This window comes from Narcine bancroftii, chromosome 4, assembly GCF_036971445.1.
Source record: "Narcine bancroftii isolate sNarBan1 chromosome 4, sNarBan1.hap1, whole genome shotgun sequence".
Lineage (NCBI taxonomy): Eukaryota > Metazoa > Chordata > Chondrichthyes > Torpediniformes > Narcinidae > Narcine > Narcine bancroftii.
In genome coordinates, this window is record NC_091472.1 from 65,679,160 (window position 1) to 65,751,248 (window position 72,089).

At 39.3% G+C, this 72,089-nt stretch overlaps 1 long non-coding RNA gene across 3 annotated transcripts; it reads right to left on the bottom strand.

Moving 5' to 3' along the window:
- Positions 1-13,636: 13,636 nt before the first annotated feature.
- LOC138759862 (uncharacterized) lies at positions 13,637-49,925 on the bottom strand. Of its 3 annotated transcripts, none has more exons than XR_011355164.1 (3): positions 49,725-49,925; positions 49,474-49,531; positions 13,637-13,698 (listed from the first exon to the last, which is right to left on the bottom strand). It is a non-coding gene; the product is annotated as an uncharacterized lncRNA (long non-coding RNA). The 3 variants fall into 3 exon arrangements; XR_011355163.1 differs by lacking the exon at positions 13,637-13,698 and adding an exon at positions 30,228-30,592; XR_011355162.1 differs by lacking the exon at positions 13,637-13,698 and adding an exon at positions 38,398-38,549.
- Positions 49,926-72,089: the final 22,164 nt, after the last annotated feature.

A 72,089-nucleotide genomic window follows, 5' to 3' on the forward strand; every position in this document is an offset into this window, starting at 1 on the left:
TTTATTAAATATCTTTAAGCTTATTCTAACATACATTGATCATTGAATATCTTGAATTTACCTTCCACCCCAAAAACAGAATATGTTCTTTCATTAGATGCCAAGAAAGTATTTGATTGGGTGGAATGGGAATATTTATTTGCTATTTTAGGAAAATTTCAGTCCAGAAAATTCATTAAATGGATTAAATTACTTTATTCATGTCCTATGGCTTCAATTTGTTCTAATTCACAACAATCAAAAATGTTTAGGCTTTAAAGGTGAACGTGGAAAAGATGCCCTTTAAGACCTTTGCTTTTTAATATAGTACTGGAACCTCCAGCTGTTGCTCTTTGACAGTTTAGAGAATTTAAAGGAATAACTAGAAGTGGAGTTCAACATGAAGTATCTATTTACGCAGATGATCAATTGCTCTTTATTTCAAATCGTGAGGTTTTTATACCAAATATAGCAACTTTGCTTGCCTAATTTAGCCAGTTTTTGGGTAATAAATTAAAATTGCACAAGAGTGAACTATTACTTCTAAAAGGATCTTTTTCAAGGTATCTTAATTTCCAATTTTAAATAGTGAAAGACCAATTCAAATATTTAAGAATTACAACTATGAAAAGTTATAAAGAATTATTGAAAACATTTTTTTTGGTATTACTTAATCAGATTAAAGTATATTATTGGGATGGTAACCCTTATCTATTACAATGATTGGACATATCAATTTGATTAAAATGAACATTCTACGTGAATTTTTGTATTTTTTCAAGCCTTACCAATTTTCATTCCTAAATCTTTCTTTAACTCATTAGATTTGGTTATTTCTTCATACATTTGCAGGGAAAACAACCATGGATAATTAAAATATCTTCTAAAGACTAAAAGGAATGGGGGATTATCACTTCCAAATTTTTGATTTTATTATTGGGTGATGAATATGCATAATTGACTTTTATTATTACATTTTGATAAATTAGTGAATCGTCCTTCTTGGGTAGAAATGGAACTGAGGATTTCTAAAAAATCATCTATGTTGGCAATTTTAGGCTCCTTTTTATCCAATAATGAGAAATAGGTTGAGAATATGGGCTTAATTTAGAAATTTTTGGTTATAATAGTTTCTCGCCTGCTGTCCCATTATAGATAACCATCTTTTTTATCTGTCAGTGTTGGATGTAGGCTTTAAGAATAAGGTATTCTTACAAGCCCAGAGGACCCAAAAATCCAGCAGCAATAGATATTCACCAAGACAAATGGTTACTTAAACAGGTTTCTTTTAATTATCTTTAAACATGAAACCAGAATCACACTTTAACTTATCATTATTGACTTAACTAACCTAACTTAACCCTCTTCTAATTCTAAGTGCACGTGTATGTAATGTGTGTGTAAATTCAGAAATGTTCTTTGATTCACAGTCCAATCTCACTTCTCATTCCTCCAAGTTCACTGTTGCAGGAAATTCTTTTACTGTGCACAGAATTTAACATTTATGAAGTTCACCAGGCTTTGGTGCTTGAAAGGTAAATGGTTACTGCTCAGGAAGGTTCTTGTTGGTTTTCAGATAGATATTTGTTGTATGCTGGACACCCAGCCACTTTAGTATCTTGCTGAAGAAACTTTCCCCCTCAGGGTTCTCCAGATGATAACCTCTTTCTTTCAGGTCACCAGAGAGTTCCTTCTTGTTTCTTTTATTTCAAGTGAAACATTAGTCAGCCAGTCATCTCCTCTTGCATGAACCACAAGTGCTTTGACCAGGCTGAACTAAGCACTCACAACCCATCTTTGAAATGGGGTTTTCCACAAGCTTGCCAGCTTGTCCTGTTCCAGTCCCAGCTGCTGTTGTTGACTATAACACTGTAGAACTGATCTCTCTCTCTCTGAGAGAAAACCTGTTTTTTTTCCCTCTCTGCTTGCAAAACCACATGACTTTCTTAGAACAGCAGGCTCACCTCCAGACAGAAGGCGGCTCTGACAAGCTCTTTCATCTGTTGCCTTTTTGTAAACAACAATCCATTAGTGAAGACTCTTGGACACTCTCCAAAGTTTTTGCAAAGGCTCTGAGGCCCTGACATGTCTAGCATGAACAGAGCTCCAGTATTTTAAATAAGATCTATTTAAAGTGTTTGTATGTGACCTACACTAACAAACCTGACCTAATCTATCTCCCAAAAACATATCTATTCTGTCACAGTATCAAAAGTTTTAAAGAACTTTTGTTTGAGATAACTTTGCCTATTTTGAACAATTATCATCTAAATTTAATCCTTCTAATAGATTTTTTTTTAGATATTTACAAGCTAGGCATTTTGTTCAGTCCAATCTTTCTGATTTTCATCAAATCTCTAATTTGAATATCTTGATTTATTTAATTTACACTTTGTTCATGGTGGATTAAAATCATGTATTTATAATGACTTATTGAATTTAAGAGCAGCCTTAATGGCTGGGATTAAGAATGAATGGGAACATGATTTGAATATAACATTTTCAGATGAAGATTGGTACTCTACTCTCAGTTCGATTATTGATTCCTCATTTTGTGCAAGACATTGCTTATTAATATTTAAGGTGGTACATAGAATACATATGTCCAAACTTAAATCATATTGTTTTTATGCAGATGTTGATCCATTATGTGAGAAATATAAATTTTTTAAAGCTTCATTGATTCATACGTTTTGGGAGTATCCAAATGTAGGGAAATTTTGGGAAAACGTTATTGAAATTTTTAAGATTAAAATAGAACCATTTCCTTTAATTGTCTGGTTTTTCTTGTGAACCGGATACTCCTCTGTCTGCATTCCAGGAGAAAGTTTAGCTTTTATCATGTTGATAGCCAGATGAGCTATTTCAATGAAATGGAAAGATGACCCTTTACCTACTCATACACAGTGGTTACATGGATAAACTTGGATAAAATTAGATACAACATTATAGATAGAAAGTTTCAATTTGAAAAGATGTGGGGAAAATTCATAGATTACTATCATGACTGGAAGTTTTAAGGTTTGGATGCTCCGGTGATTCTCTGTCTAGTGTCTGACAATTGCTACTTGATCCATATATTTTCATCCTTTTCTATAAGTTAACCTTGATTAGAGGGAAGGGATAGATTAGATTTAGTTTTTGTTTTTTTCTTTTTTTTAATTAACTTGTTAAATATGGGTTTATATATGGTTATCATGGATCATTTCAATAAATTAGACAGAACTTACCTTTTGTTTAGATTAAGGGACAGTTTAATGTAGTTTTACTTATTTTCTATCCATATATATATATGATATGACCTGTTATTTGTTTTATTAAAGACTATGTATGTAGGAATTACATGTTAAATTCAATAAAAATATTTTAAAAAGGAAAAAAAAAGTCACTTTATAAACTACCTCTAGAAAGTAAAGCAACTCATTGTAATTTTGTTAATTTTGCAGTGAATTGCAGAGGGAAGATTGGGCCAGGTTTTGTGGGGAAATACCAGCAATTCTGGGCCTAATTGTTGAATTTCTCTCACTTAGTGCCAACAAATTCAGCATCGCAATAACAAGCATGCAAATCCTGAATATGCAGATGGCACTTTATTACTGTATTCCTCTTGTGCTCTGACATTGTACATTTGAGACCAGCACACTTACAGTAACACTATTGCAGCCCAAAGACCTGGGGTCAAATACAGCCCTGTCTGTAAATATATTCATCCCACGTCTGCCAGAGATTCCTCTGGTTTTATCCACCCTCCAAAAAATGATGGGGTTTGTAAGTTAATTTGTGTAATTGGGTGGCACAGTGTCATGGGCTGGAAGGGCCTGATTGTTTTAATTTGTTTAAAAGCATTGTTAAATGTTTTAATATTTGTCTTACTGCCAAGTTCAGAAATATCAGCGGTTTCAGAGGTGGGGCTTGTACTGTTTATTTCCACATCACCACCCCACCACTAACTCCTTCCTCATTTACAAATGACTCAATACATCATATAAGGCTTTGTTGCTCTGCAGGCACTTGCCATCAAAGATTGTGCTGGGCTGTCTTGGGAATAGGTGCAAGTCAGTGGTTCTCAACCTTTTTTTCCCACTCACATACCACTTTAAGTAATCCCATACAAACTACAGAGCACCTATGCATAAGTGCTCTGTGGTTATTGAGGGATTACTTAAGGTGGTATGTGAATAGGAAAAAAAAGGTTGGGAAACAGTGATGTAAGTTCACAACTTACCATGTTTCAACTTACCATGTGGATCTTTGGCCTCAAAAGCAATTGATATGGTGTTAACCAGAAGGTTATCAAATAAATTTGGGGCTGATGAAATCAAAGGTGTATCAGGATGGTAAATGGCTACTTGTAGACAATGGAAAATAGGAATTTTCAGGTTAGCACATTGGAATTATAAAGCAAGGATCACTCCTGAGCCATCAATAAATTCACAAACTTACTTGGATAAGGAAGTAGCATATAATAAATATATATTTGATGACAATACTAAACTTCTTTGGAAAATAAGCTGTGATGTAGTGTGGCTGGAAACAGAGACTGGTTAAGTTAAATGAGTGGAGAGAATGAGGGGCAGTACAGTGGCACAGCTGGCCGAGGTGCTCCTTCACCATTACCAGAGACCAGGTTTCAGACCTGATCATAGGCGTTGTCTGCATGGAATTTGAATGTTCTTCCTGTAATCACGTTTCCTCTGCATGCTCAGGTTTCTTCCAGCATCCCATTGATAGGTCAATTGGCCACGAAGTTGCCTCTAATGTGAGTGATTGGAAGCAGCTGGTGGGAACTGTTGAAAATGTGCTGAAAATTAAAATGAGATTAATATCCTACTTCCTATCTCTTAACATTGGATGGTTGATTGTTACTGGGGACTTGATGGAATAAAGGACCTGTTTCAAGTTCAAGTCAATTTTCAAGTTTAATGTAATATGAAAAATTTTGTTTTATGAGCAGTCTAGCTAGTCAACCCAAGCATAATAAATCAGTTAAAAATGCAGTACACAATTCCAGAAAGAGATCAATTAGTACAAAGCAAAAGCAACATAATTTTATGGTTGTGGGGTTTGTTTAGAAATCTGATAATGGCAGTAAAGAAGTCTCACATTCATTAATCTTCTTCCTACTGAAAGAAGGAAAAAGAGGGAGAGGCCTGAATAAGATGAATATTTTAATATATTGACTACTTTTCCAAGGTAATGGGAATCATCTCCCTATGATTCTAAGAAGTAAAAAGAAAATAATTTTGGAGAAATATGCAAAATTTCACTTTTGTAAAAAATGTTGAAAAAACAAATATTTATTCGTTGTGTGTTGTCCTTGCACATAGAGGAAATCTTACAAGCTACATGGAAACAAATAATATGTTGAACATTATCAGAAAATAATTGAAAAATAAGAGTCAAGACCATGTGTAACCTTAGTGGTGTCATTATATCCGATGAAGGACATTGGAGTGTATTCTGGAACCAGAGCATTGTTCTCTGAGGCCAAATTCAAAGCATGCCGACGTTCCTCAAAATTCAGAATGATAGAACATTACAGCCTTTGGCACTTATAGTCTGTGTCGAACTGTGTGAATGAATATGCCTAGTCTCACTGACCTGCACCATGTCCATAGCCCTCCATATCCCTCCCATTTATGTACATGTCCAAATTGTTCTTAAATGTTAAAATTGAGCCCACATTCATCACTTCAGCTGGCATTCCTACTACTCTCTGTGTGAATAAGTTCCCCCTAAACTTTTCCCTTTTCACCCCTCACTCATGTTCTCTGGTTTATATCTCACCTAACCTCAGTTGGAAAAAAAACCTAGTTGCATTTACTCAGTCTATATCCCTCATAATTTTGTATATCTCTATCAAATCTCCCCTCATTCTTCTATTCTCCAGGGAATAAAGTCCTAACCTGTTTAACCTTTCCCTGTATCTCAGATCCTGAAGTCCTGGCAACATCCTAGTAAATCTTCTATGCACTCTTTCAATCTAGCTTTCCTGTGGTTAGGTGACTAAATCTGCACACAATACTTCAAATTTGGTCTCGCCAATGTCATATACAACTTTAAAATAACATCCCAACTCCTATATTTCATACTTTGATTTATGAAGGCCGATATGCCAAAACCTCACTTTACAACCCTATCTACCTGTGATCCCACTTTCGGGGAATTGTGTATCTGAATTCCTAGATTCCTCTGTTCTATCACACTCCTCAGTGCCCTACCATTTACTGTGTATGATCTACCTTGGTTTATCCTTCAAAATTCTTCACCTCACCGTTATCTGCATTAAATTCCATCTGCAGATTGAGAAGAGATCTTGTTGAACTATGCAAGATTTTTATACAACTTGATAGACACATGCTTGGAGCAGATTACCTTTGAATCTAAAACCAGAGGACTCAATCACAAGTACAAAAAAAAACATAAAAATTATGATGAGAAATTCATCACTCAAAAGGTTTGAGAATCTTTGGAATTCTCTGCTCCAGAAGACTATGGATGCTCAATTGCTGAATATATTTAAGGAAGATACGATTAAACTTTTTAATGATATAAAGGAATCTTGGGATATGAGATAATGTGGGAAGGTGAAGTTGATACAAATTTCAGCGATTATTTTATTGATTTGCTCCTTTCCCATTTCCTCAAATGTCATCACTGCGAAATATGCTTTGAAAAATGGATGATTAGGGAACTGGTGAACATATGTTTAAGAAACACAATCTATGTACCATATTAACTTCCAAGGTCTAATAAGCAAATGAAGGCCACCTGGGACAGATGGTTCCAAATTTTTTCCAAAAACCTCACCTCGGGTTTTACTGCCAAGCTCAAGCTCACGGGCCGCTTTGAGATGAAATGTGAAGGAAATATTGTCATGGCCAAGAAAAAGAGAAGCAAAACAAAGAAGCAATTGATTTAAAAAATAACTTTTATGGTAAGTGGAAAAATATTTGGATTGTAAACATCATGAAAGTTAAAAGCTGGAAAGATAAATTATGTGTTCCCTACATAACTGGTGACCTTAAAGCATCTGTAAAGATCCACAAAAAAACTTGAATGCTGTAAGATTACTTCTGAATGATCAAGTGTCGCATTAAAATTTCCTCCCTATAAATAAAGGAAATATCAAAGCTAAAATATGGAACATTAAGTATGACTTCAGAGCAAGATCTAATCTCCCACAGAATCATGTGGGGAACATTCAGACCTGTGCACAAAAGGATTGAGGAGCTTAAACAAAACATGCGTACTTTCTTCAAGGGTTCCAGTAAAAGCATCTGTAGAACTTTCTTTAAAATTCTGCAGCAACTCAGAATTGGTCAGTCACATGACACAATCTTTAAAGGGCTGATGGGCTTAAAATGACAACTAGCATTCGCAATTAATATTATTTATCGCAGATATAGGTTAAAAGTTGAAAGTTACATTTTAAAAGTCACAAAGTAGTCATTATATATATTCTCCACATATAAATCATCAACAGGGTAATTCCATTGGATAACTCTCAGGATGAAATGACAACTTGTCCCCAGGCCACAGTTTGTACCAATATGGACAAGTGGTCTGAAGTAGACTACTCACCTTGATTTATCCAAAGTTAAAAGTGTCACAGGATGTTTGGACATTCCAAGTTTGTTTTAGCTATCAGTTTTATGTCCAATTGGTGTGAAAAAGAAGCACTATTAATAATTGTTACTGGGGTACTGATCCAAGAAATAAACAATTAAATCAATTCAGCTTCACATATTTACAGAGTGATTTGCATCTACTGATCTTCTTAAATGTAGCTCAACCCACATTGATATGTTCTCAAGAATGAACACATTGGGTACATTTGGGGTGGCACAGCTCCAGTGACCAGCCCTCAAGCGACGCTTGTGTGGGGTTTACACTATCTATTACCATGTGGATTTACTCTGATTCCCTCCCAATCTAATGATAACCTGGTTGAAGAGTTAATTGGCTGTAACTTACTCTGATTGATAGGTGAGTGATAGAATCTGTGGGAGTTGATGGGAATGTAGGAAGAATTAAAAACTAAGGGATTAGTTTGGGTGTGTTTGTGATGGCCTTATGCATTTAGTGGGATAAGAGCCCGTTTCAAAGCTGTATGATTTAATGGCTCCATAACTTTATTTTGTGAAGCACATTTTACTGCCCAAGCTCGGGTTTGATGAAGATATGAATCAGATCATTAAATTAGCTTTTAATGTAGATTAGTCATCGAAAAATCAAGAATATGGGAAAATCTTTCAGCTACTCCCATTGGAAAAGAGGTACAGAGAATTAGAGCAGAGCCACTAGACTTTTTCTCACAGGCAGTGAGACTGCTGAGAGACTCTTTGGCTTGGCTTCGCGGACGAAGATTTATGGAGGGGGTAAAAAGTCCACGTCAGCTGCAGGCTCGTTTGTGGCTGACCAGTCCGATGCGGGACAGGCAGACACGATTGCAGCGGTTGCAAGGGAAAATTGGTTGGTTGGGGTTGGGTGTTGGGTTTTTCCTCCTTTGCCTTTTGTCAGTGAGGTGGGCTCTGCGGTCTTCTTCAAAGGAGGCTGCTGCCCGCCAAACTGTGAGGCGCCAAGATGCACGGTTTGAGGCGTTATCAGCCCACTGGCGGTGGTCAATGTGGCAGGCACCAAGAGATTTCTTTAGGCAGTCCTTGTACCTTTTCTTTGGTGCACCTCTGTCACGGTGGCCAGTGGAGAGCTCGCCATATAATACGATCTTGGGAAGGCGATGGTCCTCCATTCTGGAGACGTGACCCATCCAGCGCAGCTGGATCTTCAGCAGCGTGGACTGAGAGACTACTAAACTGCTAAAACAACTCTCTGAGATTCCATTATTTATTAATAATATTTATTTTAAATCAGTGTATATATGTACTATACTTGTCTGTATGTGTGTAATGTCTGTATGTGTGCTTGCACTGTGGACCGAAGAACGTTGTTTCATTGGGTTGTATTGGTACAAGTGGATTTTATAAATAAACTGAACTTGAATATAAGACCCACTGATTTTCACACCCATATTAGTAATTCACAAAGCAATTAAGTAGTAGTACTGGGAAATGTGCTTAAGTAAATGTACATTTATATAATACATTATCTTTACCTTATGAACTGGAGGTAACAACAAAAAAGAACCTTTGCAGTCTGATTGTCATGTTCCTCTGACCACTGTTATCCTTAAAGAAATGCTGGATTAATTTCCTTTGTTGCTCTTGGCCTCTGATCTCAAGAAACACAAGAATGAAAGAAAATAGGAACAGGGTAGGCCACTATGTGGATCAAGCCTGCCCTGCCATTCAATATGACGACTGATCAATACTGACCTCAAATCCTCTTTATGCATGAACACCCAAAACTCCTTGAATTTCATTCATTTGCTGTCTATATCTACAGAGATAATATTCTACCTTTTAATTCCTCTCACCGAAGAGTGTGACCTCACATTTTCTTCTGTTCAACTCCATTTACCAGGTTTTACACCTCTACATAAATTTTCTGTACCCTGTTGCAAAATCACAATGTGCTCATCATAACTTTCCCCTTAACCTATTTTTGTATCATCGGGATACTTTGAAACTTAATATTTCGTTCCCTCCTCCAGCTCATTGATAGTAAATAAATTAGGACCAAGAATTTATCTTGAAAACAGAACTCATGATTTTTTGTCCTCAGAAAAACTATAATTTTGTGGACAGTGATGCAATGGCTTAACATATTATGCTTCTGCGCAATCGGACATGCATTTCCAACTTCAGATAAAACTCCTGCAGTAGGTGATGGATTAAAGTCATGAGTGTAAATTCTTTCTAGATTCTCCCATTCTTTGAGACACATCTCCACAAGATTTTTTTGTCAGCCCAGTTTTTCATTGTCCAGTGTATTCTTGTTGCAGAGTTAGAGCATATTTGAACCTTTTAAATCTCAATCATAGAGACCGCTGTGCTGACTTTGTGAAGTTCCTGTAGACTCAGTGGGGATACAGTTTAGAATAACTGATAGTCTTCGAGGTATTTCAACAACAGCGTGGTAAGTTTTATTACTTTTGACAGATATCCATCTGGAACAATTCTGTTGCATAAAGTCACTGTGGTTTAACAGAGATTTCTTTGCTAAAACATGTCACAACCATAACTCTGAATAAATCCCTTTGATGTGAACCAGATCCCACCAGAGCCAAAGTTGCTGCTTTTACTTCTTGCTTGTATGTTTTTCCATGGTCTTGAAGTTTGTTCGCTCGTTAAATTTGTAATCATTCACTTGTTAAATTGAATGATAATGCTTCATTTGTGGCCAGCACAGGCCATCTGCTCAAATTAAATTCTGTGTTCCAAGTCTTTCACAGGAATGACCCAACCCAAAGATTTTAGAATTTAAATACTTAATCAACTGTTTATTGCTGAGAGTGTTAGAAAAAATCATAGTGGGTGTTATTGACATAGATATTTTTCTTGAAACTGCTGTCAATGTTCAATCAATGTTTCTTTATTTCTTATATTGGCAATAAAACAATATTTTATTGGATACATTATTAAAATAGACATGATGGTAGCAATTTCCATCCACTGGTAGAATTCATTTCCAAATTGATAAAACCTTATTCTAATCTTGCAAGAATAGCCCTAAATTAATTACATTTGAAGCTTGTGTGTCAGGAATTATATAATTATTTATATCTCCAAATAGTGAAGGGCAATGAAAATTGAGCTGGAGATAATCAGAAGACACCGCAATAAAACCTTAAAAAGGTCCAAGCAGCTCAACAATCGTTTTGCGTTAGTGGTTTTGTAAGTGAATGAAGCAAAAAAAAGGAACCCATAAGGGCTATGGGCATGTATTAAATGTTAAATTTAAACATACAGCACAATAAGAAACCATTTTGGCCCACGAGTACATGCTGCCCATTTACATCCAATTAACCTACACCTCTGGTACATTTCGAATAGTGAGAGGAAACAGGAGCCCCCAGGGAAAACCCACACAGACATGAAGAGAACATAAACTCGTAACAGACAGCACGGGATTTGAAACTCAGTTGAGGGCACTGTAAAGGCATTCGGCTAACCACTACGCCAACTGTGCCGCCCCAAATCTTCTGGAGTCCAGGTGGCTGTTAGGGAGATCCAATTATGGCACCTTCTTCATATTACTGTGAAGGATCACAGGACTGCTGATTTAGGGATAGACAGATAATTCAAATGAGACACATCTGGGGGAGCTATTCTTTATAATCTCTGACAGTTATGGGTGGTTGACAATGTTCTTGCAATTTCTCCTCTTCATTTTTTTCCTTTCTGCTGAAGAATAATCCCTCAGAAAAGTAAGCTATATAGTCTACAATTTCTAGTCAAATATGTAGGAATACACACAAAGCTGTGCAATAGAGTTCTTTCTCTGAATGACCCAGAGATCAGAAGCATTACTTGGGCACATAATTTGCATTATATTTCTGCTGGTGACATGCAGTTTTTCATGGTAGGCTCTTCTGCTTCTGTGCCTAAAATTTGAGTTAATTTTCTTTTGCTTCTGATTCACTAATCTTTAGCCTGATAGAGAAATGATAAATCCAAGAATCCAAACAACAACCTACAGTACACATTGCTTCTGGTTGTAGAAAATTCTGAGCATGAATAAGAATTATACCATGACCTTTAAGGACATTGCCAGCCGATGACAGATGGGGAACACGCTTGAATTTAAATGCACCTTTTCTTTTCAATGAATTTATTGCCAAACCCAACAACCCAAAATGATTGTCATATTGCATAAACATTTTGAACATGGGAGAAGCTTGCAGTGTAGACAAGAAGGTCACATTCTCATACTTTATTTCTGAAAATTGTGATATGTTTTTCTCTTGAGAAAGACCCTTGGTAACCTTACATTGAGCTGTCATTGACGTTACATGCCATACCTTAGAACAACAATATGGCATAAAACTTAAGGGCAATGATGATCCCGACAACTACCATGGGTATTCTTTTGCTCAAACTTGGCACACCAAAACTACCATATATTTTGGCCTACAAGTCAAGTAGTGAAACCCTAAAAAAATTCTCAAAGTTGGGGGGGGGGGTTCACTTATATGCCGGATATAATTTTGAGTCCTTAAATTCTCTAACAGATTGGCATCAATTCGGCATACAAGTCGACGCTTGAAGCACCATTCCACTGCCAGTGCTGCCGCTCCCCAACACCTCCCCACCACTAGGTGCCACCATAACCGCTCCTACCTGGATCTCTGAGGTCACTGTTGCCACTCCTGCCTGGAAGGCTGAAGTTCTTGCTGCTGCCAGGAGCACAATGTTGGCACTCCAACTCCATGGGCCATCGCCACTGCTGCCTGATAGACTGAGGTTTATACTCCTGCCTGGAGGCTGAAGTCACTTCTCCAGCTCCATGGAACATCATCATTGCTGACTTGTAGGCCAAGGTTTTTTTTAAACTTACTAATTTACAGCTTTGTTACTTGCGATTGGGGTGTTTTAAAATTTTTTGGGTTGTTCTTGGGAGGCTCGGACAGCCTGAAAAATGGGTGGGGGGGGGGTCAACTTACAAGCTGAAATTAACAGTAGCTGCAATGCACAACTTTGCAGAAGTTTGTTGTTAGGAAATCTCATCAGTTTCCTTTAAGCTATTTCTATTAATCTCCTTAGAACTGTGATATGCCTTGTTTGTGTGAATAAATGGGTTTTCCACTATTTTTCACTTAAGTTATTGAGGAAGAACATAAGCAGCTGCAGAGCTTTTCTGGCTGTAAAAGTAATGAGCCTAATGTAATTTACCTTGGTGAAACTATACTCTCAAAGTTACAAATTTAAAATTTGCAGGTACCTGTACTTAACTTGAAATTGCTATTTTCAATTATCCTTTTTGAATTTAGGCATGCAGCATGGTAACAGGCCATTTTGGTCCATGATCCCATGTTGCCCAATTATACCCAATTGATGTACAATCCCCGATGCAGTTTGAACAGAGAGAGGAAACTGGAGCAAACCCACCCTGACATGGGGAGAATATACAAACTCCCTACAGAAAACGTGGGATTCAAACCCTGGTCCCGATTGCTGGCACTGTAAAGGAGTGCTATATCACTATGCCTACCCAAAGGGTGTGAAGGGTCAATCATATTACAAGTGATCACATGATGTTTCCCACAGGCAAGTACATTTCCTGAATAAAGGTTGGTTACCTTCTATATTTTCAGGATTCCACCCATTTGCCTTTAAAATGATTAAATGTTTTGGCCATTTAATTTTGAACTCAGTGTAACGCTTGGGCCTAATGCTCTTTAAATTAAACTTTGTGTTTTGAGGGGGTGGGTATGTGATGTTTGGCACTTGGGTCTCAGCTGGGATCCAGACGAGGTTGGTAGGCACTGGGTGGAGGCCCAATGCTGATGTGGCCATGTATCCATCCAATAGCTTGTGTTAGGCCATATTTATTGCCTTGTGTTGGAAGAGCAGCCGACACAGTCACTGGTGATCTGCACCAGGAGCAGCTTGGACTTGGGCTCTAGGAACTCCTGAGAATGCAAAACAGTGCAGGCCAGGAATCTGTAGTTAACATTATTAATGCCAGCCATCAACCAAAAGAATTGGTATAAAATTCCATCAAATTTATTGTAAGAAATCTGTCATCCTTACCTGATCTGATCAATATACTCTAGTCAATAGTCTTGGAGAATGGAAACCAAGGGCTGATGAGGTGCTATGGAGGGAAAGCAACTGGATAATTAAAGAAAAGGACAAAAGTATGTAAATTTATTTCAAAATGCTTTTTATGTACTAGATATTAATTCAAATTTAATTTGTAATTTTAAAAATTTGGACATACAGCATGGTAACGGGCCCTTCCAGCCCATGATGCCCAATTGACCTACAATCCCCAAATGTTTTTAAGGGTGGGAGGAAACCTGAGCACCTGGAGAAAATGCACGCAGACATGGGGAGAATGTATAAACTCCTTGCAGGATTCGAACCTGGGTCGCAGGCACTGTAATAGCGTTGCGCAAATTGCTACGCTAACAGTGCTGTCTTAAAATAAAATTATGTAAAAGGAGAACAAAACATTATCTTCATAATCAAAATTATTGATCTTATCAGCTGCACCAGCTTCCAGTTCATTCCTGACTTCCATACTGTAATACAAAAGAGGTCAGCAGTGAGTTGATTAGTAGACTGCAACTGGTTAGCAATCTTCTACAGAAAAGAAGGATGTAGATTAGTACAATTTAGTTCATTGCATAAACATTCTTAGCTGAGTAATTCAGTTGTTCCATACTTATTGATCAAATGAATAACTTGGTATAAATGTAGAATTTTTGTCTGACTAGAAGACAATCAAAGAGATAATAAAATCTCTTATTCCAACCATCTCTAAACTGCTTTGAAACAATTCCCCCTCCACCCCTACCCCCAATATTTTATTATTTTGCTACTTAATAGGCACCAGTTAGGGCAATGCTATTACAGCTCCAGTGACATGGATTCAAATGTGGTGCTCTCTCTTAAGGAGTTTGTACATTCTCCCCATGTTTGAGTGGATTTCTTCCAGGTTCTCCGCTTTCCTCCCATCCTTCAAAAAAAAAACACATACAAGAATTGTAGGTTAATTGGTATATTTGATGGCAAGGGCTCATGGACCTTAAGAGCCTGTTACCATACTGTATGTCAAAATTATATTTAAAATTATTCTGCTGTTCTTTCCTTTCCAGGCCATGATTATATCTTAAAAGCAACAAGTTTCAGAGCCCCTACAATCTCTATGGGCAAGAAAGTTTAGCATATTTTAATGAATTACCAGTATCCCCTTACTCCAATTATTCTGATTGCTTGGAGGAGGAACATAGAACATTACATCACTATGTTGTGCCAACCCATACCTATCCACCATAAAAAAAACCCTCCCTGTGTCATAACTCTCCATATTTCTTTCATTCATTTGCTTGTCTAAGAATCTCTTAAATGCCCCTATTGCTCCAGCCTCTACCACCACCCCAGCAATGCATCTAAATCTCTATTAAGTCACCTCTCATCCTTCTTCACTCCAAAGAGAAAATCCCTAGCTCTGATAATCTTACATCATGTGACACATTTTCCAATCCATTCAACATCCTGTTTAATCTCCTCTGCACCCTAGTTTCCACATTGTTACTGTAATGAGGTGACCAGAACTGAATTTAATATTCTATATGTGGACTTATCAGAGATTTGTAGAGCTGCAACATTACTCACAACTCCTGAACTCAATCCCCCGATTAGTGAAGCCCAGAATAATACAGGCCTTCTTAACTGTCCTCTCAATCTGCGTGGCAACCTTAAGAGATTTATGGATTTGGAATCCAAGGTCCCTCTGTTCTTTCACACATTTATATATCCTCCCATTAAACATATCCTCTGCCTTCAGGTTTGACCTACCAAAATGCAGCATCTCACACTTATCTGGATTGAACTCCATCTTCCACTTTCCTGCCCAACTGTTCATCCTGTCTACATCCTCTTGTAACCCATGACAGCCTTCAACACTATCCACAGCACCTCCAACCTTTATATCATCTGCAAACCTACTGACCCATCCCTCTACTTCTTCATCCAGGTCACTTATGAAAATCACAAAGAGCAGGGCCACCAGGGCGGATCCCTGCGGAACTCCACTAGTCATTGAGGTGTGCTTTTTGACATTTGATAAAATTAGAACCATTTTCCCCACTGTTCATCAAGGAGCAATTTACCAACTTCATGGCACCTCTTCACAAATCTTCCTGATGACAGCAATGGTACCAACATCAGTGTTGACAACACTGTCATACATTGCATTTATCTGTCCAAGTGCTGTGAGGAACTGTTCAACTGGAGGTCCATACCTTCTTCCCACCACAAATGACTTTATTATGTGACTAGTCAATATCAGAAAATGTAGCTCCTTTAAATCTCAATGCCACACCTTGATCTAATTTATCACATTGATTTTCTGTAACTTTTAAAAATGTGGCCAATCTACATCGTAATTCATTGGCTGTTTTTTTTTACCTTTAGCAGTATTTAAATTTATATTGATGTTCTAAAAAATTATGGAATAGAGATTGATATAAAGAGGAAGCTGACAAATCCAAACAGTTTCAAAATTTCAATTCTCAAAAATAAAACCTGACCTCACTTCCAGAACATACAAAGTTAATTATTTCTAATTCAATGATTACTGACAGGTAAAGGGCTTCTCCCTGCATATTACTGTATTAATTTTTAGATATCTTTGTAATAATCTTTTTCTTGAATACTTTCTTATATGTCTATGGTTATGAGGTAATAAGCATGAGCTGGGTTTTCTCAATGCCTATCTTCTGTTCTGCATGGAAAAACACAAACCAGTCATGCTCAAATGTTTGTGATACAGGATGTTATGCCATATGAATTGTTGTAAATAACTTGGCCAAATCCAGTCAATACTTGTTAACTTTATAATTACAGTATGTTTGATCTTTGTTATTTAGCAAGTATTTAGCAAGTATAAACGGTACATGCTAAATTAGAATTGATATATGCACACTTTCAAATGCCTGAATAATTTGATGTCTTTAAGTTTAACAAATTCATGGCAATTAAATAAATATAATATTTTAAGCAAACAAATCAATAATAGTTTGTATAGGAATGCAGCAGCATTTACTGCCAGTTATCAAGTCTCTCTCTTTTACAAGCAATCTAATTTTCCTACAGGCAATACTCCAATGTCAACTAGATGTTTGAGCAGTCCATTCTAATTTGTCTACCGTTGTTCCTTTGTTTTATTTTGTGTAGTGGTGCTTAACTTGGCACCTTATCTTAAATAGTATGGACATCTGTGTGGGAAATATTGTGAGAAAACCTAAGCAATTACATGCTTCAAGGTACTGCCAAATGGCACCAGTAGGAATTTAGATGGATCTGAAAATAAGTAGCAGGGCAATGTTTGCTCCTGTTCCATTCAGAAATCAACAATGCAGGACTTGTGGTCCATAAACATTGGTTGAGAAGCTCATTTCATTCTTTTGAGATTTTATTACAATCTCAAACAGATTGAGTTGGCCAGAGATTCCAGACTCAATGTAGATGACAAAAAAAAGGGAAGAATATTCCTGCCTGGAACTAAAAGTTCCAGGGTAGTTAGGCAGAGGTCTAATGCTCATTACATTGTAAGCACAAGACATACCCTATTATGCTGGTATTACAAGCGGTTCAAGGCCATCCTGTGAAATTTGCAGTGTGCTCATTTTCTTTTTCTGTGGCTGTCACTCCCATGATAATGCTGCAAACCACCATCCCCACTTGTAAAGCAGAAAATAAATATTATGTTTCAACTTATTGACATTTGACAGAAATTTGTTTCAAAGGACTGGTGATTGAAAAAAACTGAATGAACTTCGCTTGGAGAAATCAAGATTTCTCTTGATTTATAACTGAAGATATAAAGAATGAGAAAAGGTATAGATAAAGAAACTCTGGCCTCTGTGTTAAATTGGTTGTACAGACTATTTGAGAATTTGCTTTCATAATTTAACAATGAACTACTCATCTATGGACATTTCTAAGATAAAAGGTACATCTGTTAGAATGGTTGATGCAAATGTTTGCATTGTAATGGATCTGTGTTAATATTAATATTTAGGTTAATGTTGAGCTATATTTCCTATAAATATGTCTTGGATAATGTAGTAGGTTTGGAACAGGGTTACACACACCCATACAGAAGTTAGGTCATCTTTTGGAGTCATGATGTCTAAGCCAGAGTTATGAATGTCACATGGTTTCCAAGAAACTGGACCTGGAAACAATTAAAGATTCCTGTACATGGTTTCCAAGAATTGAGATGATCTCATTGACGATGTAATGCCACAGGATTTTGATAAATATTGGAAAATTCAGACATTTTGTATCAGTTCAGAAGTCAAGACCCTGTGGGACACACAGGAGTTGGACCCTTGTGAAAGATGGTTGAATTACAGTAGCTGTTACAGTAACTCCTAAAAAAAAGGAACACAGAAATAAGTGAATTTCAAAAGGGAGACAACTTTCTGACTGTTCTTTTGAAAAGAAAGAGTGCTGCCTCTTCATGGAAGAAAAGTCCATAGCTCTTAGGAAGATAAGAGGGAGTTGAAGATCATTATTGTGAGAGATTAAGAAGAAATCTCTTTCTGGAAAATGGCTCAACAAGATTTGTGAGTTTTAAAAGTCCAAGGACTGACTTGAATGTTAACAAATACTTCGCTATTGCTTTTAAGCAACAATTTAAAAGAACTTGATGCTTCGCATTCGCTTTGTAATTACTTCTGAATTACAATGTAAATGGCCTTCAAATTCAACAAGGTGTTTTAATACTGGACTTTAAAAACAGACTTTTCAGAATGGAGTTTTAAACTGTAATGGTTTGAATTTGACCATACACATACACTTACACATAATTACATTCGTGCATAGTGGGGTTAAGTTTAGAGTTAAGTAAGAAATGTTATGTGATTAATAGTTTAATAAAAATTATTATTTTGAATTTATCATTGCTGTTCCTGTGTTAGCACTAGCGAGGGCTTGTTAGTTCGTAACAGTATAACATTGAAGTAGTATTTAGTTGACAAGATATTCCCTCGAAATCTTGACAGAGGCAAGTGTAGAAATTGCAAGGGCTCTGGCAGAAATATTTAAAAGGTCCTCATGAAATGGGTGTGGTGCCGGAGCATTGGAAGGTTGTTCCATTGTTTAAAAAAAGGCTCCAAAAGTAACCCTGGAAATCATAGGCTGGTGAGCCTGACATCAGTATTGGTAAATGATTGGAAGGTGTTCCAAGAAATCAGATATACAAGTATTTGAATAGCCAGGGACTGATTAGGGATAGTCATTTTGTGCATTGGAGGTAGAGTTTAATCAATCTGATAGTTTCTCAATGAGATTACCAGGAAGGCAGATGAAGGAAAGGCTGTGAATGTTGTCTTTATGGACAAGGTCCCACATGGGAGGTTAGTCAGGAATGTTCAAAAGCTTAGTATTCATGATGAGGTGGTAATGTGAGAGAAGCCAGAGAGAAGTGGTGGACGATTGCTTCTCAGACTGGAAGCCTGTGACTAGTGGTGTGCCTCAGGTGGGATCAGTTCCGAGACCATTATTGTTTGTGATCTATATCAATGATCTGATGATCTACTGATAACACTAAGATATGGAGGCATTGTTGACTGTAACAAATCTGTATTAATAGTAATCCTTAGTTTAATATTAAAACTATATTTTATCTACATATGGTTTAATAAGTTAGCTTTGGATGGTCAGGGAAACAAAGCCAACAAATTAGCATTTTAAACAGACATGGTTCTTTGCAAATGTTAGCTGGCTTCAGCACAAAAACATTTGCATTTTAAACACTATTGACTACAGAAGCCAGTTTTGGAAAGCAGAAGAGTCTGATATGGAAGTTGAAGAGAAAATTTTTTATGGTGGTTTTTGCGATATGGGACAATGAATACAAGCAGCCATTTTGTTAATAAATTCCAGACAGCCTGGAAACAGAAGGAATGAAGTGTCGATAGCTGATAAGGTAAAAGTGAATCCAAAGGGTTTTTACAGGTATCTGAATACTAAAAGGATAGAATAGGACTGCTGGAAAATGAAAGCGGTGAACTGTGCGAGGAACTGTATCAGATGGGAGAGATAATAAATGATTTTTTTCTCATCTGTGTTCACAAAGGAAAAGGACATTGGACTATGTGAGATAAGAGAGCCAAATGGCTTAGTTATGGAAAAGATGGGTATTAATAAAGAGAGGGTTTTGGAACTTCTAGGGTCAGTAAAAGTGGATAAGTCTCCTGGTCCTGATGGAATTTTCCCCAAGAGATTAAGCGAGGTCAGGGAGCAAATAGCCGAGGCACTGTCAGTGATTTTTCAATGATCACTGGAAGAGGGTGTGGTGCTGCGTGATTTGAGGGTTGCGAATGTAGTTCTGTTGTTTAAAAAAGCCACGAGGTGTCGGCCAAGTAATTATAGGCCTGTAAGCTTAACTTTGGTGGTAGGGAAAGTTATGGAGGGTATTCTTAGAGATGGTGTGCATGAATATCTAGATAAGCAGGGATAGTTTTTCAAAGAAGTGACAAGAAAGGTGGATGAAGGTAGCGCAGTTGATGTAGTCTATCTGGATTTTAGCAAAGCTTTTGATAAGGTTCCACATGAAAGGTTAGTAAGGAAGGTTCAGTCACTAGGGATTAATAGAGAAATAGTAAGATGGGTCCAGAGGTGGCTGGAGGAGAGAGAGCAGAGGGTCATGGTGGACAACTGTCTGTCAGGATGGAAGCCTGTAATGAGCAGAGTACCTCAAGGATCGGTGCTAGGTTCCCTGTTGTTCATAATTTATATTAATGATTTGGATGATGGGGTAGTTAACTGGGTAAGTAAATACGCAGATGATACGAAAATAGGGGGAGTGGTAGATAGCGAGGAAGGTTTTCAGGGATTACAGGGGGATTTGGTTTGTCTGGAGAGTTGGGCTGAAAGATGGCGGATGGAATTTAATGTAGAGAAGTGTGAGGTGCTTCATTTCAGTAAAAATAATCAAAATAGGACACATGTAATAAAGGGAAGGACATTGGGGAATGCACAAGTACAGAGATCTTGGAGTTATGGTGGAGGGTTCCTTGAAGGTGGATTCTTATGTTGACAGAGTGGTTAAGAAGGCATTTGGTATGCTGGCCTTCATAAATCATAGTATAGAGTATAGGAGCTGGGAAGTGATGCTGTGGCTGTTTAAGGCATTGGTGAGGCTGGGTTTGGAGTATTGTGTTCAGTTCTGGTCTCCAAATTATAGGAAGGATATAGATAAGGTGGAAAGGGTGCAGAGAAGGATGTTGCCTGGCTTAAAATACCTAGAGTACAGAGAAAGATTGAAGAGGTTAGGACTTTATTGCTTGGAATGTAGACAGTTGAGAGGGGATTTGATAGAGGTGTTTAAAATTATGAAGTGAATAGATAGACTAGATGCAAGTAGACTCTTCCCCCTGAGAGCAGGGGAGGTTGAAACAAGAGGACATAAGTTGAGGGTAAGGGGACAAAATTTTAGGAGAAACATTAGAGGATGCTTCTTCACTCAGAGAGTGGTGGCCGAATGGAATACTCTTCTGGAGGAAATAGTTGAAGCAGAGTCAATTCTTTCATTTAAGAGGAGGCTGGATATATACATGGATAAGAGGGGGTTGGAGGTTATGGGTGGAGAATAGGCGGGGGGAGCTAGCGGAGTTGTTTGAGTGAACCGGCGTGGACTGTTATGGCCGAGATAGCCTGTTTCTGTGCCGTAAACTGTTACATGGTTTATATAGGAGAGAATCATAAAACAGTTAATTACTTTGATTCTGTGAGGGAGTTGTCAGAGATGTTTTAGCACACAAGTGTCAAGAGACATTATGAACTTCAAAGACAGAAATGATGTGACATGACAAAAGATTTGTGGGAAATATATCATCAAATTCAGACATTTTGAATCAGTTTCAGAAGTCAAGATCCTGTGTCGCCCACCCGCATGCACGGGAACCCTGTGAAAGACAGGGTTGAATTAAAGTAACCAGAATAAGTGCTGTTATATGTTACTCCGAATAAAAGGCAAATACAGAAAAAGTGAATTTCAAAATGGAAATCACTTTTCTGACTGCCTTTTTTGAAAATAATGAGTGCAGCCTCATTGTGGAAGAAAACTCAGTGACTCTTAAGAAGAAAATTGAAGAGGAGGTCATGTGATGTGGCAAGAACCTGACCCTTCTGGGAAAGTGATTTAAAAAGAGTAACAAGTTTTAAAATACAACCTTGAAGACAAAATCTAAACACTTCAAGAATGTCATCAAAGAGGAACAAATCTGCTGCAGGGTCTTCTGATGTCCAATGGGCAGTCAAAGGAGATTTGGACCACAGACCTTCCAGCCAGAAGAAGCCTGGGGCTGGAGTTCGATCCATCCCTCATGCAAGTAGCTCACCCATTGGGGCAACTAGAGGTACAACTCCACATCTGGCTAGTGTTTTTGCTGGTACAAGGAGATTCCCACTGCTGCAACAGGGCACAGAAGAGGAGGAGGATGAAGTCATGATAGACTCATTGGACAACGATAACAGTGCAGAGGAAGAAGAAGAACAAGCTACATAGAAGAGAGCCCTACTGTTTGGTAAAGGTAAACAGCAAAAGGCTCAGCGAGCATTAAGTATACCCTTGAAGATGTAATGAGAGAATTGAGAGAAATGAGAATTTCAAATTAAAAAAAAAACAAACAAGCATCTTAAAAGTGTGAACAATTTGGAAATTGTGATGGGTAACAGATGCAAGAGTTAAGACTGTAGAAGATGGAATGGAAGATGTAAAGGAAAGGGTGAAAAAGTAGAATATGAAAGGGATGCATGGACCACTGAAAGGAACAAAATGTGGGAAAAACTGGATACCCTAGAAAATTTTAGAAGGAATAATATCAAGATTGTTGGACTTAAAGAAGGAACAGATCCTATTCATTCGTTCCAAGAATGATTACCCAGAAATCTGGGAGCAGAAAAGATTGGACACAATATTGAAATTGAAAGGGCATATAGATCCCTTATACCACAACCAGCACCAAATCAAAACCACATTTTATATTGATTAAATGTTTAAGACATCAAGACAGGGAAAAGATACTGGCTGCAACGACAAAAGGAAAAACAGAGAGAGAAAGTCCACTGGAATATGAAGAAAAAGAGAATTCGTCTATCCAGACACAAGTGTGATTCCATTGAAGCGAAGATGAGAATTAAAAATGGTTAAAATAAATCTCTTTGCAGCCCTCGTCTTTTGCAGCCCTCGTCTTTTGCAGCCCTCGTCTTTTGCAGCCCTCGTCTTTTGCAGCCCTCGTCTTTTGCAGCCCTCGTCTTTTGCAGCCCTCGTCTTTTGCAGCCCTCGTCTTTTGCAGCCCTCGTCTTTTGCAGCCCTCGTCTTTTGCAGCCCTCGTCTTTTGCAGCCCTCGTCTTTTGCAGCCCTCGTCTTTTGCAGCCCTCGTCTTTTGCAGCCCTCGTCTTTTGCAGCCCTCGTCTTTTGCAGCCCTCGTCTTTTGCAGCCCTCGTCTTTTGCAGCCCTCGTCTTTTGCAGCCCTCGTCTTTTGCAGCCCTCGTCTTTTGCAGCCCTCGTCTTTTGCAGCCCTCGTCTTTTGCAGCCCTCGTCTTTTGCAGCCCTCGTCTTTTGCAGCCCTCGTCTTTTGCAGCCCTCGTCTTTTGCAGCCCTCGTCTTTTGCAGCCCTCGTCTTTTGCAGCCCTCGTCTTTTGCAGCCCTCGTCTTTTGCAGCCCTCGTCTTTTGCAGCCCTCGTCTTTTGCAGCCCTCGTCTTTTGCAGCCCTCGTCTTTTGCAGCCCTCGTCTTTTGCAGCCCTCGTCTTTTGCAGCCCTCGTCTTTTGCAGCCCTCGTCTTTTGCAGCCCTCGTCTTTTGCAGCCCTCGTCTTTTGCAGCCCTCGTCTTTTGCAGCCCTCGTCTTTTGCAGCCCTCGTCTTTTGCAGCCCTCGTCTTTTGCAGCCCTCGTCTTTTGCAGCCCTCGTCTTTTGCAGCCCTCGTCTTTTGCAGCCCTCGTCTTTTGCAGCCCTCGTCTTTTGCAGCCCTCGTCTTTTGCAGCCCTCTGAAAATGTACCATTTAACCTGAATTTGATGTTTTATTCAACACTGATATTTGATTCCAAAATGACCTATGGATCTTATATTTTCTTTAATTCGTAGACCACCTTTCACCATCCTACTGTTGCCAAACTTTGCTTTTTCATCAGCTTTCCTGCTGCTGAAACTGACACCCATACATTTCTTATTATAAAACTTGACTATTTCAATAATGTCCTATTCAGCATCGTTTCTATAAAAATTCAATTAAACCTCACTTGCCAAAGTCTTAACTCAAACTACTTTCATGTATAACCCCTGTACTTGTGAACTCACATTAGTTCCTGTCTAAGATATTTGTGCCATAAGCCTTAATTATATTTAACATCATGGATCCCTACAACTCTCATAGATCTTAGCTCTTCAAATTCTGACTTCTTGAGCAGCCTTGAATTTAATTAGCTGCATATTTGGTAGTCATTTCTTCAGCTAAGGTCAAAGGTGTGAAGTTCAATCCCAACATCTCCCTTCTTCATGAAGTTACCTACTCGTTGGCCAAGCTATTGGCCACCATGCCTGTTAACCTACTTTAATGCAGTTTCCACTAGTTATCTAAACTGTGAGGAAAAAAAAAGGATCATTCTAATTTACTGCATTCAAAAACTCTTACGAAGGATTTGAATTATTTATTATCTTAAAATGTTAAAACACTTGAAAATACTCACAATTAAATGATTTAAATATACCTTACCTTTGCTTTTTGTAAATTTTCCTTTCTAGTCAAATAACTTATGAGTCCATTGCTGCTTGATGCAGATTCCAATATTGGAACACATCCTTGAAAAATACAGCAAACAGCTGACAACTTTAGGATTTCTCCATTTTCACAGAAGTCCCAAAGATGCTGCTGGTACACGGCAACATGTATGGCAACATTTAAATGGATAACTGAAGAATTCTCCAAAATATCAGAGCCAATATTGACTTGATGTGGTGTAATTTTTGATAATCCCCCAGTATAGTACTAGAGGATATTTTTAAAGGACTACATTAGACAAATTTCAGTTTTTAGATCAGTTTAGACTCAGTAAAGTTACATCTAATTTCACAATTACCTGTAATAAATCAGTATAACCATTGGACCTGTATTCAAAATATTCAAATCAGTTCTTTTATTCCACATAAAACAGGATAAATCAGGCCTAAGTACCTTTGTATTGATTTATTGATGCTTGTTTCGATGCTGAAGGCAATGCATTAGGACCTGATGGTACTTGAAAATTATCCAATCAGTTCCTGATGCAGTATCTGCGACATCAGAAAATCTGCTGTGTCTGGAATTCGTTTCAGAAAGACTAATTTTAATTCAGACTATCTGTACTTCTGATTTTCTTTCACTAATTGCTACCTGAACAATGTGATTAATGCCTTTATTGGTGAGCTTTGCATGCAAGTATTGATCAGTATAAAGGGAAGGTTACTTTAAATCACACTCAATCAGAGAAATTCATGTAAATGCAAGCAGAAATTTTATTTATATGTATCATTAATAGTTTATTGTTGAATTATTGTTCCACAATAAATCAAGTCAAAAGGTCATGCTTTAAGAACAAATGGCATTCTTGGTATAGATTGCACACCATATTGAAGTAGATTTAAGAATCGATTGATTCATTCAAGTTTTTGCCAATCTCATGGTGTATCATCAAATGTAAATTCTGCTGTGAACCAGCTTCAATCAGGCAGTGTTTTGAGACATTTTTTCTTAAAAGCCTACTTGAAATTATAATTATACCTTGGTGTATTAAATAACAGTGACCTAATGAAATTTTATTGATGGAACATAAGAAAATCACAAAAATAAGCATTTTGACTCTTCAATATAATTCAATAAATCATAGGAATAGGATTATAAAAAATTATATACCATTCATTATTGGTTAAAAGTATTAATTAGTAAATTAAATGGCTGTACTGTCTAATACTGCCCTCACAGGTGTAATTAGTGGAAATTTGACATAGAACATGGTCACTTTTATGTGTTGTGCCAATTGCTTGTGTATTTCCCCATCATTAATCTTATCCAATAAATTATATGAACTCCTTTCAGGTGTGACCTAATTTGTAATATTCCTTCATTTTTTGTGCCAGTTTGCTTGTATTTTGAATTGGATAGGAAAATTTCTTGCCTGATCTCATTGAAGCTCCAAGCTATTTCAATAGATTTGTGCAATTACCTAATTTTAATTACTGTGATACAACTAAAATTGCTGCATTTAGCATAACCCCAGTGACCACTGTGAGGAAACCATGTAAACACTCACAGTTGCCAGCTGAGATTAAACCAACTCACAGCAGTTCATGTTTTTCTTGCAAGCAGGATTATGTCTATGAACAACTCCTATCTATGTGTCAGGGAAAGACGTAGTAGAACATTACACAATGCCTGGTACATCTAGGCAGACTACTGAAAGTTCTCATATTCAATACATTGAATCTACTGTCTTTCTTTGAAAAGTTTAAGTTATGGAACTCAATCCACTTCACATTTATGTGTTGTATTATTTAATAATATGAAAGAAAAATATAATAGCTTTCTTGAATAATTTGCTGGTCTTTTAATGTAATTTGATTTACATTATTTGCTTGGTCTATGTTTCGGTGGTGATCTATCTAACTAATATTAATTATTCTCTCTCCACAGCTGTTACCTGATCCACTGAGTATCTCAGGATTTCCTATTTTTATTTCAATTTACGTTTGCAGTTTTTAAATTAAGCATTAACTATAATAGTAAACATTCAAAAACTCAGCTGGCAGGTCAATGAAAGGAAGTTACAATTTTTAATGAAAAGAAAGTCTATAAGTTTAATAATTTATATTAACTTTTAATAGCTTGTCACAAAAGATTGACTGACAGCATCCTTCAGATCAGAGCTACATTCGTGAGTGAGTTCTACAATGCCCCAAGAAATTAGATATTGTAGCTGACTGCTACAAAGAAACACACTCACAGTGTGGGAGGTTAAGCTCTGAGATTTATTGAGGCTGGAAAGGCTCCTTTTACACAGTTGTTTGTTGATTGGCTGACATCAGCTGCATGAATTACAATAGCGGGTGGGAACATTCTTGCATGTGAGTACCCCCTTCTTTCCCAGCGTGTTATTGATTTGTTAGCTGGGCAGCTTGGCCAGCACCATTTTATGGCTGCTGGTCTTGTATTGCTGCAGCTTCAAATGCGTCGGTTTGCTGTGTTAAGGGACGTGTTTCAGTGTGATCTCTCTTCTTCTCTTTGGCTTGGCTTCGCGGACGAAGATACACGATGTACCGGCTTGATCTCTGCAGTGGTGGGCACCATATTACCCCCCCCCCCCACCAGAATCGGCGCTACTGTTCTTAGTGTTCTGGGATGCATTCCCCAATGTCTTTGGTGGTCTGCCTCTGCGTCAAGGTGCTGGCGTTTCCACGGGTTGTGTCAGGTCCGTGTGTGCTGGATTGATGCTGTCTGCGGTAAAGACCTCTGGTTTGCCACCTATGTCCAGTTCGAAGGTGGCCCCGTTGTTCCAGATGACTCAGAAGGGGCCTTTGTAGGGATTCTGTAGTGATGGATGGTGTGGCCCTCTACACATGAACACATACTCAGTCTTGGGAGTTCTTTAGGGATGTTGAACGTGGCTTGAGGTAAATTGCGTGCCTCTGTCGGAGGTTATGTGGCATGGTAGCCTGAACCTGGCTACCCAGGACAAGATGATTGCCTTGGTGCAGGACCTGGTGGATGTGTCGGTCAGGGGGATTGCTTCTGGCCATCAGGTGAAATGGTTGACCACCGTGAACAGGTCGTGGAAACCCTGTGAGACTAGTAAACGTCCCACTATGTCCACGTGAATGTGGTCAAATATTTGTTCCATTGGCTCAAAAGGCTGTGGAGGGATCTTAGTGTGCCACTGTACCTTGGCTGTTTGGCGTTACGTGCATGCCTTGGCTCACTTGCTGACTTGTTTCCGCAACCCATGCATATTTGCTGGCTACCAACCAGACCGTGGTCCTGATTGATGGATGTGCCAGCCCGTGGATGGAGTCGAAAACTCATCGCCTTCATGCCATTGGGATGAAAGGTCGAACCTGCCCGCTGGCCACGTTGTGCAGGAGGGTAGTGTTACCTGTACTGACTGGGATGTCCTGAAGCTACAGCCCTATGACTGTGGTCCTGTAGTGAGGTATCTCATCGACCTGCTGCTGTGCCTCCACCACTGCCACGAAATCCAGTCCGTTAGCCAGACAAGGCGTCCGCAACCACTTTGTCTTTTCTCGAGATGTGCCTTACGGTGCTGGTGTACTCCGAGACTTAAGAAAAGTGTCTCTGCTGGCGGGCAGACTAGAGGTCAGAGATCTTGGCCAGGGTCAACGTCAGTGGCTTGTGGTCCGTGAAAGCCCTTCCCTCCAGGAAGTACTGGAAGTGGTTGATGGCTAAGTAGAGTGCGAGTAGCTCTCTGTCAAAAGCACTGTACTTTAGCTCAGGGAGCCACAGATGTTTGGTGAAGAAAGTTCTGGACACCAACTTATTTCTATCTGCTGCTCCAGAACTCCAACAATCACCATTCGTGAGCCATCGACTGTGAGGGCTGTGGGTGCATCTGACCTGTGGTGGGCTCGGAGCGCAGCATTAGCCAGGGCTTCCTTCACTTCCATGAACACTTGTGCGGAGTCGTCGTCCTAGGTCAAGTCCTTCGCTTTGCTGGTCATCAGTGTGAAGAGTGAGCGCGTGGTTCGAGCCGCTGTGGGGATGAATCTGCGATTAAAAACTGGCCATCCCCATGAACTCCATCAGTCCTTTAGTTGTACTGGTCCTCGGGAAGTTGTAGATAGTCTCCACCTTGCTGGGTAGTGGTGTGGCCCTGCATTTGGTAATCCTGTGGCCCAGAAAGTAAATTTTGCTCAGCCTGAACTGGCATTTAGTCAGGCTGATCTCACATAGGTGACTGTAGAGGCTTCAGAGGTGTTGTCGATGTTCCTGCTAGGTTATGCTCGCCACCAAGATATCTTCTAAGTAGAAGTGCAGTCCAGGTTCTTGAGCTCGAATGCCATCCTCAGGAACTCGAACAGCCTGAATGGAGTCTTGGGGATGTTGTCAGGGTGCACTGCGATTTGGTGATACCCTCGCACTCTCCACTTGGAGAAGATCGTTGCTCCGAGCAGGTTTGCCGCAAAGTCCTGGATATGCGGCATGGGGAAATGATCTGGAGTGGTGGCCTCGTTAAGCCGACGGTAGTCGCCGCATAATCTCCAGCCCCCAGATTCTTTAGGCCCCATGTGCAGGGGAGAACCCCATGGACTGTCCGACCGCCGAACAATGCCCAACTCCTCGAGCTTATGGAACTCCTCCTTGGCCAGTTGGAGCTTCTCTGGGGGAAGTCGTCTCACCCTTGCATGGAGAGGTAGACCCTTGGTAAGGATGCGATGCCTGACGCCATGTCGAGGCACCTACACCATGAACTCGGATTGCCAGGAACTCGGCCAGCACCTTGGAGAACTCATTGTCTGAGCTGTGGATGGAGTCCAGGTGCAATGCTGGGAGCCTGGCGCCCCTCAGTGCAAAGGTTTGGAATGTCTCTGTGTGAAAAGGTCTCTTGCCCTTGAGGTCTACTAGGAGGCTGTGGGCCCAAAGGAAGTCCGCTCCAAGGAGTGGCTGTTCCACTGCAGCCAGCGTGAATTGCAACGAGAAGTGACTGCCTCCAAACTGCAGCTTGGCCTTACGCATGCCATAGGTCTGTATGCTTCTGTTGCTGGCAGCCCTCAAAGTGGGGCCCTCTTGCTTGCATCCAATGTCCAAATCTGTTGCTGGCATCACACTGACCTCCGCTCCTGTATCGACCAAGAATCGTCTACTGGAAAGGCCATCCCATACGTACAGGAGGCTCTCTGGATGGTCAGCCGCCGTGGCTATCAGCGACGACTGGACTTGTTGTTTCCCTAGAACTTGCAGGGTGACCGGCATCGGCGGGCCTCAGAGCCCCATCTGCCACTCCTTTCCAGGCCTGCCTTGGTCTGGTTGCAAGACTTTGTAATGAGCCCCTTTGTAATGAGCTCTTCTGTATCTGCTTCCACAGAATATCTACTCCTACTGCAACTTTCCGGGGGTCACTGAAATCCGCATCAGGAGCAGTTGGTTGTCCTCGGGCAGCTGTTCCAAGAATACCTGATCAAACATGATGCAGGGCTCATGGTCTCCCAGGAGGGCTCACATCTCGATCATGAACACTGAAGGGGATCTGTCCCCTTTCTCACCCCAAGAGCCTGAAAGTCTCAGTTAATAACTCTTTGAAGGCAGTGTAAGTGCCTTTCAATGGTGGCCTGTGGATGAAGTTGGCCACTCTGTCTGCAATCTCTGGATCCAGGGTGCTGACCACTAGGTAGTACCATGTGGTCTCAGATGTGATGCCCCGAATCTGGAACTGAGCCTCAGCCTGGTTGAAACACACGCTGGTCGAACTGTCCAGAAGGCCAGGAGCTTGAGGACGACTGCGCTGATCGCTGCTTCGTTATGCATCGCTGGGTTTAGATCCCGTCTAAACCTTGGGGGTCACCAATTGTAGTCGACTGCTACAAAGAAACACACATACTCACAGTGTGGGAGGTTAAGCTCTGAGATTTATTGAGGCTGAAAAGGCTCCTTTTATACAGTTGGGGTTCCAGCCGTTTGTTTGATCGGCTGACATCAGCCGCATGAATAACAATAGTGGGCGGGAATATTCTTGCATGTGAATACCCTTCTTTCCCAGCCTGTTATTGATCTGTTAGCTGGGCAGTTTGGCCAGCGCCATTTTAGGGCTGCTGGTCTTGTACTGCTCCAGCTTTCAATCGCTCCAGTTCGCAGGGTTAAGGGATGTGTTTCAGTGTGTTATGCTGTTGTTTACTACTGCGCATGCCACGCAATGTGCCAGTTTGATCTCCGCGGTGGTGGGCTGCCACAATATGAGGAAATTGCTCATCATTCAGCTTGTTTTCTGAAGAAGAAATGAAAGAGATGAATAATTTTTGCAATGAATGCCAAGTAGCCTGAAAAAAATTTTCTATCATTTGTGATGGCATATACTTCTAAAATGCCCGGTGTCTAATATTGGGATCAACTGTGAAAATCAGTTACCTGTGGATGCAGGATTTCCAGCTATGGATGTCACTCCACAAAATGGCAGCAAAAAGGGTAAATTTAAATGATAAGAAATAGCTCAAAAGGAACTAGTAATTTCAAAAGGTCCCCATTTCTTTATTTTTAACTGCAAGTAATACAGTGCAGCTTGGAAAAAAAGTGAGGAAGTTGTGAATATTGTGTTGTTCTAAGACAAGGTAGACAGCATGAAGTGAAGTGCACTGCAAGAAAATAATGGCTCCTCGAAAGACATACCATGGATGCTCCATTTGCTGCCTAATAAAGACATGCATCAAAATAATTTCCTTGGTCCTTTCTCCTTACTATTTTTTAAACAAAACTGTGACTGGAAATATTAAAGTCTCAGAGTGATCAACGTCTATGTCATCTGTTAAAAAAAAATGATATAATGATTATAGTTTTCAATGCTTCAAACAATAATGTATGGATTCATGTACAATTATATATTTCTGGATCCAGGTGCCTTAGCTGCTTTCGATGTTTTATTATGATGTGTCATTTTGCTTCTCAGTGCCTAATGCATCCTTTTTTTCCCTTCCTTGTCGTAGAAGTTTTTCATCATTTATTTCAGGCAATCTCTTCTTATTTTGTGTTTTTCAAATTTGTCCCTTATTTCCAAAATATATTTATAAGCATATGATAGGTAGATGATTCTACAATGAAATTTCACCTTCATACCCCTTCCAAAAGTTAGTTAATCTTATAATTGTAATAATTTAGTCATAACTAACACAAAAGTTCTTGATATTTCTTGCCTGGTACAAAATGGAAATCAAAGTGTGAGAATGTCCCACTTTCCTATTCTTTTCTAGTCTCCAGGCTATTTATCTCCTATCCTTCAGGGTGGTTACTTGCTCCACAGTGCCACAATGAATTCTATCTCCACACCCACTTTTCTCTATTCTACACCATGCTTTTAAATGTACAAGATTGTCTATTTGATAATGTGCAATGTATGAACTGGAAACTCATTAATTTCTCTGATGCTATGTTTAACTTGAAATTATTCGTGGCATTTGTCTGAGCATCCATCAGCACCATATTCCCAGAAGAACAAATATTATGTTCTCTGGCTTTATACAAGAATTCATTGTGGAAGCAAAGCCCAGAGAAATTTCTCAAGTGGGTCTTTGGCTAAGGTTCAATTCACTTCTCCTCTGGGCATCATATCCCAATGGGCTCTGATGTTTCAAGATTTAATTTAAAAAAAACAATTAGCATCCATAAAACAGGATGAAAAACTGAAAAACCCTTGAGTTGCTTATGGGAGCAGTCAGGGGAGACATTTAATGGAAAGCATGAAATTCATCTGGAAAGGTGTAGTTGGATGTTCTGCAGGTGTTGCTATTGTTGAGCTAAATGCACATGGACTTGATATGGATTAATGGAGGGAGGTTGCTGCATAGATCATGGAAGGATAAGTAGCAGTAGATAGTGAACAAATATCAGTTTTGTATTAATGAGGCAAGTGAGAAGAGATGCTACGTTTGTAACAGAGAGAGCAGGAATATGGTACATTAATGATAGAAAAATACTCAAAATATTTTACATTTACAGAGATAAAGTGCTATAGTTAAGAGACTTCAAATATTATAAACATATTTACATAGCTGAGAGGATGGAGGTTTAAGAGATGTATTAATGTGTCAAATGATATTAATTTCCATAAGACAATAAACTGAAATTTGCAAAATCATAAATTAGATAGAATTTGTATTTTGTACCTAAATTATTTCACACATGGAAGCAGAGTCCACATGTATGTTTAGAAAGAATTCATAGAGCTTCTTCAAAAAATAAATATTAAGCGATTTTACAAGTCGGCAAATGAATTACATCCAATTTGTTATCTTTAATTGGCGAAGATTCATACAAACTTGATGAACTGAATAGTTTGTTTTGTCTTGTAACATTCTGCTATTATACCCAAGGTACAAGTGAGCACAAGTTCTGAATTTATAATGTCTGTGTAAGTTGTGATCTCGACAGAATTGCATTGTGTCGAACAGCTTCGGGGAACTCTTCGAATTTATTCCTTCTCGATCACTGACTGTGCAGCTACATTCACCGTACAATAAATATCACCCTTGTTAGATTTTCATACAAGACTCTGAAATAGATTTATCTAATTTTCATATTTTACTATCACACCTGGAAGAAGAAATAGCACTGGGTGTAGTGTACTATGATATTATTATGATAATGAATCTCAAACCTGCAGATTCAGAGTTATTCCCTCAAATAATTATCATAAACTTATCCTACATTTTAGGTATAACATGGATCATTTGAAGTATTAATAGAAGAAAAATACAATGTGATGTTGAATATTCCAGAAGGTTAACAGATATTTTTTTAGGAACTTAAACTTGGAAAAATAGTTCTTATTCTCATTTGTGATCTGAAACAATCTGGCCACCATATTGATGAGGCCATTAGCATAGGTTTAATAAAATCCCACTGGCTTGATGTCAAGTCTGCCATCTTAGATATTATTGCTCCATTAAACATGGAGCATTATATAGATTGGGCCCCACATGGTCAAATGTATGTTAAGCAGCCACATAAGAAACACAGGGCGAAGACCTCTCTGCTGGTGGTTGCCAAGGTGACAGAAACAATTCATTTGTGTGAACAAGTCTCTTTTCAGGCTGATATTAGACCTATTTGCAATATCTCACCATTTGTCATCCAATTCTGTGGGAAAGGTAACTGAAGTTCTGTATTTAGTGGGCATCAACTAATGTAATTCTCCTTGCAAGTATTTGTAAAGATTGCAGGCTTCTCCCAGGTACAAGGTACCATTGCATGCCAGATGTTATCAACAGATGTTTACTGCCAAGAACATAGTGAAACAAAAGGGATTTCACTCTCTTCATTTGAAGGAACAACACCTTGTATTCCATCTGGGCACTCTCCACCAGATGGCACAAACATCGAATTCTATCGTTTCTGCAAGGCCCCTCTTCTGTCTCTCTCTTTCTTTATCCTTTCTGCCTCCCTTCCTTCAGCTTCCCACCCCCTTCCCTCTCCATTCAGAGTGATAACCTTCCCCCATCACTTCCCAGGTTTTTTTTCTCTTCTGCCCTCCCAACCATATCCATCTATGGGCCTGGCTCCTCCATCTTCCCCTACTCTCACCATTTTATTCAGGCACCTGCCTTTGTTTTGCTTATACCTTTACAAAATGCTCAGGCCTGAAATGTTGGTTATTTATACATGCCAGAAAGAATGCTGTATGGCCTGCTGAGTTTCTTCACCACTTTTATATATTTCACTCTCTTCGTGGCCAGGTCCAGCTGAAACGCAACTAAATGCATTGAATCATACAGATTTGGTAAATTGGCAGCTGTCACATTGCTTCATTCTGGGGCAGCCTACTGAGTCAACTACAGTTGAGTCACCACATCAGCAAGGGCCAGGGACTGACCACATGGCTGATCATTCAAGTGTGCAACCCACTCACTCATGAACAGGATGCATTCAGTAAAAACCTTGCTGCCACATAGAGTGTGAGTGCACAGAACACTGGCACACTGAACTAGCTGTTCATTGCTTGGATTACTATGAAGGAGCCTTTTATTTGCTCTGGAGAGTAAATGCCACTCACTGGGGGTGGTTTGCTCAAAGAAGACGGGTTCAGCGCTATTTACCAGATTTGTAGGAGACAATTGAGGAACAGGAATCTGGATGAAGAGCGAGGATTGTACTGTAGATAACCCCCTCTTTGCCTGCTCTGTCTTTGAAAGATGTATTCAGGTACAATAATAGTAACTGTAATCCATTTGCACCATTATTATTTGCCATTTCTCAACCTATGAATTGCCTTCCCTTTGTCACGAACATCACACCATTCACTTGGCCAAATTATAAAAAAAAAATACTCAATATAAAGTTAACATTCCAGATTTTCATGTGAATTAAATCATGCCACACCTCATACAAAAGTCAGGTTTATTATATTTTGAGTGCTATCCCAATAGCTCAGGAAAGGCTGCTAACTTTCAAGATACCAAGCCCTGCATAGTGATCTTCAGCATATCTGTGCTTAGATGGATGATTACTGTCATTGGTAAGAGAAGACAGATTGCTAGATTCCAAACTTCCAAGCCATTTTGCACACTAATTTACAGTCTGACTTGATGGCATGAGTCTGACTTTGCATGACATGAATCATTAAAGCATTTGGGTGGGTATTGTTTACCCTAGTTGGGTTTACCAGAGAACAGATAGAGCAAGTCACCTTTTCCTTGCTATAAGGGACGGGGTTCCTATGAAAAGACAACTGCAAAATTTATGCTTCCGTGCTTCATGACATTGTTGGGCTGCCAATGCTCTTCTTATTTTATTGCAGACAATAATCCGCCTCTTCGATGCCCAGAATTGTGGCCTTTACTACTGACAATACCCTTGAGTTAGCTAGCTCCTGTCATATCTTTGTTCTGATTTCCTACTAAATTATGTTGCAAGAATCAAGTGATGAGGATAGCATCTAATTTGATGGACACAACCATCTGTAGCTGAACACAACCAGGCCATTGGATGCCTTAGCTTTGGACAGTTCTGTCTCTTTGTAGGGTCTTAATACTGAAGGAATTTCTGTCTTGTGTAATGCATCATGTTGACTTGCAAAAGAAGAAAAGTATATCAACAATTGTTGTGATCATCACGGATGAAAAGAAGACGTATGTAAGCTGTTAAGTCTATGTTTTACAGCAGCCTTAAATGCAGGAAGGTGATGTGAAGCATATGCATGTGAGACTTTAATCTTAACTGATAGATTGAATGTAGTGAATTTGAAGATTGTGGTTCAATTAGGAGGATAAAACATTTGCCTTGACTGTTTGTTTGAAACATTGAATCTCTTGCCTCCAGCTCCTCAGTGTTCGACTCCTGGGACACTACATGCAAGTCTCTGTATTCCTGTGATAGTACAGATTCGATCACCAATGTGTATATGTACAGATGGTAGTGTAGGATAACTGTGATTGGCTGAGAGTGTAGCCACACCTACTGGCAAGTCTTAAAGGATTGCTCCTAGCCAGACCAGGTAATTCTGGACTGGTCGACCTACTTGTGATATGCTCCAGTCCTTTAGTTAATAAAATTGTAATGTGCATCAAAAGAACCAAAGACTTGTTGATCCAAACCAAGGCTTTTGACTAAAGCCAGACAATCAACCACTTCACGCTCCTGGATGCGTATCCCCTTCTGTGGATCATGGATGTGGTGAATCAGATCGCCCAATACCGTGTATTTTCCACCATTGACTTACGTTCGGCCTATCATCAGCTCCCGATCCGCTGAGAAGACCGACCTTTCACAGCCTTCGAAGCGAATGGGTGGCTGTATCAATTCCTCAGGGTACCCTTTGGGGTCACCAATGGCGTTGCGGTCTTCCAGCGGGAAATGGACCAGATGGTGGACCAGAACAGGCTGACTGCTACTTTCCCGTATCTGGACAATGTCACCATCTGCGGCCATGACACGCAGGATCATGATATCATACTTGAGAAATTTTTTCAGACTGCAATTCGGCTGAACTTGACCTACAATTTCGCAATTCTGAGTTGTGTGGTGGAGATCGGGGTGATGCGTCCCCTCATGGACTTGCCCCCCCCCCCACACACCCAGAAGGCACTCAAATGCTGCCTGGGTTTTTTCTCTTACTCTGCCCAATGGGTTCCACACTATACCGACAAGGCATGGCCACTCATCAAGACCACCTCCTTCTCCCTGTCAACTGAAGCCAGAGCGGCCTTTGACCACATCAAATCGGACATCGTTGCTGCAACGCTCCACGCCATCAACGAGTCCATTCTGATCCAAGTCGAAAGCGATGTGTCTGACTTTGCACTGGCAGCCACTTTGAACCAGGCCAGCTGGCCAGTGGCCTCCTTCTCCAGAACCATCCAGGGTCCTGAGAGCCGACACTCCTCTGTCGGGATGGAGGCCCAGGCCATAGTCGAGGCAGTACGTCATTGGAGACACTATCTCACTGGCAGGCGCTTTACGCTGCTGACTGACCAACGTGCGATCTCCTTCATGTTTAGCAATACCCAGCGAGGTAAGATCAAGAATGATAAAATCACCAGATGGAGAATCAAGCTCTCCACCTTTAATTATGACATACTGTATCGGCCAGATAAACTCAATGACTCACCAGATGCGCTCTCCAGGGGGACTTGCGCCAACATGCAACTGGACAGGCTGCAGAAACTCCCCGAGGAGCTCTGTCATCCAAGGGTCACTAGGTGATCCAAGGGTCACTAGGTTCGCCCACTTTGTCAAAGCTTACAACCTGCCCTACACGGTCGAGGAGATTCGCTCCATGACCCGAGTCTGCCCAGTGTACTCTGAGTGCAAGCCCCACTTCTTCCATCCAGAGAACACCCACATCATCAAAGCCACCCGCCTCTTTGAGCATCTCAGCATAGACTTCAAGAGGCCCCTACCGTTGACCAACCGTAACACCTACATCCTTACGGCCATCGACAAGTACTCCTGCTTTCCTTTTGCTGTGCTCTGCTCGGACATGACTGGCTCCTCAGTTATAGAGGCCCTGCACAGTATCTTCGTCATCTTCGGGTACCCCAGTTATATCCACAGTGACAGGGAGTCCTCGTTTATGAGCGCGGAGCTGCGACAGTACCTTCTGGAGTGTGGTATTGCTTCAAGCAGGACCACCAGCTATAACCCACGTGGTAATGGACAAGTCGAAAGAGAGAATGCCACCGTCTGGAAAGCGGTTATGTTTGCCCTCCGGTCCAAAGATCTCCCCACCTCTCGCTGGCAGGACGTGCTCACTAGTACCCTACCTTCCATCCACTCCCTCCTATGCACAGTTCCTTTTGAGCTTTCTTTTGCACAAGATCGATCCTCTTCTTCCTTTAGGTGTATATTTTGTTAGCCAAGATCCAAATCCCTTAGCAATGCCTCTGGTGTAGACCCACGAAGAGTGGGGAGTGGAGGCACAGCGCTCCCTCAGGGCCCAACTGCTCCGTACCATCAGCTCCATACTGCCTTTGAACAGCTCATTAAAGGAGCTGATGGCAATTATAATTAAAATGTTACGACCACAGGGTCTGTGCCCATGATGGCAGTGCCTGTGTTCAGCAGCAGTCATGAGGGGTTGCAGACTCCAGGGAAGCGGAGGACTAGTACAGGGCACCAGAAAACAGGAGACCACCCACTGTTTGAGAAGGAGTAGGAGAAGCAGAGGAGATGACCTATAGGGCAGTCACCATGCAGTGGACCAGTGAAGGGTTCTGCTGCTGAAGGACTCATACAGTTGTTGGTGACTTGAGGCATGGAACCTATGCAGGCTGTTGGGTGCTGGAGACTGGATCGAATCTGGCTGAAGGTGTTCCAGGTATTGGAACCGGGATGCGAGAGGATGCCGATGGCGCTGAAGGGTTTCTAATTGTATTGGAGGCTCAGATCTTGAGCTTGGGTTGCTGATGGTTTGGACTGTTGTCTGTGTGGCTGTGGAGGCTACGGAAGCACTGGAAGGCTATGGACACTCAGTGAATCTAGTTGGGGGGAATCTCTCTTTTGCTTCTCTTTCTCCGAATTTAAGAGGTGCTTCAGGCAATTTCTGATGATGACAAATCTGTCTGCCTTATAGCAGATAAAAGGCAATTTTGTGTTATATGACACTTTTTATTACATGACAATAAATTGAACCTTGGAAATCTTGGAAATGATGACTGTGCTGGGGAACGTCTTCTTTCTAATCACTTTCACGCTTCCATTTTATTTTCCATTGCTGTATTTATGGAATATTCATTTCCCTTGATAAGAATTAAGGTAATTTTATAATGGTTAGTGAAGGAAAACATGATGAAGGGAATTTTAATATATCCACGATTCTGCAGTCACCAAATTAATAATTTAAATTTGATCTTTTTGTTTTTTAAAAAAAACAACATTCACTAATTCATGGTGTCTCACAATACCAAAATGAGACCTTCTATTCAATATTTGTGGCCAACGACAGTAAGCCTATTTGCCCGCATTAGGACCATATCCTTCTCACTTTATCTTCTAAGTTTATTTCAAATGCATATCTGTAAAATCTCTCTTTGGATAGTTTCCAAGACAGAAATATCAAGAGTTACTCCACAAATCATTTATGCTCAGTGTTTTAGCACATGTGATTGGTAGCTGCAATGCATGTAACATAGAACCATAGAACGATATAGCACAGAAACAGGCCCTTTAGCATCAAACTATTATTCTTCCTAGTCCCATTAACCTACAACTCTACCATAGCTTTCTCTACCTCTCCAATCCATGTACCTGTACAAATTCTCTTAAAAATTAAAATTGAGCCCGCAATCACCACTTCAGTTGGCAGCTCGTTCCACACTCTCACCACTCTCTGTGTGAAGAGATTCCCCTTAATGTTCCCTCTTAATCTTTCCCTTTTCATCTTAACCCATGTCCTCTGGTTTGTGACTCACTTACCCTCAGAGAAAAAAGCCTGCTGACATTTACTCTGTCTATACCCCTCATAATTTTAAGTACAGTGCCACTCTTATTATCTGAAATCAGATTATCTGAAATCCTCATTTATCTGAAATGTTTTTGGACTTGGAAGTGATGTCTTGTCTCCTCTCAAAAAATTTGGATAAATGAGGACATCTGAAGCAATCAGAAATCCTCACTCATCCAAAATTTTTTCGAAGACTAACTGAACTCACAGGTTGAAAAAAAATTCACCCGTCATGAAATTAGAACGATTGTCCTCATTTCAGGTAACTGCCTCCCCTCTCTCTTTCAATTTCTTCTTTACTTACCCCTATTGGCTTTCTCTCCAACTTTCCCTGTCAAACTGCTTGCCTCTGTCTCCCAGCCACAAGTGGTCAGAAGAATCCCTTGTCTCGGTATCATCAAAGACAGTGGCCTCCCGAGCAGAAGCGTGACCTTGGCACCCGGGCAATAGTGGGGACCTCAGTGGGGAGGTGTCAGTGATTGTTGAAGGTGGTTGGGAGGGGGAGTGTGTGCAACCGAAGACTAGGCCCGTGTCAGGCTCCAACATCAAGAACCAGGATGCGAACCCAGAACAGCCTCTGCTGAAACGAGCCCATGGGGATCGGCGGTAGTGGTGGGGACATGTTGGGGATCAGTAGTAGTGGTTGGGAGGTCTCTGTGATCCCGATAATTTTGGATAATCGGAGTTGTACTGTACCTCTATCAAATCTCCCTAATTCTTCTATGCTCCAGGAAATAAAGTTCTAATCTGTCTAATCTTTCCTATTACTCAGTTCCTGAAATCTGGGCAACATACTTGCAAATTTTTTCTGCACTCTTTCTATCTTCTTGACATCTTTCCTGTTGTTAGGTGACCAAAGCTGCACGTAATACTTGAAATGTAGCCTCACCAATGTATTGTACAATTTTGCCATAACATCCCAACTCCTATACTTAATACTTAGATTTATGAAGGCCAATATGGCTAAAGCTCCTTTTGCAGCTCTATCTACTTGTGATGCCACTTTCAGGGAATTATGTATCTGTATTCCCAGATCCCTCTGTTTTACCGCACTTCTCAGTGCTCTACCATTTACCATGCATGTCCTTTTTTTGTTTGTCCTTCCAAAATACAACACCTGCCATTTTCCCCCCATTTTTCCATCTGGTTCAGATCCCTCTGCAAGCTTTGAAAGACTTCCTCGCTGTCCACAGTGCCTCCAATCTTAGTGTCATCTGCAAAATTGCTGAACTAATTTACCACATTATCATCCAGATCATTGATATGGATGAGAAACATCAATGGTTCAAGCACCAATCCCTGAGGCACACCATAAATCACATGTCTCCAGTCTGAGAAGCAATTATCAACCACCACTCTCTGGCTTCTTCCACATAGCCAATATTGGATGTAGTTTATTACATCACCATGAATACTAAGCTTCTGAACCTTCCTGACTAACCTCCCATGTGGGACCTTGTCACAAGCCTTACTAAAGTCAGTGTAGACAACATCTACAGCCTTTCCTTCATCATCTTTCTTGGTAACCTCCTCAAAAAACTCTATAAGATAGGTTAAATACAACCTCCCATGCACAAAGCTATGTTCAGTCCCTGAGTATATAAATTCTTGTATACCCAATCCCTATGATCACCTTCCAATAACATACCTACTACTGATATCAGGCTAAATGGACTACAATTTCCAGTGTTATTTTTAGACCCTTTTTTTAACAATGGAACAACATGAGCTACCCCCATTCCTCCGGCACCATGCCTGTGTCTAAAGACATTTTAAATATTTCTGCTAGAGCTCCTGCAATTTCTACACTAGCCTCCCTCAAGATCAAAGGGAATATCTTATCTGACCCTGGGAAGTTATCCACCCTTATTTGCTTTAAACCAGCAATCCCTCCTCCTCTTTAATCTGTATAGGTTCCATGACCTCACTGCTTGTTTTTCTTACTTCCCCTGACTCTGTGCCCTTTTCCTGAGTGAATACTGATGAAAAAACTACCACTTAAGATCTCCCCATCTTTTTTAGCTCCATACAAAGCTAACCACTCTGATCTTCAAGGGGGCTAATTTTTTCACTTATATCACTTTGCTCTTAATACACCTGAGGATTTTCATTCACATTTCCTGCCAAAGCAGCCTCTTGTCTTCTTTTAGTCTTTGCTGATTTATTTCTTGAGGTTTTTCTTGCATTTTTATACTCCTCGAGTACCTCATTTGCTTCGTGTTGCCTATACCTGCTATACACCTCCCTCTTCTTCCAAACCAGATCTTCAAAATCCCTCGAAAGCCAAGGTTCCCTATGCCTGCTAACTGTGCCTTTAATCCTGACAGGAACATATAAACTCTGTCCTCTCAAAATTTCACATTTGAAGTTCCTCCACTTACATAGAACATAGAACACAACAGCAAAGTACAGGCTCTTCGGCCCTCGATGTTTTGCCGATCTATATATTTCTTTAAAAAAATACTAGATGCTTTCTACCTTGTAACTTTCTATTTTTCTTTCATCCATGTACCTGTCTAAGAGTCTCTTAAACACCCCTAATGTTTCAGGCAAGGGACTTCAGGCACCCACAACTCTGTGTGTAAAGAACTTACACCTGATGTCTCCCCTAAACTTCTCTCCTTTCACTTTGTACAGATGTCCTCTGGTGGTTGCTATTCCTGTCCTGGGATAAAGGCACTGGCTCTCCATCCTATCTATGCCTCTCATAATCTTTTAGACCTCTATCAAGTCTCCTCTCATCATTCTACGCTCCAAAGAGAAAAGTCCCAGCTCTTCTATCCTTATGCCATAAGACATTTTCCAATCCAGAAAACATCCTGATAAATATCCTCTGCACCCTCTCTATGCTTCACATCCTATCTATAATGAGATAACTAGAACTGTACACAATACTCCGTTTGGTCTCACCAGAGATTTGTAGAGTTGCAACATGACCTCTTGACTCAGTCACTCTATTAATGAAGCCCAACATCCAATAGGCCTTCTTAACAATCCTGTCAACCTACAGAACTCCAGTGGTCACTGACCTCCAGGCAGAATACTTTCCTTCCATTACTATTCTCTGCTATCTACTGAATTTAAGAACATATCTCATGGAGGACTTTGTCAAATGCCTTACTAAAATCATATTGAGCATATCTACCTCTCTACCCTCATCAATTTCCTTTGTTACCTCTTCAAAAAACTCTTTTAGATTCGTGAGGTATGACCTTCCCTTCACAAAGCCATGATGACTATCTTTGAGTAGACTGTAGTTCTCCAAATGCTCATAGATCCTATCCTTAAGAATCCCCTCCAATAGTTTGCACACCACTGATGCAAGACTCACTGGTCTCTAATTCCCAGGATTCTCCCTATTACCTCTTTTAAACAAGGGGACCTCTGGCACCTCCCCTGTGGCTAAAGAGGACTCAAAGATCATAGACACTGTCCCAGCTGCCTATTCCCTCACTTCTCATAGCAACCTGGGGTAAATCGTGTCCGGCCCCAGGTACTTGTCAATCTTGATGTTTTTAAGAAAATGCAACACTTCCTCTTCCTAAATCTCAACGCACACACTTTTTCTATTCTGACATCACCCTGATCCAGGTCCTTTTCTCTTTTGAAAACTGAAACAAAGTGTTCATATAGGACCTCCCCAACCTCCTCTGCCTCCAACCACATATTGATCATTTATTCTTTATTGACCCCACCTTCATTCTCATCATTTTTCTGTTTTCCACATACACATAGAACACCTTGGGGTTCTCTTTAATCCTACATGCTAAGGCCTTCTCATGCCCCCTTTGAGCTCTCCTGTCCTTTCTTAAACTCTTTCCTAACTAACATATACTTCTTATGAGCCCTTCCTGATTCCTGTTTCCTGTATGCTTATTTCTTCCTCATGACCAGCTGCCTCACCTGTTATGTCAATCATGGTTTTCTTTTCCTACTATCTTTTCGCTATCCCATTGGAACAAACTTTTCCTGAACCTGGCACAAGTGGCCCCTAAACTTCCTCCACATTCATTCTGTACTTTCACATTTGAACATCTGTTTCCAATTTACTCTCTCTAGTTCCTGCCCCATACCATCGTAATTAACCCTTCCCTAATTAAAAACTTCCCCATTTTGTCTACTTTAAAACTTACCCTAAATCTCAGTGAGTTGTGGTCACTCTAACTAAAATTCTCACCCGCTGAGAGGTCCACCACCTGACCAGGTTCATTACCCAGAATTAGATCCAGTATGGGCTCTCCTCTTGTTGGCTGGTCCACATACTGTGAAAGGAACCCTTCTTGAACGCACCTGACATATTTAGTCCCATCTATTTCTCTTGCCATCAGGAAGCACCAGTTAATATCAGGGAAGTTGAAGTCACACATAACAACCCTGAATTTCCCATATCATTCCAAAATCTACCTGCTTATCTGTTCCTCAGTGTCCAGAGGGCTATTTGGGTCCTATGGACAACTCACGTGGCAAGGCCTTCTCATGCCCACTTTACTCCGAATTAAGTAATAGCTTCCTTCCTACTTCTAACTTCCACCCGCACTGTCTCAGTAGACACTGCCTCAGAAGCATCATCCCTTTCCATAGCCATGATACTATCACTGTCCAGTAATTCTAATCCACTCACCCCTCTCATACCTCCCATCCTATTCCTTTTAAAACACTTAAACCCTGGTACTTGCATCAGCCAATTCTACCCTTCCTCCAGCCAAATCTCTCTAATAGCCACAACATCATTGCTCCATGTACTGATCCGTACTCCAATTTCATCCCCTTCATTCCTAATACTCCTATCATTGAAATAGACATATTTCAAATCCTCTAACTGACTACTTTATGTTTTGTTCCTTGCTTGTCCTTCCTCACAACTCAGAACACATAGCATCATGCTTCTGACCTCCTGCCCTATTCTTTGCACTCTCATTTTGATTTCTACCCCCCCACACCCCCCCCCCCCCCCGCACCAAACTAGTTTAAATCCTCACAATAGCTCTAGCAAACCTGTCCGCCTAGATATTGGTCCTTCTCCAGTTCATGTGCAGCCTGTGTTTTTTTGTAAAGGTCAGACTTTCCCCAAAAGAGATCCCAATGTTCCACAAATCTGAACTCCCACCCCCCAACTCTTAAGCCAAAGCCATACATTTATTTGCCACAATTTCATATTCCTATCCTCTCTAGTGAGTGATATAGGCAGCAATCCCTAGATTACCCCTTGAGGTCCTGCTTTTTAACTTCTTTCAAGCTCCCTATATTCCCTCCAGGACTTCATCTCCTGTCTATATCATCAGCCCCCATGTGGACCATGACATCTGACTCCTCACCCTCTCCTTCCAGTTTGCTGTGAACTTGATCAGAGGCATCCCTAGCTCTGGGAGGCAACTTACCATCCAGGAGTCTTGATCTCATTCACAGAATCTCCTATCTATTTGCCTAACCAACGTCCCCAGTCACCATAGTTCTCCTCTTCTCCCCCCTTCCCTTCTGAGCTAAAGGGCCGTCTCTGTGCCAGAATCGTGACCACTACAACTTGTCCCTGGTAGATGCCCCCCCCCCCCAAACAATAGTATTCAAAATGGTATACAATAGTCCCCCATATCTGTGAGGGTTATGTTCCTAGACCCCCAGTGGATGCCTGAAACTGTGGCTAGTACCAAATCCAATATATATGTTTTTTTCCTATGCATACATACCTATGATAAAGTTTAATTTATAGATTAGGCACAATAAGACATTAACAACAATAACTAATAATAAAATACCTGTAGAGCAATTATAACAATATATAAAAGAATAAGGTTACTTGAACACAAGCATGCGATACCGTGACAGTCAATCAGATGACCAAGACGGCTACTAAGTGACTAACAGGTGGGTAGTGTTTACAGTGTGGATACGCTGGACAAAGGGATGATTCATGTCCTGGACAGGAAGGTGCTAGATTTCATCATGCTACTCAGAACTGCGTGCAATTAAAAACTGATGAATTGTTTATTTCTGGAATTTTCCATTTAATATTTTTAGACCAGGTAACTGATACCACGGAAAACGAAAATGGAGATGAGGGGGGACTACTGTACTTATTGTTGAGGGGAATGGCCACAAGGATACTCTGCTCTATCTGCCTATTCCCCTTCTCTCTTCTAACAGTCACCCAGCTACCTGCCTTCTGACATTTGGGGGTGACTGTCTCCCTGAAGCTCCTCTTTATAACTACCTCTGCCTCCTGAATGATCCAGAGTTCATCCATCTCCAGCCTCAGTTCCCTAACTTAGTCTCTCAGGAGCTGCAGCTGAATACACCTTTTGCAGGTCTAGTCATCAGGGACAATTGTGCTGTTCAGATTTCTCACATGCTGCAATCAGAGCATTTCATTACCCTAATTGCTGTCTCCATTATCTGTTCCTAGTTTAAATACAAAGGCCTTACTTTACTGGAAATGTGCTTTATCCTCAGCCCCTGCTGAGCCATAGCCTCCAAGTCCCCTCCTACCCTGGCTACCCACATACTGGACTGCACATCCCAACACATCTTTTCCAGAAAACAACTTCTCCCAATCTACAGATTCTAGATACTTTCTCATTTCCTCAAAATTGGCCTTTCTCCATGTTGGGCATGATCAGTTGCCCCAATAATTGCAATGACAAAGACTTGAGGGGAATGATAGGCTTTATTGTACAAAATACTTGAGCTGGCCCAGATCCAAACTAGGGAAGTACAGGGAAGGGAAAGGTGGCCCGATTTTTATGGCCTGGGTCCCAGGGGAGGAGTCCAGGTAAGAGTGTCATCTGGCCAGCCCGAGCCAATTAGCATATACAATCCATACCATTACACTCCAATTTAGAATCTCAACCTGAGGCCCAGGCCTATCCTTCTTCATACTTAACTTGAAACTAATGGCATTATGATCACTGGACTCAAAATGTTCCCCTACACACACTTCTCTCATCTGTCTTGCTTCATTCCCTAATAGGAGATCTAGTATTGCACTCTCTCTAGTTGGTTCCTCTATATATTGATTTATAAAACTTTCCTGAACATATTTGATAAACTCCCAGCCATCTAACCCTTTTAGTTTGGAAGTCCCAGTCAAAATGTGGAAAAAAAATCTTCTACTATCACAACTTTATTTTTCCTGTTGCTGTCTGGTATCTCTCAACAGATCTGCTCCTCCAATTCTCACTGACTATTGGGCAGTCTATAATACAACCCCGTGAGTGTGGTCATAATTTTCCCATTCCTCAGCTCCACCCATATGGTCTCAGTAGACAAGCCCTCTGGTCTGTCTTGCCTGAGTACAGCTGTGATATTTTCCCTGATGAGCAATGCCACTCCTTCCCCTTTCATCCTCCATTCTATCGTGTCTGAATCAACGGAAGCCTAGGACATTCAGCTGCCTGCCCTGTCCCTCCTGCAACCAAGTTTCCATAATTCTATATGCCATAATTCTGCACGTCAATCCACATTCTAAGCACAGATGTCATAGGTGCTCGGTGGTTAGTAAGGGATTACTTAAGGTGGTATGTGAGTGGTAAAAAAGGTTGAGAACCACTATGATGCACTTTTAAATGGATATCAGATGGCTTTTGATGTCTATGAGGACATAGCAGAACCTGCGGGAGAGGCGAATCCTTGGACACACAGTGTCTCTCTTTGGCTTCTATTTTGTTCTTTTTGAGTGCAGCAAACAACAGCAACTCTGTTTGCCTTTATGCCAAGCAAAAGTTGAAGTATATAATTTATATTGCATATTTTTGTATTATTACATGACAATGAAGGAACCTTGACTTTAACCTTCTGAAATTCCAAGTTCCCCATAAGACCACATGAAAGAAAGAAAAAGGAAAGAAAGGGATAATGGGATCAATGCTTTTAATAACTTAAAAATTATGCCATTTGAGCGCACTACCAATTAATAACAATTAATTTTAAAATCAGTTTACAGGGGAAATTTTGCGCAGTAATATTTGGGGTGATTTTTCAAAACCTCAATTTCAAATCCTGCCATGTTTAGTGAATATTCAATTTTTAATATTCTGGTGTCATGTCATTACATTTGAAATTAAAGTAACTCTCATGTATGAGGGGGGTGTGATTTGCAATAAAAATGAACATATATAAAGCATTTTGCCCAGATATACTTTGAAGAGAATTTTAATTTAATTTACAGCATCATTATTGGAATAATTTTGGAACAACTCAAATTAAACATAAAGAATATAATGGCTATACTTTCCCTTATAATTAATAACTTGGTTAGGAGTTTGAATTCTCAAAAACTCTGTTTTAAATTGTATGTTTCTGTGAATATAGAAACATGCCTTTAGTGGTGAAATTAATCATTAATAATCATGTAGAAACTATTGCAGAGGCAACAGACCAAAGAACCTCTGTAGGTTATTGTGAGTTTACAACTGTACTTCACAGTTGCCTGCAGAGATTATCTAGTCTGTAGCTATCCATCGTAACACTGTTTTTCCTTGAAGATTTCCTTAACAACAGGAATGAAAATTATGTCATTAAGTTTTGTTTTGTAAGCAACAAACATATTTTAAAATATTGCATTTTCTGAACTCTTATCAGCTATGGTCTTCTTTCTTATATCAGAGGGACCTGAAAGTAGAATCACAGGTGGATAGGGCTTGGCATATTGGCCTTCATAAATCAAAGTATTGAATGTAGGAATTGGGATGTTATGGTAAAGTTATATAAGATATTGATGAGGCCATATTTGGAGTATTGTGTGCAGTTTTGGTCATCTAAATGCAAGAAAGATATCAATAATGTAGAAATAGAAGATTTATTAGGATGTTGCCTGGACTCCAGGAACTGTGTTATAGGGAAAGGTTACATAGGTTAGGACTTTATTCCCTGAAACATAGAAGAATGATGGGAGATTTGATGGAGGTATTTAAAATTATGAGGGGGTTAAACAGAATAAATGTAGATAGGCTTTTTTCACTGAGGGTAGGTGAGATACAAACCAGAAGACGTGAGTTAAGAGTGAAAAGGGAAAAGTTTAGGGGGAACATGAGGGGAAACCTCTTCACACACAGAGTGCTGGGAGTGTGGAATGAGCTTCCAGCTGAGGTGGTGGATATGGGCTCAATTTCAACATTTCAGCAGAATTTGGGCAGGTACATGGATGGGAGAGGTTTGGAGGGCTATGGAGTGGGTGCAGGTCAGTGGGGCTAGGTGAAAGAAATGGTTCAGCACAGACTAGAAGGGCCAAAGGGACCTGTTTCTGTGCTGTGGGGTAGTGTTCTATATCTTTATAAACTGCTGGAGGCTGCATTGTTGCTTTCAGCTTGGCTTAGATTGAAGGCATGAGAGTTAAAAGAATCAAGCCTCCCTCCAGGATGAAAATTCATTCAATGAATGTCTGTGTGTGACTGAGAAGTCATGAAGAAGTTAATCCAGAGGAATTCAAGTAAGTATTAAAAAGTCTTTTGCATTAAAGAGCAGAACATTTTTCCAGCATGTGGTAACTTGTGGAACTCCCGACCACAGAAAGTTGTTGAGGTAATTTCATTAGATATAATCAGAAGGGTTTGGATGAAGGGATCTGAAGAGAAAGCTTGATAGGGTACTGAAGTTGTATTGAATGGTGGAGCAGGCTTGAAGGGCTGAATAGCCTTCTTCTGTACCTATATTCTCAAATAACATCATTGTTTATTAAATCAATATTTTCAGAGCTTTGTACAGGACATTTCTAAAAGAGAATTGTTGCATAAATTGCAATTCTTTCATATGTTTCAATTTGCTCAATTTTCTGATAAGTACAAAATAAATAAATATATATTTTGCCAATTTAACCACATATTTTAATTTGACAACTTTTTTCCAAACCAGATGCCTCTTCAATTTAATGAATCATTTAATTCAGGAGTTTGGATGAATCAGACCATTCTGATTGGTCCTTTCATGTAATTAAACAAGGAACTCTGCAGATAGTGGGAATCAAGTGCAATGCACAAATGTGTTGGAGTAACTCAGCAGTCCATGCAGCATCCAGAGGAAGTAAACGGTAACAACATTTTGAGTTTGGCCATTTATATCTGGATGCTACATAGCTTGCTGAGTTTCTCTAGTGATGGGACATCTGTCAATACAAACTCCACAAATCTGTTCCTCTACACTCCTCTTTGTCATGAGGGTTTCCCAAAATTTCAGACCCTATTTTTAAAACTGTTTAATTAGTTTGTGTAAATAATGTAATAATGGTATACCTGCTGACAATCCTATTGTACTCATGTGAAGCATTTTCTCACAAGTATTTATTCTTTTCTGTTGAAATAAAAATAGTTGTTATGTCCACTCACCATCAACCAAACAACGCCTTTTCAATAACTGATTTAACAATCACAGGAGACTTTTATCAAAGAAATTGTAGTTTTCAGAAATAGTTTCCTACCCATTTCCTCATCTTTTTTTTCTTTTTAACAAGATAAATAAATTAGAAAAGTTAACATAAAATTACCATTTCTTCCTTGAACTTCCATGGAACATAATGTAAATCTAATGTTTCAACAATGTGGCAAACATCTCCTCTATTTGATTCAGCATGTTTTACCATTCATTTACTGACACATCTAGATTATGTTGAATTATTAAGGAGAAGTAATTACTTTCCTTATTAAACTTCACAGTGGAAACCTTGCTCAGTGAACTGTCGACTCATGCTGACCTACCACAATAGTTTCTTGGAGACAGCTGGCACGTGTCTTTTCCTCACAAAGCCTCTCCCGGGTAACAGACCCCTACTGGTCAACCGTAACTGCTTTCCTGATGCCAGTTAACCAGCACGTGCCTTATTGTTGCTGGGTCTTTTTGGTAAACTCCTTGGCCCACGGGTGCTGTTCTACTAAAATGAGGTCACAACCCTTGAACTTTCAGATGCTGCAACAAATTGAAAGATGAACACATTTGTTTTAGAAAAGTAGATTGGGAAAATCTTATTGTCTGTTTGGAAGCAAAATAAAGAAGACATCAAAACTCTTGTTAGATGTTTAGTCTCCAGCTGCAGTTAACTGACATTTCTTAAAGACTGAGAAAGGTGCAGTGGACTGAAGAGAAATTTACTTAATCTGTTTTGTATTTTTAACTCTTTGCCATTACTAGTTTGCATACCATTGTGAACATCACTATTTAGAAGTACTGTATACTATTACACTTGTTGCAAAATATACAACTGAGCAAAGAATTTCCATTTTTTCCCAATATAGGACTGTTTAAAGACCTAACATTAGAAATGTTACCATTGTGTATGATTATTATATTTTTACTCTATTATCCTCTAGTATTTTCTGCAGTATCATTTAAAGGTTCTATATTTCTTGACATTTCCTTGACAAAACAATGAAGATCAAGATGGATGGCAATCCAATTTATTCACTTAAATTAATGGGCAAATTTCTTTCTCATAGAAAGGATCCCAAGCTTTGCAGAATTATAGACCCTATTTGAAATACAAAATTACTTGTGTTCAAATCATTTTAGAAACTGTTTTGTCTGTATGATTTGAAATAAACATTTCTATAAATGCATTTTTGATTTTGGTTATATGGTGGCCATTATCAGTAAGTATCTTAATTCCATAATGAGAAATATCAAGCGCATCAAAACTATTAAAAGCAATTGGAACTACTGATCTTTTGCAAATCAAACAACAATCTATGTTCTTTCACTGGGTTGCGTGTAATTATTATTGTCAGATTCCTTAAGAGTTCATATGTTGGAGTAGGACTTGATAAAATCTGTTTCACCCTTCATTGGAAGTTTTTGTTTCATTTCATTATTTTTAAAATTTACTGGCAAGCTAATTTTTTTTCCTTTTTAGTTTCTTAAACTCAGTGCACCATTGTGTGAAACCCATTTGACCATTCATATATATTTTAAATATGAATGTATAATGACATAGTTAGATAGACACACAGACTTGACATTCTCTTAATCAATGCTTCTGCACAGGAGCAGAGAATTATCCTGTTGTTACCAACTGTATGCCATTCAACATTGGAAATTAGAACATAGTGATATTTTTTACATTCTGAAGGTAACTGAAAATTTACTGTCTGGTTACTATATATATGAATGAAACACATTAGATTTACTCACATGATGGTTCAAGCCCATTTCGCTGTTAAGTAATTGTTTTTATTAGAAAGATGTGTATCAGCAGGGAGTTGCTAATCTCTGGATCTGAGCTGAAATATTTCTTAGCTTGCTTACCTATGTAATATCTCCAGCCCTGTCCTTCCATGGTACAGCTTTCGATGAACAGTTTGTGGCGGAAACCTGCACTTAGGGCACAGCAGCAGACTGCAAGTTGTATTTGAACACAAGTGAAGAAAAGCTATGAAAATGATGCATAACCAACTGGTTGTCGACACTAACATTCCCCCAATGGCAGGAGTTGTTTTGAACCTTCTAAGCTGTAGGTCCTGCTGAGCCCAGCAGGAGCCAAACGCTAAGCACCATCTGCCAGCTCTTTGCTGTTTTACTTAGTGTCCCCATACCTCCCCACCTCCACTTCTATCTACAACACAAAATGATCTCAAAAACTACAATGGGACAACGCATGAATCAAAGCTGACTAAAAGGCAGAGTGAATAGTTTTCATTTGTGGCAGTTCAATTTGTTTTCACTGCCTCATGAGCTGAACTTTTAAAGCACAAGCTATAGAATAAATTCTACAGTATAAAGAACAAAAACTGGAAGCAACTTCTTTGATTCCCTTTAACTCTTTTAAAATCTGAATTATCATTATCATTTTTAAACCTAACTGAATTAATTGCCTTTGAATTAGTTGAAAAATAATAGTGTTTTAAACATGAAAAAAAATGGCCAAATTGGTTTCACAGGTACATAAGATGAACCACAGAAGGAACTACATTCATTATTAGGCAAAGGGATCAAAAACTTGTTTATAAAGCAGATCGAAATAAACAGGCAAAATAATTTTAAGAAGAGAATTCTAGATTCTGGGACCTGGGCATCCAAGGGAACAGGTTTTTCTAACTAAATTAAAAATGAAAAATTGCATAATGTAACTGACTGTTGCTAGGTCTATAGGAAACTCCTGGCACTCAGTCAATACTGTCTCAATTTGTAATAAAAACACAATGTTGGAGAAACTCAGCAGGTCAAACTGTACTTTATATTGCAAAGATACATAACCAACATTTCAGGCTTGAGCCCTTCATCAAGATATGAACAAAGCTCTGTCTCAAATTATTTTTAAGATTTTCATGGCCCTTGGGCAAATGCAGAAATATGTAACTAATTCCAGGTTAATAGCTGGTGCACCTATCTCCTGTCAACATCAACATCATATCCAATGGCAGAGAAGTGATATACTGGAGAGAGGGACCTATTGATGATTGTAAAGTATAAAGGTGTTTGAGTTGTTTCACTTCATTTTAATCTGGAATTATTTTGATATCAGGGTATTTACCTTTATTGCAGAGTTCATTTTTGTTCAATTCACGGAAAAGTGGCACACTTTAGTATCAGTTGAATTCCATCTTAGGCAGCAGGTGACCGTGCTTTTACCCTTATTTTACCAGATTAATTCTTGCACAGCTAGTCTCTGGGGAAAGGGATAAGGCATATTCTCACTAGAGGACATTATAGCTGCAAAATTTCCAATTAAAATAGATAAACATTCAGTCATATAATCAGCCCAAGTTTCTAATCTTGTTTTTCTGATAATTGAGGGGGAATGTCCAAATACAGGTTGTCTGCACAGAGTAGAGAAAGCTGGGATTCACACAATTTTCTTATTCCATTGGTACCCTGCTGTGAATGATGGAACAACAGGATCATTATTTTGGAATTTTTTTCCTGGTCATTGTGGTGAATGTCTGCCAAGCTGCCTGACTCCCCTCTGGCGAGCCTTGCTGTACTAACATTGGCTGTGCATTATCTCTACTGTTAAGGACACACCCCTTGGGTATAACTGTATATGTACCTATTGTCTTTCATTATTGTACCATGAGTTTCTGCTAATAAAAGCAATGATTATTGTTTGACCACATCGTCTTTGTCTACTTCATCAACTGACACTTCAGTCATATGTACCAAATACATTATATTATGTGCGTATTGCATGGCACATCTTGAAAATTTACTTCACTGCACTGAATGGGACTATATTTCAGAAGCAGAGTTCAAAGTTCATCCAGTAATACAGTATATTGTGTTCAATGCATAAGACTGAGAATTAATTTCAGTTCTTTTTAATAGTTAACTTGAAATGAATATAGTTGGGGATATTTCAGAGATATTTGTAATGATTAACTTGTTTTAATAAAGTGGAAACTCTTTTAAATGCAGAGATGCCTGCAATAAAGGGGTAGAGATACATGTTATTTTTAATATGACCAAGGATGATTTTCCAATCCAATTATCTCATTATACCAGCATTCACTTCAAGATAATGGTAGAATAAGAAAATCCCATGGGCCTCCCCTTTCATGATGCTATTCAAGTGAAATTGAATTCCAATTAAAATAGATAAACATTCAGTCATATAATCAGCCCATGTTTCTAATCTTGCTTTTCTGATAATTGAGGGGGAATGTCCAAATATAGGTTGTCTGCACAGAGTAGAGAAAGCTGGGATTCAAAGAGAAAGAAGTTTGTCAAATAAAGTTGAGTTCAATAGAGTTTAAAAAAAATTATCTTAGAAAGCCATTTAAATCTGTACTGTTGAGAAGTATGATGGAGGCAGATTCAGTAGTAACAGTTGAAAAGCAATTGGTTAGAAACTTGAAGTGAAACAATAATTGGGCTCTGCGCAGACATGAAACTGATTGGAGAGTTCCAACAAGGAACCTTCACAGACATAAAGAATTGAAGGTCTTCCTTTGGCCATTTTTTGATTGGGTGATGAAAATCTCCATATATTTGTTCCAGGTTAAATGTTAAAGAAAGGAACAGAAATTCATTCTCAGTTTCATGAACTAAACTCACAATATATTGTAAGAACTTGGAACTCTGCTTCTGAAATTTGATTTCATAAGGTTCAGTGGAGTATTGTTCAAAGGTAGAATACAATACACATATTGTGGGTGGTCACATGTTCTCCCTGTCTGAAACTTATTCAGAAGTCACTTCACCTGTCAATCAAAGTTAGACTCTGGACACCTATTAGTGCACACCTTGCCATTGGCTCATTTAAATTACTTAGGGTCATCATTGGCTAGATGCCCAGATCAGAACAGTATATAACATCAATGCATAGCACATACTTTCTCTCTGCCTCGTGGTCAAAACCTTGGATATCGCTCCAGCCAGGTCGCTACTATGGACATCACTGGAAATGTCATGGATAAGGTGTGAATTACACTTAAGCTGAGCTGTAGTACTGCAATGGATCAGTTGGTACAGGAATTGGGAGTGTGAATTCCAATCCCTGTCTTGTTAGAGTGCATTAGTATATGACTTAACACTGAGCCGCACCCCGAGGATACAGGGATCTGAAGTGTCTGCTGAAATCCCTGTCTGTGAATATGTAAAAGATAGTTGGCCACTGGTATTAGAATCCAACAAGGATCCAAATTGAATGTCTATATAGTTGTTTACTAATATAGTAATTGAATAACATTTGACATTCTCCTGTTTTGTCTCCTGTGTGTTCATTGGTTCCCTATGATTGTAACACTCATGTCCATGTAGCAGAGTTAAAAATGCAATTTATTCTTATTCCCAACTTGTATTCACAAATTTTATTTATCATTTAATCATTTAGTATTTGTGAATTTTATCTTGTTATTTTTATTTACTGTTATTTTATTAATGTTTCCTGTGGAAGAGACTTTGCTATTCAACACCTCTTCTGTACCTCCTAAGCATCCTGAGGCCCCTACCCCTCTGCTCCTCACAGTGTCACTGTGCACTGCTTGAGGGTAAGTTGTGGGGAAAATGCCTCTGCACCATTTTATGGGTTTCTTTGGGAAATGAACTATGTTTTCAGTCTTAATGCATATTGTTCATTGCTTTTTAAAAAATATTTTATTTTTGTTTTTATTCATAAATATGCACAGAAAAACTCTCCAATGTTTTATATGTATCCCCTCTCCCTTTCCTTTTACGGTATAAATCCACATACTGTCACAGCTCACATTTATATTGATCATCAAAAATTCTATATGGGTAAGCCTCTTACATTAATTATTATCCTTTTTATTATTTTACTTATAAATCCACTTGGGCCCCTATATGCTCCAAATATGGCTGCCCTATCTTAATAAATATGTGATATTTGCTCTTTAAGGTGTATGTAATTTTTTTTCCATCGGTATGAAACTATTCATCTCAGCAGTCTATCGTACTATATGTAGAGGAGAGTCGGATTTCCAAGAAATCACAATTCATTTCTTAGCCACTGCTCAGGCTGTTTTAACATGTAGAATTTAGAAATTAGTTTACTACTTATCCATTGAAATTTCCCAAAAAGCAAAGCTCCGGGTCACCCATGAAGGTCACTCTTGTTAATATTTCAGTAATATCCTGTCAGAAAGGTCGACCATGTAGCATGCGGAACATCCCTATTTCTATCCCACACCTAAAGCACATTTCTGATCATTCAGATTTTGCTTTGTGTAACTTCTGTGGTGTAAGATATAATTGGTGTAGAAAACTATATTGCACTAATCCTTATCTTGCATTTATAATTGATGTCATGTTATCCAAACACCAATCAGGCCAACATCTTTCCATTATTGTGACACCTAGTTCTGACTCCCACTCTCTCTCAATCTCTGTATAATTGGTTTCACACTTTAATTTTGGAGAGCACAGTAAAGTACATCTAGTTATAAATTTAGGTGTATTCCCAGCCAAATCATTCATTCTATTTCACTATTTCAAGTGGGGCCAGATATGGCCCCCATTTTTCTCTTAGGAATGATCTTAGCTGGAGAAAACAAAATAAAGTTCCATTAGGCACTCCATATTTATTTCTTAATTGTCCAAAGGAGATAAGAGATCCCTCCATAAAACAATCATTAATATTTCTTATTCCTTTATCATATCAAAATTCAATATTTTGTTACCTAAATTCATAGGCAGAAAAACATTTTTACATCCCTGCTTTTTTTCCAATACACTCATTTATTTCTTGCCATATTCTAATCATATGTATTAATATAGGATTATCTGGCTTTTTTGTAATTAACTTTACATTCCAAAATCCATAGCTGTTTCTTCTATTGAATTCAGTCTTATTCAAATACAAGAAGGGGGACTGTCCTCTTCAAAAAAGGATGATAAAAATCTTGTTTGTGCAGATAAATAATATTTCTTAAGTCTGGAAGTCTAAGTCCTCCCAACCTATAGTCCCATGTTAGCAGCACTTTGCTATTCCAAAGGAATTGCCTTATATAATCATTCAATAATTTAAATACATTTTTAGGTAGTTAACAATTAAAAATAGACTGTAATCTTAGATCACCTTCATTTCAATATAATTTACTCTTCCCACTAGGGTAATTGGCAGGTCTTTCCAATTCTGTAAATCTTTCTCTTTTTTCAAAAAAGGGAGTGTAATTAAATTTATACAAGTTCTGTAAATTATTTTCTGTCTTTATTTCTAAATATTTGATTCCATCTATCTTTCATTTAAATCTACTACCTTTTTGATATCTTTCATAATCAAAAAAATTCAATGGCATTATCTTACTCTTATCCATATTTATTTTATAACATGATCTTCTTCCATATTTTTCTCATATTGTTTGTAATTTTATCAAGGATTCAGCTGGATCAGACATACACAATAGCACACCATCAGCAAATAAACTCATTTTATGTTCTTCCTGTCCAACATTGAAGCCCTTAATGTCTGGATCTCTCCAGCAGTGGTTCAATAGCTAGGATTAAAAGTGCTGCCTACCCGATCTACTCAAGGGAAAAACTACTGACATCTGATTGTTGGTTATAATTTTTGCTTGTGGTTTATGGTAAAGAGTTCTTATCCAGTTTATACATTTTTTGCCCATAGCAAATGTTTCCAATGTTTTAAATAACAAAGACCATTCCAAATGATCTAAAGCTTTTTCTGCATCTAGGGAGATGGTTACGCTTGGATTCAACTTTGATTTTGCCATATGTATTATATTCAATGGTCTACTTAGACTATTTGAAGAATGTTTTCCTTTAACAAATTCTCCTGATCTGTATGTATTAATTTTGGTAGATATTGTCCAGTCTATTAGCTAATATCTTTGCCAGTGATTTATAATCAGCATGGAGGAGTGATAAAGGTCTAAATGATGAAGTTTTTAATGGGTCTCTACCTTTCTTCAATAGTACTGTAATTATAGCAGTTGAGAAAGATTTTGGGAGGGCTCAGTCCAATATATCCATCATAAGAAGCATCAATAAATCTTTAAATTGTTTGTAGAACTCGGGAGAAAACCAATTCTCCCCCGGAGATTTGTTAGCTTGTAAAATACCTAAGGTTTTCTCGATTTCTAAATCAATTTGTTCGCTATCTTCTAATTTTAGAAGTTCAACATTTGTTAGAAATTCATCCATTTTATTTTCATCTCCTAATAGTTATGATTTATATAGTTATGTATAATATTGTCTAAAAGTATAATTTATTACTTTTTGATTATATGTTATAATATCGGACTCTATTTTTATTGTGTTTATTATTCTAGATGACTCCTCTGCTTTTAATTGTCAAGATAAAACTTTATGTGCCTGTTGCCCTGATATATTTTTGTTTAGTTTTTAATATATTTTTTCCATTCTTTTCATTTGTAATATATTATATTTCACTTTTTAAATCCCTAATAGTCTATATTTTCTTGTGACCCTGTTCTCTGATATTCTTTTTCCAATTTTGATATATCTTTATCAAGACCATCTAATCCTGTAGCACATTCTCTCTTAAGATTTTTTGTATAAGAAATAATTTATCCTCTTAAATACATTTTAAATGTATCTCACATTAAAAAGCTATTATCAGTAGAAGAAAGATTAGTTTCACAGAATATTTCTATCTGTCTCTTAATAAACTCACAAAAGTCCTTCCTTTTCAACAGTGTGGCATTAGACGCCATCTGAATATATTTTTTTGTTTTTCCATTATTGCAATAGTTAAAGGTAATGGTGAATGACCTGATAGAAGTCTTGCTAAATGTTCTGTTTTTACCACTCTACTTTTTAACTGGGCAGATATTAAACACCTGTGAATCATGTGTCCTTGAATCGAATGAGTCGAGTCTTTTTCTATGGGGTTCAGATGCCTCCATATATCAATCAAATTTAAATCCTTCAAAATGATAGTGCCATTTTTGCAGCTTTTGCCTTTGTCACTGTCGTGGGTGATTTATCCACTATTGGATCTCAATAGATATTAAAGTCTATTTCAAACAGTATATTTGTCTTCCCTCTGCTGTTTACAAAAATATATCTTTCATTAAGGCTTCATCATCATAATTTGGTGCATAGATGTTCATAAATGTCTATGATTCTATGTAAATTTTACAATGTGCCATTGCAAATTTTCTGGTTTGATCAGTCAGTGTCTCTTCTATTATTATTGGTACATGTTTATTAATTAGAATCATTACTCCACTTGCTTTTGATCCAAATGAAGACGATATTACTTGTCCCATCCATCGTCTTTTTAATTTAGCATGTTTTGATTTGGTAAGATGCATTTCTTGTAGATATATTATACCTACCTTTAATCTTTTTGGTGTGCCAAGATCTGCCTCCTCTTTACCCACCCATTTATCCCATTAACATTAAGACTAATTAATTTTAAAGTTCTATCTATATTGATATTTTTAAACAAATATTGTTTAACAATAAAACTTTTTTGATTGTTTAAATAATAGTTATCCTTCCCCTTTAAAAACACATACAATATCCCTGCCCTGACAGTGACATAAACAGGAATATCCAAAAGCCCACGGACTCACTTGAGGAAGAAGAACCCCTCCCTCCTTGACTTAGTCTTGAAAAATTGTCAATTACTTTCTGCTTCTTTGACTCTCAGAGACATGGGATATATCATTGAATATTTCAAGTTTTTGGAATGGAATTGTCTTTTTACATCATCAAACTCCTTCCTTTGCTTAAAGTAAGAGTAAAATCTTGAAAAAATAGCACTTTTTCATGGTCAATCTTGATCAGACCATTATTTTGCTTGGAATATTCATATACTTCTCCAAGAATTGTCTCCCATTTGCGGTAACACAAAACTCTAAACAGGACCAGTCATGGTCACTGATTGCCGGCTGTCTTGTGTCCAATGATCTGGTGAGCCCTTTCAATATGCAGTTTTCTCTGAACTTGTGGGATCCATGTTTTGAAGAAGTTTATTGGATATCTTCCCTGGATTCCTTCTTTCAGTCCAATAATTTGGACATTATTTTGTCAGCTAAAATTCTCCATGTGGTCGATCTTGTCCAGCAGACCTTGTCTGTCCAACTCCCATTGCTTTGCATCGTTCTCCAAAGCTTTTAGCTTATCCCGTGTTTTTTTTTCATCTGTTTCTATTTTGGTCATTCCTTCCATTAAGTCTTCAACAATTTCTTTAATTTCAGTCATCCTTTCAGTCATGTCTCTCATTACATTTTCAGCACCAACAAATCAGTTGCTCAATCTTTCCATTTTCTCCAAGATAATATTTAGTTCTTGTCCTGACTCTTTCCTCTGCTGGAGTTTGCCAGTCCTGAGGCCACTTTTGCACTCCTCCCTTTTGGGCTTCGCTCAATGTTCCTGGCTGAGTAGAATTTTCTTCATTTTTTTGTTCTCGGGTGCCATAGTTTCATAGTTTTGTCTATTTTACATTAAAAAATTCTTAATTTTAAAGTTTTAACCATCTTTTTAGTACTCTTCATGGGGAGTTCAATCAAAATGTATCTAAGTCCTCCACATGACATGACATTGTTCATTGTTAATATTATTATGTTGTACAGCTGGTTTTGTATTGTTTTGACCATTAATATAAATTTTATTGATGTTTTCATTTAACCATTTTTTGTCACCACTGTATTATGATAGGTCATGTGACCAACATAGCATCACAGAGATTTCTTAGTGTATTATTTTGCATGCTTAGGAGCAGAGGAGCAGGAAGAAAGACCAGAAGGCAATTGATGTGTTGTATTGCACTTTGCAGGTATGTATTTTCCTTTGTTATATGTTATGATTTTTGTTGTTTCTGTTTAGTCACTTAGCCCCATACAGTTTTTCAAACTTACCCACCGGTTGTCACTGTTTTCACTTTTGTATATAGTTTTTCATGGTTTGAGAAGATTAGTTGTAGCTTAGTTGAAATTTTTTTTTGTCAATCTCAATAGCTCTCAGCTAATATTGTGTACACTGAATTGAGTACATACTGAAATGTTAAAATAAAGTATCTGTGTGCAATTTGAGAAAAAGAATGAAAACACACAGTGCCGTTCCTGCACTGCTGACGGAGCAGATGTGCAGGAAGAAAGAACAGAAGGCAATTGATGTGTCATTTTGTCTTCTACAGGGAGCAAATAAATACTGGAAATCAATTTTTGAGTTGTTCCTATGACCTGTCCAAGCCTACTACATCTAGACTCATCTCTCTGAGAACCCACAAAACCTGATACGCTTCTAGAACACAACAACTTGTCACTTAAATGTGGTGCCATTACCTGAACTGACCGCTGTAGGTGTGTTTGGTTGAGAGTACCTCTTCATTGTCATTAATTTCTTCCAGCTCCTCCATTGGTTGACCAAAATGCCATTCCTTGCGACCTCAAAACACAAAAGCACGAGGATGTCATTAAGTTAAAAGTGGAGACAGTTAAGAAGTGCTGGATAATTGAAGCCTTCCAAGAGAAATTTGAGATGCACAACCCTCATTCTCTGTTCCTTAAAGCCCTTCCTAAAACTCAGCTCTTTGATCAATCTTTGGATAATTCTGTCAATATCTACAGATCCATTTACTCTGTAAAATATCTTGAGAAGCTCTTTGAGGTTAGTTTCTTTGATCAAGGGCTCAAGCCCGAAACATAGGTTATGTATTTTTGCCTTTGCTACATAAAGGACATTGTTTGACCTGCTGAGCTTCTCCAGCATTTTGTGTTTTTACTTCAACCACGATGACTACAGAATTTTGTGATTTACTTCTGAGATGAGGGTTGATGTATAAACATAAATCATTCAGATATACAATTAACATTTTTCTATCTATACTTTATTTAATTTCTAGTGAATTGTTTGCTGCTTTATGATTTAACCCCTTGACATTTGTTGCCTCATTGTTTTAGACCAAAATATGATTACATACATAAGGAATAGATTCCCCATAATTTTTTGGTTACACAAACCCCCTTAGCCTAATACTAGAGCATATTAACTATTATTTGGGCTGATTACTTAGGAACAGGAGCTCAAAATTCTCTGAAATCTTGAGCACTTTAATTATATAAATTTAAACAATCTTTAAGATTATAAAACTAATATCAATAAATATAACCATGATAAATCTATCTGCTCATTATCATCCTGCAAACTAGCCTTCATGTTTTGTCAGACCCACAACCACGAGGTGGATTCAGAATCAGAATTTATTGTCAGGAATATGTTGTGAAAATTGTTGTTTTGTGGCAACGTTTACAGGTGCAAATATTGTGATAAATTACATTTTAAAAATAAATTAAAGAAAGAAGAGAAAGTGAGGTAATGTCTGTGGTTCATTGTCCTTTCAGAAATCTGATGGCAGAGTGAAGAACCTGTGCTTGTACTGCTAAATGCTCGTCTTCAGGCTCCTGTACTTCCTTCCTAAAGGCGGCAGTGTCAAGAGAGCATAGCCTGGGTGTTGAGGGTCCTTGAGGATAGAGACTGGTTTCTTAAGGTATCATCTCTTGTAGATGTCATTAATGGAGTGAAGACTGATTCCCATGATGGAGCTGGCCAAATTCACAACTCTCTGTGCATTGGCACCTCTATATCAGACAGTGATGTAACCAGTCAGAATGCTCTCCACTGTACATCTGTGGAATTCTGCAATAGTCTTTGGTGAAATACCAAATCTCCTCACACTCCTCATGAAGTATAGCTTCTGGCAAGCCTTCTCCATGATAGCATCAATATGGAGCCCCCAGGATAGATCTTCAGAGATGTTGACACCCAGAAATTTGAAGTTCTTAACACTTTCCACAGCTGACCCCTTGATGAGGACTGGTTCGTGTTCTCCTGATTTCTTTCTCCTGGAGTCCAAAATCAGTTCCTTAGTTTTGCTGACATTGAGTGCAAAGTTGTTGTTGGATGAGTCTCAATCACCCTTTGCTCAAGGGCTATAAAAACAGGCATTAAATTTTGACTCTGCCAGTGATGCCCATATCTTGTGAACGAATGAACAAAACAAACTCAAGTTTACTCTTCAATAATCTATTCATATCTATTATTGATTCCTGGGACCTAGATTTATTCACAGGATGAATTGCATTGGCTAAAATGAGATTTCAGCTGGCTGCACTCAAATGGTGGAGAATTGTTTGTGTTATCAAAGCTGAAGTGCTATTTGTTAGCTGCGCAGCAAACAAAATTGCTCTAAACTCTCACATCATACCCCTCCCCATCCCTGCCTTCCCAACCCCCACTCAAGACAAAGCCAGTGTGAGGTAGCACCTGCTCCTAAGATGCTTATGCTGTTTCTTGCTCTTTGTTACCAATTGTTGCCAATTCCCATGGGCTTTAGAGGTTATTATGTGGGTACAATAAAGGTTGGAATTAGGGCAGTTATAGAATTTGCAAATGCAGATGTTGAGTGTTTAAGCAAGCATTGTTGAGGTTTTTAAGCGTAACTATGTTTCATGTGACAGCAACTCCCAGAGTTGCAGATACTTGGTTAAATGGTGAAAAAACATATTACAGGTTGTCTTTACAAACAGGGGCCTATTGTTTGATCAGTTCACTGTTGGTTAATGAAGATCAGTAAGCAATCTGAAACAGCTGCTATTCAATAATGTTTTTTTTTGCTCATCGAAATAAATAGCACATTAGGTAATGATGCAATGTTGCTGCTCTTCTGTTTTTCAAACTCATTGTCCTTCTGGCTTTGCACCATGCATGAACCTGGCATAATTCTCTCTAGGCAGAGGCACAGATAGTTGGCTACTCATACGGAGCTCCATTAAATTACAAGAAGCTCAGAATAAGAAAGAGTAAATTAACCTGCAATTAAGTGTTGCAGATAGGTTGTACGAAAGTTGTAGGAGTTACACAAAAAGTCATGCCATGAAATGAGATTAATGCTGTCCAATAAAAATAGAATGTATAATTAGATAGAATGTTTTGCATTTCGTGAGCTTTGAAATCAGAAATCTACATAGATATTAGATTTAGTGTGAGGATGTGCACTGCACTCTTAATTTCTCTAAAATTTTCAATGGAGGCCCTCCATAGCCAAAAATGGACATAACTTTAATTTTCCCCACTGAAAATGGCTGAGATTTTCTTTTGAGTTGGTTGAGTTACTGTTTCAGTTCAAAATTTTATCCATAATCACCTTGCCCAAAAAGAATGGGATATTGCAAGCATCAAAAGAATGAGATGTGTGTTCAGCACATAACTCAGTAGCAAAACACAAAAATCTGAAATTTTGCATGTGAGTTTTAGCATTAGATTGCGCATTGCATTCTTAGTTTTCAACCTCCACCCCACCCCCCCCCCCCCCCCAAATCCAGGAAAAGTCTATAGTCCAAAGAATGCTTAATTTTAATCTTCTGCATTGAAAAATAATTAGATTTTTTTTAGTCCTCTTGTTGAGGTTTTAAAAATTTGGATCGATCTGACTTGAATAGTTCTGGTCAACCTGAACCACAAATAGAAACTGAAAATGTGTGCATCAAACATTAGTCATGTTTGCAAAGAAATTACTGTCTGAAAGATTGTAAACTTGTTTCTCACAAAGTAGCCATTACATCCGGACATTACAAACACAATGATAAATTAACAGAAAATGTTACTTTAGTACGAGCTAGAGGTTTTATTAACTCTAAAAGCTACCCAAGCAGATGAATTAAAAACTTGTTTTGAAGCATTGTACATTTAATAGAATGTACAACCATGCTAGACAAGGCCGATAGACCTGAACGTCGGTCTGCCCTCATTGCACATGAACTCCTCAGATTTGACATCGACATAGCCGCTCTCAGTGAAGTCCGCCTGGCAGATGTAGGCAGCCTCCAAGAACGCGGCGCGGGCTACACACTCTACTGGTCTGGCAAGCCTATGGATGAACGACACCTATCTGGTGTAGGCTTCATGGTCAAGAACTCCAAACTCGAAAACCTCCCGACAGGCCACTCGGACCGGATCATGTCCATGTGACTCCCCCTTCAAAACAAGCGTCGCATCACCCTCATCAGTGTCTATGCTCCAACCCTCCAGGCGGAACCAGCTGAAAAGGACAAGTTCTACACTGACCTGCGCAACCTCATTCAACGCACCCCTACAGCCGACAAGGTTGTCATCCTTGGCGACTTCAACGCTCGCGTCGGCAAAGACTCAGAAACCTGGCCAGGAATCCTGGGCAAGCATGGTGTCGGCAAGTACAACGACAATGGGCGCCTCCTGTTGTAGCTCTGCGCAGAACAGCGGCTTGTCATTACAAACACCCTTTTTCAGCAGAGGGACAGCCTGAAGACTACCTGGATGCATCCCCGATCCAAACACTGGCACCTCCTGGACTACGTCCTGGTGCGAGAAAGAGACAAACGAGATGTGCTCCACACCAGGGTCATGCCCAGCGTGGAATGCCACACTGACCACCGGCTGGTTCTCTGCAAGCTCAACCTTCACTTCAAGCCAAAGCCCAGGAACAGTAAAGCCCCCAGAAAGAGGTTCAATGTTGGAAACCTGCAGTCAGACGAAGTGAGAGGAAACTTCCAGGCAAACCTCAAAGCAAAGCTCGAGGATGCAATCCACCTCATGGACTCGTCCCCTGAAACCCTCTGGGATCAGCTGAAGACTACCATACTACAATCCACTGAAGAAGTACTGGGCTTCTCCTCCAGGAAAAATAAGGACTGGTTCGACGAAAACAGCCAGGAAATCCAGGAGCTGCTGGCAAAGAAGCGAGCTGCTCACCAGGCTCACTTTACAAAGCCGTCCTGGCCAGAGAAGAAACAAGCCTTTCGTCGCGCATGCAGCCATCTTCAGCGCAAACTCCGGGAGATCCAAAATGAGTGGTGGACTAGCCTCGCCAAACGAACCCAGCTCAGCGCAGACATTGACGACTTCAGGGATTTTACGAGGCTCTAAAGGCTGTGTACGGCCCCTCACCCCAAGTCCAAAGCCCGCTGCGCAGCTCAGACGGCAAAGTCCTCCTCAACGACATGATCTCCATCCTCAACCGATGGTCAGAACACTTCCAATCTCTTTTCAGTGCCAACTGCTCAGTCCAAGATTCCGCCCTGTTCCAGCTCCCTCAACAGCCCCTAAGGCTAGAGCTGGATGAGGTCCTCACCCGGGAAGAGACATATAAGGCAATTGAACAACTGAAAAGTGGCAAAGCAGCAGGTATGGATGGAATCCCCGCAGAGGTCTGGAAGGCTGGCGGCAAAACATGAGTTTTTCAAGCTTTGTTGGGACCAAGGAAAACTGCCTCAGGACCTTCGTGATGCCATCATCATCACCCTGTACAAAAACAAAGGCGAGAAATCAGACTGCTCAAACTACAGGGGAATCACGCTGCTCTCCAATGCAGGCAAAATTTTCGCTAGGATTCTCCTAAATAGAATAATACCTAGTGTCGCCGAGAATGTTCTCCCAGAATGACAGTGTGGCTTTTGCGCAAACAGAGGAACTACTGACATGGTCTTTGCCCTCAGACAGCTCCAAGAAAAGTGCAGAGAACAAAACAAAGGACTCTACATCACCTTTGTTGACCTCACCAAAGCCTTCGACACCATGAGCAGGAAAGGGCTTTGGCAAATACTAGAGCGCATCAGATGCCCCCCAAAGTTCCTCAACATGGTTATCCAACTGCACGAAAACCAACAAGGTCGGGTCAGATACAGCAATGAGCTCTCTGAACCCTTCTCCATTAACAATGGTGTGAAGCAAGGCTGCGTTCTCGCACCAACCCTCTTTTCAATCTTCTTCAGCATGATGCTGAACCAAGCCATGAAAGACCTCAACAATGAAGACGCTGTTTACATCCGGTACCGCACGGATGGCAGTCTCTTCAATCTGAGGCGCCTGCAAGCTCACACCAAGACACAAGAGAAACTTGTCCGTGAACTACTCTTTGCAGACGATGCAGCTTTAGTTGCCCATTCAGAGCCAGCTCTTCAGCGCTTGATGTCCTGTTTTGCGGAAACTGCCAAAATGTTTGGCCTGGAAGTCAGCCTGAAGAAAACTGAGGTCCTCCATCAGCCAGCTCCCCACCATGACTACCAGCTCCCCCATATCTCCATCGGGCACACAAAACTTAAAACGGTCAACCAGTTTACCTAGCTCGGCTGCACCATTTCATCAGATGCAAGGATCAACAACGAGATAGACAACAGACTCGCCAAGGCAAATAGCACCTTTGGAAGTCTACACAAAAGAGTCTGGAAAAAGAACCAACTGAAAAATCTCACAAAGATAAGCGTATACAGAGCCGTTGTCATGCACTCCTGTTCGGCTCTGAATCATGGGTCCTCTACCGGCATCACCTACGGCTCCTAGAACGCTTCCACCAGCGTTGTCTCCGCTCCATCCTCAACATTCATTGGAGCGACTTCATCCCTAACATCGAAGTACTCAAGATGGCAGAGGCTGACAGCATCGAATCCACGCTGCTGAAGATCCAACTGCGCTGGGTAGGTCACGTCTCCAGAATGGAGGACCATCGCCTTCCCAAGATTGTGTTATATGGCGAGCTCTCCATTGGCCATCGTGTCAGAGGTGCACCAAAGAAGAGGTACAAGGACTGCCTAAAGAAATCTCTTGGTGCCTGCCACATTGACCACCGCCAGTGGGCTGATATCGCCTCAAACTGTGCATCTTGGCGCCTCACAGTTCAGCGGGCAGCAACCTCCTTTGAAGAAGATCGCAGAGCCCACCTCACTGACAAAAGATAAAGGAGGAAAAACCCAACACCCAACCCCAACCAACAAATTTTCCCCTGCAACCACTGCAACCATGTCTGCCTATCCCGCATCGGACTTGTCAGCCACAAACGAGCCTGCAGCTGACGTGACATTTACCCCCTCCATAAATCTTCGTCCGCGAAGCCAAGCCGAAGAAAAGAAATGATTACATCTGAAAATCAATATGTCAATGTTAAAGGATCCACCTGTGAGAGAGTTTCCTGCTAACTTTCTCAAATTAGGAAAGATGCAGCAGGAATAATTTTGATTAAATATTATTTAATTTCATAATCTGATAACAAAATATCACTCAAAATGATTTGAATTACTAAGAGTTGTATGAAAAGCAATTTCAACATCAAATAATGATGTAGTGCAGGTCATGAATAAAGATCATATTTTGAAGCTTCCTGAATGGTGTGACAGATATTGATGTCATGTTGCGCTCAAATAATATTGAATTAAAAGAAGGAGCTCCAATCATACTCAGGAATTTGGATCTACCGATGCTAGGTAAAGGCATAAAATTATCAGTTCAAAAATTTCCACCGCATGCCATTGAGGTTACAATAAAGACTGGTGATGTTGTTGGGGAAATGTCTTCATAATTCAAATTTTAATTTTATCATCTGATCTACCCTTTCAACTAAAACACTTAACTTCCCTATTCAACGTTGTTTTGGTGTGATCATTTGCAAGGCACAAGGACACTCACTAAAGTGGGCCAGAATTGCTGTAAGTCTAATTTTTTAAAAATCTTAAAGCTCAATGTTTCCCTTTTTCAACTATATTTTGGTTAATCCAGAGTTGTAGATAGAAATAATCAATACATTTTGACATTGTTTAAGTTAGATATAATTTCAGTTACATTAAAATAAACAATTGCATGGAAATAAATGCATATACCCTGCTTGCCAGAATAATAAAGTGAGCCATAACAGGTATAGCAGCTGGTTGGTAATATAGTGCATGCAAATCAGGAAAAAAGACTCACATGTGAGCTCGAAAACCCTGCAGGAACAGGGTGCATCTGTGGATATATGTTTTCCCCAAGTTCTGGGAAAACCAGAATTCAATGGAGAAATAAGAATATGCAAGGGAGGGAAAATAGACTTTGTGAGTAATCTAGTGAGAAACATAAAAATAGGCTCTAAAGTCTGTAAAACAGATTAGTAAAAGTTAATGATTTCCATATTAAATGAAACAAAATGAATTATATGGGTGTAAGGAAAAGGTAAGGTTAACAAATGCTTTATGCGTCCATAGAACCATAGAAAGTTACAGCACAGAAAACAGGCCATTCGACCCTCTGGTCTGTGTCGACCAATAAAACTAGCTAGTCCCACTGACCTAAGAGTTGTGTGAAAAGCAATAACCCTCCAGACCACTCCTATCCATGTATTTACCCAATTTATTTTTAAAACTTAAGATTGAATCTGCATTCACTACATCAGATTGCAGCTCAGTCCACACTCCTACACTCTCTGAGGGTCATTTCAGAAGAAAGAGCATATATTTCAATGCAAGGAGCATTGTAAGAAAGGTGGATGAGCTTGGAGCATGGATTGACACATGAAATATGATATTGCAGCCATCAGTGAAAGTTGGTTACAGGAGGGGCAGCTAAATATTCCAGGATTCCATTGTTTTAGGCATGATGGGGGGCGTGGGGGGTGGGTTGAAAGGAGGATGAGTTGCATTGCTTGTTAGAGAAAACATTACAGCGGTGTGCTATGGCAGGATAGATTGGAGGGCTCTTCTAGTTTGGCTATTTGGGTGGAATTGAGGAATGGGAAAGGTATGAAAACACTTAATGGGAGTGTATTATAGACCCCCCCCCCCTAATGAACAGAGGGAACTAAAGGAGAAAATTTGGAAGAAGATAGCATATATATGTAATAAACATAAGGGGGAGATTATAGATTTTAACTTTCCACACACTGACTGGGGCGCCCATACTGTAAAAGCACTGGATGGGTTGGAGTTTGTCAAATATGTTCAGGAAAGTTTTCTAAATCAATACATAGAAGAACCAGGGCTGTATTGGATCTCCTATTAGGGAATGAGATAGGTCAGGTGACAGAGGTGGCTGTTGGGAACACTTTGGGTCTAATGATCATAATACTCTTAGTTTTAAGTTAATAATGAAGAAAGATAGGGCTATGCCTAAGGAGTTTTTGATTGGAATAAAGCAAATTTCAAAGAGATGCGAAAGGATTTAGAAGAAGTGAATTGGGATAATTTATTTTCAGGGAAGGATATAACAGATAAATGGAAGATATTCAAAGGGGAAATTTTGAGAGTACAGAGTTAAAGGAAAGGTTAGAAAATATAGGGAGCCTTGGTTTTCAAGGGATATTGGGAATTTGGATTGGAGGAAGAGGGATTTGTGCAACAGCTATAGATAGCAGGGAATAGATGAGATGCTTGAGGAATATAACGAGTGTTTAAAAAAAATCTTAAGAAAGAAATTATAAAGGCTAAAAGGAGATATGAGGCTGCTTTGGTGGGCAAGGTAAAAATAAATCTCAAGGGTTTCTACAGGTACATTAAAAGTAAAAGAATAGCGAGGGATAAAATTAGGCCCCTTGAGGATCAGAGGGGTAGGCTATGTGAGGTCGGAAGATATGGGGGAAATTTTAAATGTTTTTTTTCTTCAGTATTCACTAAGGAAAAGAATATTAAGCCAGGTGAAGTAGGGAAATCTGATAATGAGGTCATAGATAATATACAGATTAATGAGGAGATAGTATTGGCTATTTTAAAGAGAATAAAGGTGGATAAAATTCCGGGTCCTGACAAGATATTCCCTAGGTCTCTGAGGGAGGTTAGTGTAAAATAGTGCCGGGTTCTGACAGAAATATTTAAAATGTCACTGCTCAGATGGGGGAAGTGCTGTAGGGTTGGAGGGTGGTTCATTTTGTTCCGCTGTTTAAAAAAGGCTCCAAAAGTAAACCTGGTAATTATAGGCCTGTGAGTCTGAGGTCAGTGGTGGGTAAATTAATGGAGAGTGTTGTTAGAGATTATTTGGAAAGACAGGGATTGATTAGGAGTAGTCAACATGGTTTGGTATGTTGTAGATCATGTTTAAAAAATCTTAGAGTTTTTTGAGGAGGTTACTAAGAAGGTGGATGAGGGGAAGGCTGTGGATATTGTTTATATGGACTTTAGTAAGGCCTTCAACAAGGTTCCGGATAAGTGGTTAGTTAGAAAGGTTCAAACTAAAGGTATTAATATTGAAGTAGTGAAATGGATTCAGAAATGGTTGTATGGGAGATGCCCGAGAGTTGTGGTGGAATATTGTTTGTCAAATTGGAGGCCAATGAATAGTGGAGTGCCTCAGGGATCGGTACTGGGTCCATTGTTGTTTGTCATATATATTAATGATCTAGATTATAGGGTGGTAAATTGGATTAGTAAATATGCAGATGATACAAAGATTGGTGGTATTGTGGAAAGTGAAGATGGTTATGAAAGCTTGCAGAGGGATATAGAACAGTTAGAAGGGTGGGTTGAAAGATGCCAGATGGAGTTTAATACTGATAAATGTGAGGTGCTACATTTTGGTAGGACTAATCAGGAAATGTTAAATGGTGATAAATTGAGGAGTGCAGTAGAACAAAGGGATTTAGGAATTCTCGTACATAAGTCTCAAAGTTGGGTCACATGTAGATAGGGTGGTGAAGAAAGCATTTGGTATGTTGGCCTTCATAAATCAAAGTATTGATGACAGGAGTTGGGATATCATGTTGAGGCATGGATGAGGACAAATTTGGAATATTCTGTGCAGTTTTCGTCGCCAAATTATAGGAAAGATATAAACAGAATAGAGAGAGTGCAGAGGAGATTGACAAGAATGTTGTCTGGGCTTCAGGCTTCAAGTAATAGGGAAAGGTTAAGCAGGCTGGGACTTTATTCCCTGGAGTGTAGAAGATTGAGGAGTGATTTGATAGAGGTATTTAAAATTATGAGGGGGATAGATAGAGTCAATGTGGACAGACTTTTTCGATTGAGAGAGGGGGAGATTCAAACAAGAGGGCATGGATTAAGAATGAGGGAGAAAAGTTTAGGGGAAAAATGAGGGGAAATTTCTTCACTCAGAAAGTGGTCAGAGTGTGGAATGAACTTCCAGCTGAAGTGGTAGATGTGGGTTCAATTTAATATTTAAGGAAAAGTTGGATAGGTATCTGGACGGGAGAGGTGTGGAGGGTGATGGGCCGGATGCCTGTCAGTGAGACAAGGTGGGAGAAAATGTACGTAGATCCAGAGTGAAAGAAATTAGCATTAGTTACAAAAAAGGTCTTGTAAAAACTAATGAGACTGAGAACTGGTAAAACCTAAGGATTTAAGGACCTGTATCCAATGTTTTGATGGAAATGTTTATGGAAATGTTCTGGTTGTTATTTTTCAAAATTTTATAAATTCTTGAATTGTTGCCACAGATTGGAAGGTAGCAAATGCAGCCATACTGTTTTATCAGGGAGGGAGAACATGGAGAACTATCAACCAATGAACAATGTCAGCGAGAAATACTAGAATTAAAGAAGTGATAGCAGTACATTTAAGAACTTGAAATTACGAAAGGGAAAACAGATTTGACATATCTATTAAATTTTTTTGACCCTGTAACTAGTAGCATGAATTGATGGTTAGTCAATGGACAGAAAACAGAGACTAGGAAGAATTACACATTTTAAATTAGCCAGGTTGGGACAAGCAGAGGTCAGTTCTGGGTCCCCATCTGGTCAAATTTA